At 50.3% G+C, this 69637-nt stretch overlaps 2 protein-coding genes and 1 long non-coding RNA gene across 9 annotated transcripts; 1 reads left to right on the top strand and 2 right to left on the bottom strand.

Annotated features, from left to right (window-relative positions):
* Positions 1–36832: 36832 nt before the first annotated feature.
* On the bottom strand, positions 36833–44962 carry LOC132535331 (basic proline-rich protein-like). Its single transcript, XM_060180888.1, has 5 exons — positions 44770–44962; positions 44349–44644; positions 43665–43820; positions 43061–43318; positions 36833–37542 (listed from the first exon to the last, which is right to left on the bottom strand). Exons 1-5 carry the CDS (start codon positions 44960–44962, stop codon positions 37279–37281), a joined length of 1167 nt encoding a protein of 388 aa, XP_060036871.1. The 3' UTR covers positions 36833–37278.
* On the top strand, positions 40080–51744 carry GATA2 (GATA binding protein 2). 7 transcript variants are annotated; one of them, XM_060180293.1, is made up of 7 exons: positions 40084–40274; positions 44973–45110; positions 45667–45917; positions 46259–46894; positions 48662–48807; positions 50602–50727; positions 51027–51744. In XM_060180293.1, the coding sequence occupies exons 3-7, from the start codon at positions 45689–45691 to the stop codon at positions 51324–51326; spliced, it is 1437 nt and encodes a 478-aa protein (XP_060036276.1). In that variant the 5' UTR covers positions 40084–40274; positions 44973–45110; positions 45667–45688; the 3' UTR covers positions 51327–51744. The 7 variants fall into 7 exon arrangements, with proteins under 7 accessions (XP_060036278.1, XP_060036276.1, XP_060036275.1 ...); XM_060180292.1 differs by lacking the exon at positions 40084–40274 and adding an exon at positions 44598–44737 and having other exon boundaries at positions 45643–45917; XM_060180291.1 differs by lacking the exon at positions 40084–40274 and adding an exon at positions 44637–44770 and having other exon boundaries at positions 45643–45917; positions 48665–48807.
* A 9210-nt stretch (positions 51745–60954) lies between these two features.
* LOC132535222 (uncharacterized) lies at positions 60955–62144 on the bottom strand. The gene is made up of 2 exons (XR_009546991.1): positions 61790–62144; positions 60955–61076 (listed from the first exon to the last, which is right to left on the bottom strand). It is a non-coding gene; the product is annotated as an uncharacterized LOC132535222 (long non-coding RNA).
* Between the last annotated feature and the right edge of the window lie 7493 nt (positions 62145–69637).

Here is a 69637-nt window from a genome sequence, read left to right as displayed (position 1 = left end):
TGCCATGCCGGATATGTTTTGCAACCCAGCCCGCTGTGCCACACGTGTCGGCTGGCATTGCCAGCCCCCCCACCCATGGGCCGGAGGAAGTCTGAGAGTGAGACACAACTGATGGTGCCTCCCAGGAGTCTGTCACTGCAGGTCACCTCCTCTCTCTCCAGGTCACGTTTCCCCCTACTCAGTGGGGATGGAGGTGGCCGGAGTCCCACTGTCCTCTGCTCACTGCCAGGAATCACGGAGTCCACAGAGCAGCTGGAGGAGTGGTGGCCTTCTGAACAGCCACCAATGTCCTTCCTCCCCCCAGTTCATCCTGGCATTCAAGTGAAGAGAGGCCCCAGAGATTTCAGAGGGGAGTCCCCATCCATCACGCCAAGGGCAGAAGACGGGCATCGTTTGGAAGAGGTGTGGCAGAGAGCGACTCTAGAAAGATTTACTGAGGTGTGCTCCCTGGGTAGAGGGCCTACCTTGCCATTCACATAACCAAGATGTTAGTCCCAGCACCACATGGGAGAGCCACAGCACTGGGGGAAGCTTTCTCTCTAGATTAGATTTCATTTCGGTTTATTCCTCAGCTTCTCTCTCTGCCCAGTCCTGGCTCCTTGTCCCCTCAGGAGATGCTGACTTGAGTTCTCTCCCATCCCCTCGCCCCAAAACAAACCTCTTGAATCTGTTTCTGGGGACCCTGCCAGGGAAGGTTCCCCTAACCACAGAGGAGTCCACTGTGCCCTGGGATGCAGGCAGACCAAACATGGTCAAATGTTTGCCGTTTAAATGAGCTGTTTCTCTGTTTTTCCTGGATACCCCCACAAACAAGACTTCTTGGGTTCAAAAGAGACAACAGTTGGCCCTTAAAGAAAAGATGCAAACAGTCAGGACCTGGCTGAGACTTTGTGTCACGAGTCCCAGGAAAGGCAGAATGAAGCAGCAGAAGTCTGGCTGGGCAAAGGCGTCTATTTTGGAGGATCTCCAGAAGACTTTTTTGGGGGGGCCACTTGGTTGCCTGCTACTTCCCACGGCAAAGGTGACCCTAGGTAACATGATACCCAGACAGAGACATTTGCAGGGCTAGATCAAGTGCTCGATTCATTCATCACAACAGCTAGGCATCCCAAACCACCTAAGAAAAAAGGACAGGGGTGGGTGGGGTGGGGGTGGGTAGACAGCATAGTGGTTATGCAAAGAGACTTTGCTGCCTGAGGCTCTGAAGTCCCAAATTCAATCCCCTGCACCATCAGTCAGAGCTGAGCAGTGAAGTGGTTAAGAAAGAAAGAAGAAAAAAAGGCAGCTGGGCGGTAGCGCAGAGGGTTAATCGCACGTGGTGCCAAGTGCAAGGACCAGGCAGGCCTAAGGATCCCGGTTCGAGCCCCCGGCTCCCCACCTGCAGGGGAGTCGCTTCACAGGCGGTGAAGCAGGTCTGCAGGTGTCTATCTTTCTCTCCCCCTCTCTGTCTCCCCTCCTCTCTTGATGTCTCTCTGTCCTATCCAGCAGCAACACAACAATAATAATAACCACAACAATGATAAAATATCAAGGGGAAAAATGGTCTCCAGGAGCAGTAGATTTGTGGTACAGGCACCGAGCCCTGCCAATAAACCTAGAGGCAAAAAGGGGGGGGGAGAGGCAGGCGGTGGCGCACTGGGTTAAGCGCACATAGTACAAAGCACAAGGATAAACTCAAGGATCCTGGTTTGAGCCCCTGGCTCCCCACCTGCAGGGGGAAAGCTTCACAAGCAGTGAAGCAGGTCTGCAAGTGTTTATCTTTCTCTTCCCTTTCACTTTCTCCAGTGGATTTGTCGTGCAGGCACCGAGCCCCAGTGATAACCCTGGAAGCAGGGGAAAAAAAAAAAAAAGGACTGGGGAGGAGACATTGCTTCATAGAACGGAAAGATCCGGGTGACCTTCAGGTATGGCTTGATCCAGGGGCTTAAGTTATGTCATCAAGAGCCTATTAGTTCCCTTTCTGTTTCCTGCCCTCACACAATCTCTCTTCGTGTGCGACATGATGACAGGCACGGGTCCAGATTAAGAAGAACTGAATGGAAAGGAAAATTGTATCCCCAGCTGCCTAAAAAAGAGTCCTTGGATTGGCTTTGCTTCCTTGGCCAAGTTAGCTCATATTTAGTTGTTCCTGAACCAATCACAGAGCCTCAGGAGAATCGCTGTGCCCTCGTTGGTCATGTGTAAAATTCAGCTTCAAAAACCAAAACCAAACAAACAAAAAACACCTGAGTATCTGCTTGGCACTGACCTCTGTCACAGGTTCTGGGATTATGTAGAGACTGTGGTCACTCGTTTGCCCTCAAGAACTCACTTTCTAGTAGGATAAGTCAACATGAACAAACTTCCAAACCAGCCCCCTATCTGATTCGATTCACACAGAGATCTTGTGAGAGGGACTGCTCTCTCTATTAGCTTATTCTGCAGGTAAGGGGAGAGAGGCGCCAGGGATCTAATAGCTCACATGCGGTTGAATGGACTGGTAGATGCCTGGTAAATGCTGGCGCGGTGGGGAGAGGGGTTTCCACAGCCCCTGCGGCCCTGTCCGGAGAGAAATGTCCATGGTGGAGATGCCACAGGTGCCCCAGTTCCTCGCACCAAGGCAGGAAACTTCCAACGTCCAGAAGCTTCCACCAGCTAGGAGCCCGGATGGCATACTGAGGATCTGTGAGCTCCTGGGATTCCTTTGGCTTCGAGTAACAGAAAGCCTGCTGACGTCCAGGCGTACTTAACTTGCACAACAGGAAGCCTGGGGATGGGCATTCTTTTAAAAATTATTTATTATTTTTTTCTTATTTATTTATTTAGTTTGGATAGAGACAGAGAAATTGAGAGGGAAAGGGGAGATAGAGAGGGAGAAGGAGAGAGACCTGCAGCCCTACTTCACTGCTTGAGGAGCTTTCCCCTGCAGGAGGGGATTGAGGGCTTGAACTCAGATCCTCATGCATGGTAATGTGTGCATTCAGCTGGGTGTGCCACCATATGACCCCCTTTTAAAAATATGGTTTTTATTATATTTATTTGTTTTAATAAGAGAGAGAGAGAGAGAGAGAGAGAGTGAGAGAGAGGACGAGAATCAGAGCACTGCTCAGCTCTGGCTTATGGTAGTGCTGGGGAATTGAACCTGGGGCCCCCTAGCTTCAGGCATGAGAGTCTTTTTGCATAGCCATCATGCTGCTTCCCCTGCCCAAGGTGATTCTTGGGTTGGTTGGTGCAGTAACTCAGGTGTCATTCAGTGCCCCTGGGCTATCCCTCTTTCCCCTCTGCCAGTCTCTCTGGGTGAACTTTTGTCCCTAAGATGAGACCAAGGATTCACATCTTTATGGAGAGACTTACAGAAGTCAGGTGGAGGCAGGGCTCTCCCCCCAAGTACCCTAGATGGTCACCCCAGCTGGCTACCACTGTGGTAGGTGCTCACACCTCACCAGCCAAGCACTCAGCTTTACTGGCTGCCCCAGGCATCGCAAGGTGACAGTGTCTGTGGCAGCAAAAGTCCAAGCAGGTGGGCCTAGGCTAATGCATGTGGCTAGAACGAGCAGGGACTAGGGCTGTTTGGGTCTTATGTCTCTGCCATCCATGACTCACGGCTGCCAACAGGTGACCCAAGATGACGGTGCTAACTCCTCCCAGCATGTCTCCACCTCAACCAACTGAAAAGCTAGAAGGTGCAGTGGACATATCCCACTTTCCCTCAGAGGCCTGAAGGTACAGTGAAGATACCCCACTTTCCCTCAAAGGCCTGACTGGAGGTGCAGTGGAGATATCCCACTTTCCCTTAGAGGCCTGAAGGTGCAGTGGAGATATCCCACTTTCCCTCAGAGGCCTGAAGGTGCAGTGGACATATCCCACTTTCCCTCAGAGGCCTGAAGGTACAGTGGAGATACCCCACTTTCCCTCAGAGGCCTGACTGGAGGTGCAGTGGAGATACCCCACTTTCCCTCAGAGGCCTGAAGGTGCAGTGGAGATACCCCACTTTCCCTCAGAGGCCTGAAGGTGCAGTGGAGATACCCCACTTTCCCTCAGAGGCCTGAAGGTGCAGTGGAGATACCCCACTTTCCCTCAGAGGCCTGACTGGAGGTGCAGTGGAGATACCCCACTTTCCCTCAGAGGCCTGACAGGAGATACCCCACTTTCCCTCAGAGGCCTGACTGGAGGTGCCGCTTTTGCTCTTTGCCATTGGTTCAGTGTCATCACGGACCTGCTTCCAGGTGCAGAGGCAGCTGGGAAATGGAGGCTTTCTTCTGGACAGTTCTGTGACTGAAGGACAAGGAACGGCCGTTAGGGAGCCGTGAAGGCCTGGAGATAACTCAGTGGCAGAGCACTTCAGGTCTTAGATGCGTGAGGCAACCCACCACACTGGAGGACGTTTCAGCACTGTGGTGTCATTCTCTGTCTCTGTCTCTGTCTCTCTCTATGTGAAAACTTAATCCAAAGTAATGAAGCCCTAGCCATGAAAAAAAAATACATGGAATTGCTTTTGGAATTGTGTAAAACATAGTAGACAAGAAGAATGTTGAGGAACATGATAGCTAATATCTAGATTGCTTCAAACAGCCAACCAAACATATACAGATATAGACAGATGGTTGCAGAAATAGTAGTTGAATGCTTAGCAGGGAAGCAATTACAGAAGCCAGACCTTCCACCTTCTGCACCCCATAACGACCCTGGGTCCACACTCCCAGAGGGATAAAGAATAGGAAAGCTATCAGGGGAGGGGATGGGATACTGAGTTCTGGTGGTGGGAATTGTGTGGAGTTGTACCCCTCTTATCCTATGGTTTTTGTCAGTGTTTCCATTTCATAAACAAAAATAAAAAGAAAAGAAATAATAGTTGACTCCTCTGTCTTAAGATAACTACTGTAGCTTATAACAGCGGGATTGGGGATCCAGAACTCTGGTGATGGGAACAGTGCAAAATGGTACATACCCCTGTTACCTTGTAATTTTGTCAGTCAATATTAAATCACTAATTAGAAAAAAAAAGATGTTATGGGATATATAGTCCTTGGAATACTACTTTGCCATCAAAAAGATGATATTGTGTCCTTTGGGACAAAATGGATGGAGCTGGAGGTGATGATGCTTAGTAAAATAAGTCAAGAGAAGAAAGACAGCCACCAGATGGCTTCACTCAGATGTGGAATCTAGAGATCTGATTTGCATGAACTTGCCAAAAAATAAATCCAAACAAAACAGAAGCAAGAAAACTCTTTGTAAGGCTTAAGAGAACTCTGGTGGTTCTCTCTGGGCGGGGAGAGAGGGGGGACACAGAACTCTGGTGGTGGGTGTGGTGTGGAGCTCTAAACTTCAACCTTACGATCTTGTAACAAAGTATTAATGACAAATAAAGAAAAAAGACTCAGCTGTTCTGAAACCCGCTAGTCCCTGCTCCGAGGATACCATGAGGCTGTCTCCATGGGCTGACGACCTCTGGAACAGAAACAGAAGTTACAGGGAGAGTTTTAGGAAAACCGGTTCAACTTTACGTGAGAGGAACATTTCCCAGACGCGGAGCCCTGCAGAGTTTTTGTTGGTTTTGCTTTTAATGCTTTTCCCTTTGCGGTATTAGAGTTTACAGCAGGAGTCGGGCTGTAGCGCAGCAGGTTAAGTGCAGGTGGCGCAAAGCTCAAGGACCGGCGTAAGGATCCCGGTTCGAGCCCCCGGCTCCCCACCTGCAGGGGAGTTGCTTCACAGGCGGTGAAGCAGGTCTGCAGGTGTCTGTCTTTCTCTCCTCCCTCTCTGTCTTCCCCTCCTCTCTCCGTTTCTCTCTGTCCTAAGCAACAACGATGACAACAATAATAACTACAACAATAAAATAACAAGGACAACAAAAGGGAATAAATAAATAAATATTTTTTAAAAAGAGAGTTTATAGCATATGGGACTCCACCACTCCTGAGCTGGTGCTGTACTCCTTGGGTTTTAAAGAGAGGGAGAGATACCACAACACTGCTCCACCATCTGGTGTCTGAGACCTTGAATTGGCAAGTGGCCGCCCTACCAGGTGAGTTATCTCCTGGCCCCTGGTGGGTGCTGGGTAAGCTATCTCCTGGCCTCCACAAGGACAGAGTCTCTTACCGAGCAAGACATGTAAGCAGTTGAGAAGACAGACACCTGGCAGTTGTGTGATGAGGAACTCCTGGTTCCTGATGGACTGTTTTTAAGGACACTGGAGGCCTCTCCTAGCCAGCCTGTGAGTCTTTGAATTAACAACTTTCAGGTTCCCTATTTTCATTTCATTTCATTTATTTATTTAGATTAATAATAGTTTACAAGACTTTAAGTTTACAGTGTAAAGTTCCACACCACATCCACTACCAGAATTCTGTGCCCTTACCCTCTGAATGATAAATACCACAGTGCTCACAAAATCCTAGAATTTTCATGGTCTTTGGGTCAATGTTTAAGACTGGTATTGCCAGGTCATAAGGTCGTTTCACCTTTATTTGTTTAAGGATTCTCCATACTGTCTTCCAAAGGGGCTGCATCAGTTTGTACTCCCACTAGTAAGTAGTGCAAAAGAGTTTATTTCTTTCCACAACCTTGCTAACACCTGTTGTTTTCTGGTTTGTTGATGTCAGCCGAATCTCACAGGTGTGAGATGGGATCTCAGTGGAGCTTTAATCTGCATTTCTGTAATGGTAAGTGAAATGGAGCACTTCCTATGTCTGAGGGCCGTGTGCATCTCTTTTTTAGAAAACTGTCTATTTAGTTCTTTGCTTTTATCTCTTCCTTCCTGTTTGTTTGTTTCTTTCTTTCTTCTGCACAGTGAATCCACTGCTCCTGGTGGCCATTTTTTCTTTGTTTGTTTGTTTTGTTTATTTGATAGGACAGAGAGAAATTGAGAGGGGAAGGAGAGAGAGAGAGAGAGAGAAAGACTCTGTAGTACTTGCTTCATCACTCATGAATCTTCCCCCCTGCAGGTAGGGACCAGCACTTGAATCAGGTCCTTGAACATGGTAATGTGTGTTCTCAACAGGGCACACTACTGTCCAGCCCCTCTTAGGTGCCATATTAAAAAAGAAATACTTGGGTCTAGGTGGTGGCACCCTTGGTTAAATGCACATACTACCAAGTGTAAGGACCCAGGTTCAAGCCCCAGATCCCCACCTGAAGGAAGTCCATTTCACAAGTGGTAAAGCAGATCTGCAGTGAAGGTATCTATGTTTCTCTCCCTCTCTCTATTTCCCTGTCCTCTCTCAATTTCTCTCTGTTCTATCTAGTAAAAATTAGAAAGGAGAGAGAGAAGAAGAAGAAAGAGGAGGAGGAGGAGGAGGAGGGAGGAGGAGGAGGTGAGAGCAAGAGAGGGAGAGGGAAAGAGAGAGAGAGAGAGAAAGAAAGAGAGAGAGAGAGAGACTGTATAAACCAGGAGTTAGAAGAATTAGAATTCTCACTGAAGGTCTGGACACAGCCAGGCTGGGAAGGACCCTGTGTGTGTTTGTGTGCATGTGTGTGTGTGTGTGTGTGTATGTATGTGTGTGTTTGTGTGTGTGTATGTATGTGAGTATTTGTGTGTTTGTGTGTGTGTATGTATGTGAGTATTTGTGTGTTTGTGTGAGTGTGTGTGTGTGTGTGTGTGTGTGTGTGTGTGTGTGTGTGAGTGTGTGACTGATACTGACCTGCAGGCCTTCTGAAGGCACTGAACAGAATAGCTCAGCTTTGGGTCAATTCTCTGCAGGACCAATTCTCTCCAGGTTCATATTTCTATGATCAAAGAAAAAAAGACAAGAAGAAGGAGGAGAAAGAAGGGAGGAGGAGGAATAGGAAGAAGAAGAAGATAAGCAGCAGCAAACAACAAGATAAAAATAAAAGATGTTGAGCTGTCCTCACTTGCAGACAGCATGACGGTGCTCGCAGAAAATCCCGAGGAATTATTCCTAACACTATCAGAGCTAAGAAATGCATATAGCAAGTTTTCTAGGTAGAAATCAACTTACAAAAATCCACTGTGTTTCTGTGCCCTAACAATGAACTATTAGAAAATAGAAAATTTAAAAATGAGTCAATTTAAAGCATCATCAAAAATAAATTCCTTAGAAATAAATTTAGTGGGACTCACCTGCTGGAACACACACATTATGTGTGAGGATCTGGGTTCAAACCTCCGGTCCCCACCCACAGGGAGTGAGAGGAGGGAAACTTCTTGAGCTGTGGAGCAATGCTGCAGGCACCTCTCCTTTTCTCTGTATTCCTCGCCCTCACCTCAATAAAAAAAATAATAATAAGGGAAAAAATGGCCACTGGGAGCAATGTGCAGGCACCAAGTTCACTAATAAGTCTGGTGAAAAATGAAGAAAAGTAAGTTTAGGGTGTAAGTTTAATGGTTGTTCATAGAGACTCTCATGCCTGAGGCTCCAACGCCTCCCTTTAATCCCCTGCACCACCATAAGCCAGAGCTTAGCAGTGGTTTGGTTAAAAAAAAAAATTAGCAGAGTATGTTTAAAATCTGTCCCCGCAGGATGACAGAATCCACACGAGGACGTTAGAGAAGACCTAACCAAACAGAAACACTATCATCATGAATTACAAGGACTAATGGTGTGGTTGTAACTGTGATTCCAATCAAAATCCTACAGGCTTTATTTATTTATTTATTTATTTGCCTCCAGGGTTATTGCTGGGGCTCGGTGCCAGCACCACAAATCCACTGCTCCTGGAGGCCATTTTTTTCCCCTTTTGGTACTCTTGTTGTTTTATCGTTGTTGTGGTTGTTATTATTGTTGCTATTGTTGTTGGATAGGACAGAGAGAAATGGAGAGAGGAAGGGAAGACAGAGAGGAGAAGAGACAGACGCCTGCAGACCTGCTTCACCGCCTGTGAAACAAGCCCCCTGCAGGTGGGGGGCGGGGCTCCAACCTGGATCCTTGTGCTTGGAGCCCTGTGCGCTTAACCCACTGTGCTGCCACCTGACCCCAGGCTGTATTTTTTTCAAAGAGAGGGAGAAGCTGACAATCACAAATTAAAATGTGTAAGAAAAGGAAAAGGTCCTTGGAGGGAACAAAAAAAAAAAAAGAAAGAAAGAAAGAAAGAAAAAGAAAAAAGAAATGAAAAGAAAAATCTTCAAAAACAAGCACAGGGTGAATCTGTTTTCATAAAAGCTGTAGCCATAAAAACAGTGTGGTACTAATATAAGGATAGATGAAAATTTAAATAAAAAAAGAGTAGAAGTCTATGGGCTGGCAAAATAGCTCACTTTGATAGAGCGTCTGCTTTGCCGTGCACAAGACCCGGGTCCTAGCTGGGTCCACACGTCACTGGAGGAAGTTTTGGTGCTGCAGTCTTTCCCTCTCCCCTTCTGAAAAAGTCAGCCACCAGTGCCGAAGCCCCAGCAGTAGCAGCAACATCAACAACAAATTGAAAGAAAGATAAGAAGGAAAAGTATGTCCCTGGTTGACTTTCTGCTAAAGTACTGAGTACTTTGAAGGGCGGAATGCTGCTTTTAAAACACAAAACTACTTGGGTTAGGAGACAATAATAATAATGGTTCTGCAAAAAGACTTTCATGCCTGAGACCCCCAGACTCCAGGTTCAACCCCCATCACCGTCAGCTAGAGCTGAAGAAAGGAAGAAAGAAGAAGAAAGAAAAAGAAAAGCACATAAGTGCTTAAAGAATTAAATATTTTTTTAAATGGAGTTAAACTTAAAAACTTTTAAAAATTATATTTATTTATTGGCTAGAGACAGCCAGAAGTCAAGAGGGGAGGGGGTGATAGAGAGAGAGACAGAGAGACAGAGAGACACCTGCAGCCCTGCTTCACCACTTGCAAAACTTTCCCCCTGCAGGTGGGGACCAGGGGCTCGAACCCGGGTCCTTGTGCACTGTAATATGTGCGCTCAACCAGGTGCGCCACCACCCAGCCCCAGTAATTAATTATTTGTATGGAAGAATAAACAGAACAGCAGCCTTTGGTTTGCTCCATATTAAAAAAAAAAGTTAACTTAAAAAGAAATCATCTAAATATATGACCTGGAAAACTCTGGAAAGTCTAGGAGAAAATAAGAAAAAAAAAATCTTTGCAACAATGGATTAGACAGAGATTTCTTAAATGTAAGACAAAAGCCCCCCCTCCACACACACAAACCTAATAAATTTCACAGCTGCTGTGTGTGAATCACATACTCATGACACCTTTTTAATTAGACCACTTGAGTTTGTTTTCAATGTGAACCTAGGGCCTCACACGTGCTTAGCACCACCCTGGGGCCATTTCTGCCCTTCCTCTTCCCTCCCTCCCTCCCTCCCTTCCTTCCTTCCTTCCTTCCTTCCTCCTCCTCCTCCTTCTTCTTCTCTTTCTTCCTCCCTCCCTCCCTCCCTCCCTCCCTTCCTTCCTTCCTTCCTTCCTTCCTTCCTTCCTTCCTTCCTTCCTTCCTTCCTTTCCTCCTCCTCCTCCTTCTTCCCTTTCTTTCTTTCTTTCTTTCTTTCTTTCTTTCTTTCTTTCCTTTTTCTTTCTTATTGTTGTCACCGTGGCTTCACCACTCCAAGCTGACTGTTAGACAAGTCAGGCACACTCAGGGTGGTATTGTGGCTCTAGGCCGGCTGGCTTTTACCAACAGGGACAGAGCTAGAGAGACAAAGACACCAGAATGCCAAAGCTTCCTTCAGTGTGGTGGGGGCTGGCGCATGACAGAGCAAGTGTGCTGTCCAGGTGAGTTGTCTTTGGTGCTATCCTTCATCTTTTAGAGAAAGAAAAAGGGAGTGACACCAAAGCACATAGCCACCATTCATGGAGTCCCTCAGTGGCATCCCTGATGCTCCCGGGTGGTGGCAGGGCTTGAACCTGGACCCTCAGGTACAGTAACTGCTGCTCTCTCCTGCGTGAGCCAGCCATCTCTAAGCACCTTACTAAGCTTTTTAAAGTCCTTACTGTTTTTGAAACATTCCTTTTAAAAATGCTTATTTACTTATTTATTTGGGCCACCAGGGTTATTGCTGTGAGCCAGTGTCTACAGGAGGACTCCAAAACTCCAGGTGACTATCTTTTCTTTTCTTTGTTTTGTCCCCTATGGGGACTATGAGACATAGAGAAAGAGACACCTGCAACATTGCTTCACAGCTCATGAAGCTTCCCCCACTGCAGGTGGGAGCTAGGGGCTTGAACCCAGATCTTCCTGCGTGATAACGTCTGCACTCTATTCAGTGCACCAGCACCTGCCCCCTCCTCCTGTTCTTCTTTCTTTTTCTTTCATAAACCAGAGCACTGGGACTGAACCTGGGATCTCAGAGCCTCAGGCATGGAAGTCTTTTTTTTTTTTTTATTTTTTATTTTTTTATTTAAGAAAGGATTAATTAACAAAACCATAGGGTAGGAGGGGTACAACTCCACACAATTCCCACCACCCAATCTCCATATCCCACCCCCTCCCCCGATAGCTTTCCCATTCTCTATCCCTCTGGGAGCATGGAGCCAGGGTCATTGAGGGTTGCAGAAGGTAGAAGGTCTGGTTTCTGTAATTGCTTCCTCGCTGAACATGGGCGTTGACTGGTCAGTCCATACTCCCAGTCTGCCTCTCTCTTTCCCTAGTAGGATGGGTCTCTGGGGAAGCTGAGCTCCAGAACACATTGGTGGTGTCTTCAATCCAGGGAAGTCTGGCCGGCATCCTGATGACACCTGGAACCTGGTGACTAAAAAGAGAGTTAACATACAAAGCCAAACAAATTGTTGAGCAATCATGGACCCAAAGCTTGGAAAAGTGGAGAGGAAGTATTAGGGAGGTACTCACTGCAAACTCTAGTATACTTCTGCTTTCTTACTTTGGTACCATACTCCAAACTCAGTCAATTTCTGCTTTGTGTTTCTACTTCTTTTTTTTTTTTTACATGCATAACATTCCCCAGATTCCCATTTAGCAATACAACCCCCACTATTTCATTCATCATTTTTCATGGACCTGTATTCTCCCCACCCACCCACCCACCCCAGAGTCTTTTACTTTGGTGTAATACTCCAATTCCATTTCAGGTTCGACTTGTGTTTTCTTTTCTAATCTTGTTTTTCAACTTCGGCCTGAGAGTGAGATCATCCCATATTCATCCTTCTGTTTCTGACTTATTTCACTCAACATGATTTTTTCAAGGTCCATCCAAGATCGGCTGAAAACGCTGAAGTCACCATTTTTTACAGCTGAGTAGTATTCCATTGTGTATATATACCACAACTTGGTAAGCCACTCATCTGTTGTTGGACACCTGGGTTGCTTCCAGGTTTTGGCTATTACAAATTGTGCTGCCAAGAACATATGTGTACACAGATCTTTTTGGATGGATGTGTTGGGTTCCTTAGGATATATCCCCAGGAGGGGAATTGCAGGGTCATAGGGTAGGTCCATTTCTAGCCTTCTGAGAGTTCTCCAGACTGTTCTCCACAGAGGTTGGACCAATTGACATTCCCACCAGCAGTGCAGGAGGGTTCCTTTGACCCCACACCCTCTCCAGCATTTGCTGCTGTTACCTTTTCTGATGTGTGACATTCTCACAGGAGTGAAGTGATATCTCATTGTTGTCTTGATTTGCATTTCTCTGACAATCAGAGACTTGGAGCATTTTTTCATGTGTTTCTCGGCCTTTTGGATCTCTTCTGTGGTGAATATTCTGTCCAATTCCTCCCCCCATTTTTGGATGGGGTTATTTGTTGTCTTGTTGTTGAGTCTGGTAAGCTCCTTATATATGTTGGTTATTAAACTCTTATCTGATGTATGGCATGTAAAGATCTTCTCCCATTCTGTGAGGGGTCTCTTGATTTGGGTAGTGGTTTCTTTTGCTGTGAAGAAGCTTTTTAATTTGATGTAGTCCCATAGGTTTATACTTGCCTTAGTCTTCCTTGTAATTGGATTCGTTTCATTGAAAATGTCTTTAAAATTTATGCGGAAAAAAGTTCTTCCAATATTTTCCTCTAAGTATCTGATAGTTTCTGGTCTAACATCCAAGTCCTTGATCCACTTGGAATTTACTTTTGTATTTGGTGAAATACAGTGATTCAGCTTCATTCTTCTGCATGTTTCAACCCATTGTTTCCAACACCATTTGTTGAAGAGACTCTGCTTTCCCCATGTAATAGTCTGGGCCCCTTTGTCAAAGATTAGATGTCCATAGGTGTGGGGCCTCATTTCTGGGCTCTCAATTCTATTCCACTGGTCAGTGTGTCTGTTCATGTTCCAGTATCAAGCAGTTTTGATGACAATGGCCCTATAATACAGTTTGAGATCTGGCAGTGTGATGCCTCCGGTTCTGTTCTTTTTTCTCAAGATTGTTTTGGCAATTCTAGGTCTTTTCTGGTTCCAGATAAACATTTGTAGCATTTGTTCTATTCTCCTAAAAAATGTGCTTGGGATCTTGATGGGGATAGCATTAAATTTGTAGATGGCTCTGGGTAATATATTCATTTTGATGATGTTGATTCTTCCAACCCATGAGCATGGAATATCTTTCCACTTCTTTGTGTCTTTTTCAATTTCTTTGAGTAGTGACTCATAATTTTCAGTATACAAGTCTTTCACTTCTTTGGTTAGGTTTATTCCTAGATATTTTATTGTTTTTGTTGCTATAGAAAAAGGAACTGATTTCTGGATTTCAATTTCTTCTAACTTAGTGTTTGCATAGAGGAATGCCACTGACTTTTGAATGTTAATTTTATAGCCTGACACATTACTGTATTGCCTGATGATTTCCAAAAGCTTCTTGCTAGATTCCTTAGGTTTTTCCATGTATACTATCATGTCATCTGCAAATAAGGAGAGTTTGACTTCTTCTCTTCCAATCTGTATGCCTTTAATTCCTTGCTCCTGCCTGATTGCTATGGCAAGAACTTCCAACACTATGTTGAATAGTAATGGTGATAGTGGGCAGCCCTGTCTAGTACCTGATCTGAGGGGAAATGCTTCCAGTTTTTCACCATTGAGTATGATGTTGGCTGTAGGTTTGCTATATATAGACTCCACTATCTTCAGGAATTTTCCATCTATTCCTATTTTTTGTAGTGTTTTATTCATAAAGGGATGTTGTATTTTGTCAAAGGCTTTCTCTGCATCTATTGATATGACCATGTGGTTTTTGGTCTTGCTTTTGTTGATGTGGTGGATCACATTGATTGATTTACGTATATTAAACCAACCTTGCATGCCTGGGATAAACCCCACTTGGTCATGATGGACAATCTTTTTGATATACTGCTGTATCCGGTTGGCTAGAATTTTGTTCAATATTTTCGCATCTATGTTCATCAGAGATATTGGTCTGTAGTTTTCTTTTTTGGTTGTGTCCCTGTCTGCTTTTGGTATCAGGGTGATGTTGGCTTCATAGAAGCTGGCAGGGAGTATTCCAGTGTCTTCAATCTTCTGGAAGACTTTTAAAAGTAGAGGTATTAGTTCTTCTTTGAAAGCTTTGTAGAATTCATTTGTAAAACCATCTGGTCCAGGACTTTTATTTTTGGGAAGATTTTTGATAACTATTTCAATTTCATTAGCTGTGATGGGCCTGTTCATGTTATCCACTTCCTCTTTACTTAGTTTTGGAAGTTGGTAGGTATCTAGGAAATCATTCATTTCTTCCAGGTTCTCTAACTTGGTGGCATATAGTTGTTCATAGAAGCCTCGCATGATATGTTGAATTTCTGCAGTGTCTGTTGTGATATCTCCTCTTTCATTTGCTATCCGATTTATTTGGGTCTTCTCCCTTTTTTGTTTTGTGAGTCTGGCTAAAGGTTTGTCGATTTTGTTTACTCTTTCGAAGAACCAACATTTACTTTCATTGATCTTTTGTATGGTTTTCCTATTCTCAATGTTATTTATTTCTGCCCTAACTTTAGTAATTTCTGTCCTTCTGGTTGCTTTAGGGTTCCTTTGTTGTTCTTCTTCTAGGTCTTTAAGATGTGCAATCAGGCTGTTTATTTGTGCCTTTTCTTGTTTCCTAATGTGTGCTTGTATAGCTATGAACTTCCCTCTTAGGACTGCTTTAGCTGTGTCCCAAATATTTTGATAGCTTGTGTCTTCATTTTCATTGAACTCTCGAAACATTTTGATTTCTTCCTTGATTTCCTCTTTGACCCAGAAGTTGTTAAGAAGTGTACTGTTGAGTTTCCACATTTTGGCACTGTTACTAATCTTTTGTTGATTGTTAAGTGTTAGTTTAATTCCACTGTGGTCTGAGAAGATGCTTGGGATGATTTCAGTGCTCTTGAATAGGCTGATGCTGTCTTTGTGGCCTAACATATGGTCTATCCTTGAGAATGATCCATGTGGATTTGAGTAAAATGTGTATTCCAGTTTCTTGAGATGAATGACTCTGAAAATGTCCAATAGTTCTAGTTTATCTATCTCTTCATTTAGCTCCCTTATGTCTTTACTGATTTTCTTCCTGGATGATCTGTCAAGTTGAGATAGTGGGGTGTTGAAGTCCCCTACTATGATTGTGTTACTGTTAATATATTGCTGTAGCTCTTTCAGTAGAAGTTTGATGTATTTAGATGGCTTCTCATTGGGTGCATAGATATTAATAATTGTTAAGTCCTCTTGATTGACTGATCCTCTGAGCATTAAGTAGTGTCCATTCCTATCTTTTTTAATCTTATGTATTTTAAAGTCTATCATGTCAGATATGAGAATAGCTGTTCCTGCCCTTTTTTGTGGGCCATTGGCTTGAATGATAGTTTTCCATCCTTTCACTTTAAGTCTGTGTTTGTCTTGTTGCGTTAGGTGAGTTTCCTGTAGACAACATATTGTTGGGTTGTGTTTTCTGATCCATCTTCCTACTCTGTGTCTTTTAATAGGTGAATTCAGGCCATTGACATTTATTGATATCAAAGATTGAAGATATTTGAACGCCATTCTTGTAGAGTTTTAGAGTGTTTTGATATATGTTCTATTTGTGGTGGTCTGGTTGTTTATAGGAAACCTTTCAGAACTTCTTTCAAGGCAGGCTTGGTGATGGTTGCTTCCTTCAACTGTTGCTTGTCTGAGAAGGTTTTGATGCTTCCATCTAGTCTGAATGACAATCTAGCAGGATATAGTATTCTTGGCTGAAAGCCTTTCTCATTGAGCACTCGATAGATATCTTGCCATTCTCTTCTGGCCTGTAGTGTTTGTATGGAGAAGTCTGCTGCTAATCTTATGGGTTTTCCTTTGTAGGTGACTCTTTGTTTTTCTCTTGCAGCCTTGAGGATCCTTTCTTTATCCTTATTCCTTTCCAATCTAAGTATGACATGTCTTGGTGTCTTTAGGTCTGGGTTAATTCTGTTTGGGACCCTCTGGGCTTCTTGAATCTTTATGTCTTTGGTGTTGTCTAGACTAGAGAAATTTTCAGCTATTATGGCCTGGAGAACGCTTTCTTCCTCCCCTCCTCTTTCTTCCTCTGGTAAGCCAATAATGCGTATATTGTTTCTTTTGAAGTCATCCCATAGGACTCTGTTGTTGTTTTCAGCATCTCTTAATCTCTTTTTGAGATCTCTTACTTCTTTTTTAGTTGTCTCTAATTCATCCTCAATCTTGCTAATTCTGTCTTCAGCCTCATTGATTCTATTCTCTCTGCCCTCTACTGCTTTCTGGAGTTCATCTATTTTGTTGCCCTGCTCTGATACTGTTTTAGCTTGTTCAGCTAGTTGCCTTCTTAGCTCAGCAATTTCAGCTTTCAGCTCTCTAATAACCATGCGATTATTAGAATTTTCTTCCATATTCTCATTTGTTGTTCCTGCAGTTCTGATTACAATTTTTTCAAATTCTTTACTCACTCCTGTTATTAGTTCCTTAGCTAATGTTTGGATGTTGAACTCGTTGCTTTGTGCTTCGCCCTCTGGAGGACTTTTAGCTGGACTCTTGTCCTGGTTCGAGTCTCCATTATTTTTTCTTGTTGTTTTAACCATTTTATATAAGTTAACAGTTTTTTCAATCCTTGAGTTGGAGTTCAGTGGTGTAAAAGCCTTTTTTTTTCCCCTGTAGGCTATGGTAGCCTGAGGGCTTTTAAACTATCAATAGGCTTCTTGGCTTAATCAATGACTCCTGACCAAGAGATAAAGCAGGGTGTGGCAGAGATAATCCAGTGGTTATGCAAAGAGACTTTCACAGCCCTTCAGCTATGCCACCGAGGTATAGGTCTTCTCCTGAGTTTCCCGGTTAGATCTCTGTGCCCTGGTGTCCCTCCCTGTTGCTGCTCCAGATTCTGAGGGTAGTAGCAATGGAGACTCAGAGTTGTACTTGGTGAGTCTCTGGGGAGTCCTTTCCTCTCTTCAGCTGTCCCCTTGTTGGTGGAGCAGACTGGAGGTGGTGTCTCCACTGACAGACTGTCGAACTGTTAGCAGTCACTTAATCTCTCCTTAGGCCCCTCTCTCCTCTCTGTCACCAGCCACGCGTGTTTGTACTCACGGGTGATTTACTGGGTTTCTGTGGTCATTCTAGTCCTGTCTTGTTTCGGTCCGGGTGGTCTCCTTTGGTATTCCTAGTTGATCCGGGAGAGGAGAGGAGAGGAGAGAAAGCGATCTGCTGCTCGTAGCTCCGCCTCCGGAAGTCGAATCCAGGCATGGAAGTCTTATGCATAAACTGCTTTGTTATCTCCTTATTGTTTGGGGGTTACAAGAGAAATATATTTGTTACTAAAATTCAAAGACTGCTACTCACAGACACCCCCAAGGAATACCTCCGTACATGTGTGGTCTAAACAAAGCAACAACAATTAATAGTCTTTAATAAAAGACTTTTTTTTTTTTTCCCTCCAGGGTTATTGCTGGGCTCGGTGCCTGCACACTGAATCCACCGCTCCTGGAGGCCATTTTTCCCCCTTTTTGTTGCCCTAGTTGTTGCAGCCTCGTTGCAGTTATTATTGCCATTGTTGACGTTGCTTTGTTGTTGGTTAAGACAGAGAGAAATGGAGAGAGGAGGGGAAGACAGAGAGGGGGAGAGAAAGACAGACACCTGCAGACCTGCTTCACCGCCTGTGAAGCGACTCCCCTGCAGGTGGGGAGCCGGGGGCTCGAACCGGGATCCTTACGCCGGTCCCTGTGCTTTGTGCCACTTGCGCTTAACCCACTGCGCCACCGCCCGACCCCCAATAAAAGACTTTCTAACTCTAATACGATGATAATCTGCCTGTTGTCCTGGGGCTCGGTTTTGAAAGAAGGTGTGGATGACACTCCCCTCAGCAGGATGAATACGTCGTATCTGGATCTAGGTAAGTGGTCTATATTTACAGACATCAAAGCGGTTTCCTAGACTGCGACCATTACAAGTTTCTTCCCACGTTCACCTTGTCCCATGCTGGCCTTTCTGCGGCTACAACACCGTGTGGTTTGGGGAAGCACTGCTTTCAATTCAGGCGGCTTCGAGCAAATGATTCATCTGAAAAAGATGATGTTGATTTATATCCACTTCCAGGAGGAGAGTGCCCACCCCTCTGTGGACTTAGCATTAGTGGGTGCTATCACTCCTGTTACTTGGTTCACATCTTTGTGGCCCGTCTGCTAAAGGAAAGATGGCATCTCATTGTTTTTCATGTCCACGTTATCTGATGCCAAAGGAAGGCACGGTTTCTTTTCGTACCCTGGTATTTCTGGTGTGAACTGCCCGTCTTTCTGTTAGGCTGTTGGGTGTTTCCTTATTGATTTTTAGGAGCACTTTGCGTATTGTGCATGTTGGTCGTTGTCTGTTTTGCACAGTGTGCCTTCTCCCCCCTCCAGCCTTGTCTCCCTCTTGAGTTCGTTTATGCAGTTTTTCTCATGCGCAAATTGGGGTCTTTCTGCAGGCCGATGGGTCGATCGTCCCCCTAAGCAGCTTGCTTTCTATGGAATGCTTCTAGAAGTCCATCTTACACTGATTTTAGAAAATAAGAATTTGTCTTTATTTTATTTTATTTTATTTTATTTTACCAGAACACTGCTCAGCTCTGGCTTATGGTAGTGTGGGGCATTGAACCTGAGACTTGAGAGTGCCTCAGGCATAAGAGTCTGTTTGCATAACCATTGTGCTATCTAACCCCACCCAGAACTTGTCTTTATAACCCGAGTATGTAAGGGGTGTCTGTATTTCAATTGTGTGTGTGTGTATGCACATGTGCGAGGTTTTTTTTAAAAATATTTATTTATTATTTATTCCCTTCTGTTGCCCTTGTTGTTTTTAGTTATGATTGGTGTTCTTGCTGTTGGATAGGACAGAGAGAAATGGAGAGAGGAGGGGAAGACAGCGAGGGAGAAAGACAGACACCTGCAGACCTGCTTCACCACTTGTGAAGCGACTCCCCTGCAGGTGGGGAGCCGGGGGCTTGAACTGGGATCCTCACGCCGGTCCTTGCGCTTTGCGCCACGTGCGCTTAATCCGCTGCGCTACCGCCCGACTCCCGCGAGGTTTTTTTTAACTTTTTTTTCTACTTTTAAAAAAATACTTATTTATTTATTTGTTTTCCCTTTTGTTGCCCTTGTTGTTTTATTGTTGTTGTAGTTATTATTGTTGTTGTTATTGATATATTGTTATTGGATAGGACAGAGAGAAATGGAGAGAGGAGGAGAAGACAGAGAGGGGGAGAGAAAGACAGACACCTGCAGACCTGCTTCACCGCCTGCTTCACCGGGGGCTCAACCGGAATCCTTACGCCGGTCCTTGCGCTTTGCGCCACCTGCGCTTAACCCGCTGCGCTACCGCCCACTCCCAGTATTTTAACTCTTATGCTATCTTTGTAATATGCAGGCATTATTATTCTTTAAAAATATTTTATGTATTTATTGGATAGAGACATAGAGAAACTGTTAGGGGAGGGAGTAGCGGAGAGATACAGAGAGAGGGAGAGAGAGACCGAAGCACTGCTTCACTGCTTGTCAAGTTTCCCACCTACAGGTGGGGACCAGGGGCTTGAACCTGGGCCCTTGCATACGGTAATGTCTTGTGGTCTGTGGAGTGTATCACCTCCCAGAGGCCCCCCCCATTCTTTATTTTTTAATTTTTTTAATTTGATAGGACAGAGAGAAATTTAGGGGATGGGGAAATAAGAGGGAGAAAGAGAGACTCCTGAAGCCTTGTCACAGCTTGTGAAGCTCCTGTGTCTGGTGACGTGTGCGCTCTATTGGGTGTGCCACCACCTGGCTCATTACTCCTCCTCTGCCTCCTCTTCTTCTTTTTAAAATTTTTTTTATGATCTTTATTTATTTATTAGATAGAGACAGCCAGAAATCGAGAGGGAAGGGAGTGAGAGAGAGGGAGCACTGCTTCACCACTCATGAAGCTTTCCCCTGCAGGTGGGGACTGGGGGCTGAGACCCAGGTCCTTGTGTGCTGTAACATGTGCGCTCAGCCAGGTGAACTACCACCCAGCCCCCTCTTCTTCTTCTTCTTCTTCTTTTTTTTTCTTTTTCCCTCCAGGGTTATTGCTGGGCTCGGAGCCTGCACCATGAATCCACCGCTCCTAGAGGCCATTTTTCCCCCTTTTTGTTGCCCTAGTTGTTGCAGCCTCGTTGTGGTTATTATTGCCATTGTTGACGTTGCTTTGTTGTTGGATAGGACAGAGAGAAATGGAGAGAGGAGGGGAAGACAGAGAGAGAGGGGAGAGAAAGACAGACACCTGCAGACCTGCTTCACCGCCCGTGAAGCGACTCCCCTGCAGGCGGGGAGCCGGGGGCTCGAACCGGGATCCTTACGCCGGTCCCTGCGCTTTGCGCCACGTGCGCTTAACCCACTGCGCCACCACCTGACTCCCCCTCTTCTTTTTTAATGGGGCCCTAGCAAGTATGAGTACTGCTTATACAGTGCTGCTAAGCAAACTCACTGGCCTAATTTTCTATTTTTTTAAGAGGGAGAGAGAGAGGGAGAGACAGAAAGAGAGGAATGGCAACACAGCAGTGTTCTGCCAGCCACAGAGCACCTTGGATGCTGTCCATGGCGCTCCGTGTGACACTAGGGTCAGACCTCAGATCTCAGACACGGCAGAGATTCTGTTCTGACGGCTGAACTAGCTTCTGGTTCTAAGAATGCTCTGTTGGGTGCTGTGGAGACAGCATCATGGTTCTGCCAAAGATTTGCATGCCTGAGGCTCTGTGGTCCTAGGTTCAATCCCCAGCTCCACCATAAGCCAGAGATGAGCTGGGCTTTGATCTCTCTCTGCGTGTATTTTTCTCTCATTAAAGTATTAAATACATTTTAAAAATATTTTTAACTTAATTTTTTTCCCTCTTGTTGCCCTTGTTGTTTATCGTCATTGTTGTTGTTATTATTGTCGTTGTTGGTTAGGACAGAGAGAAATGGAGAGAGGAGGGGAAGACAGAGAGGGGGAGACAAAGAGAGACATCTGCAGACCTGCTTCACTACCTGTGAAGCGAACCCCCTGCAGGTGGGGAGCCGGGGTTCGAACTGGGATTCTTCAGCTGGTCCTTGCACTTTGCGCCATGCGCGCTTGACCCGCCCAGCTCCCCTAAAATATAAAATATTAAAGAGAGAATACTCTGTTGAATCTTTTGTGTGCCCAAAATGTTATTCATTGTGTTGTAAAGGGTAGGAAGAACCGATGTGTTTTTGAGGGAGTTGGACTGGCAGAAAGCTACCTAGGTCTGTCAAAAAACAATGAAACAAACAACCCCAGAGAGAGATAATAATGGGACATCACCTCTAAGCCTAAATCAGCTCTAACATCTGGAAGGTGCATTCTGAGAACTGACTGCTAGAAGAGATGGGAACTGCAATGTCCACCACAGATGGGGCCAGGGAGATGCGTGGACAGAGACTAGGACCTCAGAGAGCAGCGCCAGGGTGACTAAGCTGGCAGTCCAAGAAACTCACCAAGAGGGGTTGCCCCTCACAAAAGACCACAGCACCCCTTCCCATTAATATGATCTGTCCACAATGGAGCTGGAAGGCAAATGCATGGTGGACAAGAGAGACGTGAAAGTGACAGGTCATGGGATACAGGGTTTCTTTTGAGGGGGTGATAAAAATTCCAAACTCCACCAATATGTTGCTATCCATGACAGACCCCAATCTGCTTCTCTGTGTTTTCAATGAGTACCAATACTTCATTCCTTTTTCATGACCAAGTAATAATCCATCGTGTGGCTGAATCTACCCCCTTTTGTTCATCCACTCATCCACCGTTTGGCATGTGGGTTGTTGTTTTTTTAATATTTATTTTACTTATTCCCTTTTGTTGCCCTTGTTTTATTGTTGTAGTTATTATTGTTGTTGGATAGGACAGAGATAAATGGAGAGAGGAGGGGAAGACAGAGAGGAGGAGAGAAAGATAAGACACCTGCAGACCTGCTTCACCGCTTGTGAAGCGACTCCCCTGCAGGTGGGGAGCCGGGGACTTGAACCGGGATCCTTACATCGGTCCTTATGCTTTGCGCCACCTGCACTTAACCTGCTGCGCTACAGCTTGACTCCCACGTGGGTTGTTTTTACTCTTGGCTATCCGGAACTATGCTACTTTACAGATCAGTGCTTGGGACTGGATGTGGTGCACCTGGTGGAGAGCACGTGTCACGGTGCCCAAGGACCTGCATTCTGGTCTCCAGTCCCCACCTGCAGAGGCGAAGGAAACTTCATAGGTGGAAGCCATGCAGCAGGTGTCTCTTTCTCCCTTCCATCTCAATTGCTCTCTGTCTCTATCCAATAAATAAAAAAATACAATTTAAAGAGAGAGAGAAAGATTAGTGTGCAGCTGTTGATGTGAATATGTGGTTTTGCTTCTCCTGGGCATGTCCCCAGCAGTGGTGGTACTGGGTCACATGGGTATTATCCCTGTCTGCTATGGCCCATTGTTCCTGAGCTGTATTGTGGGCTAGCTTCCTTGTCTGATCTCTCTTTTCCCAGATGCAAGCTGATATGTGTTTCCTCTCCTCTATGGTCAGGGGGTGAGCTTAGACTTCTCTCCTGGGGCAGTGACTACAGTGTTGGACTGTCAAGTATGAGGTCCTGGGTTCAAGCCCCAGTATCACAAGTGACCCATTGATGTTGTTTTCTCTCTTTCTCTTTCTTGTGCTAGTACATAGAAGTGATTATAAATTCATTTTGGGGTAGCCAGGAGGTAGTATAGTGGCTAAGGCACTGGAATCTCAAGCATGAGGTCCTGAGTTCAATCTCTAGCGTCTCACGTGCCAGAGTGGGGCTTTGATTGAGAGGGAGGGAGTGGTAGAGAGGGCCAGAGAAAGACAGACACCTGCAGACCCTGCAGGTGAGTCCTTGAGCACGGTAATGCGTGTGCTCAGCCAGGTGACCTACCTCCTGCCCCCTGCAAATCTCTTTTGCATGGAAGCCACATGTGCCCTGACTTGCCTCTCTCACAGTACTATTGGCGTCTGTTTTCACAGACATGTCCTACTCCAGTGTGTACTCACACCTTCCTCCTTCCCCCTGTGAACAGGGTGTCACCAGGTGTGCTGTCTGTGGTCAGGGGCTTCCAGCTGGGGCTGCTGAGAACCTGATACCGAGCTGTGTCCCGTCTCAGTGGCGATGTTGTCCACATCATGTTCTGGCACACTGCCTTTGGTGCCACCCACAGCCCTGGAGCCTCTTTGTTCTGCCTCCCCAGCAGGACCTGACAATGGGGACCTACTGGGGTGGGCGCCGGGAAACACCCACCTCCAGGCCTTTGCTGGCTGTTGGAGTCCTCTTCCGGCTCTCACCCACAAGCCTCAACTTGGGGCTTGTCTCTTGCCTCCAGAGCCAGAGTGGAGGGCGGAACCCAGCTCTGCACGGCTGTCTCTCTGTCTCTGTGCTCCTACCTGTCTCTGTCTCTTTGTTTCCACTTCTCTCTGTGACTGTATCTTTGTTCCTCCTCCTTCTCCTCCTTCATCTCTCTCTTTCTTTATTGGTCTTTCTTTATGTCACTCTGTCTCTTCAGCTGCTTCTCTGCCTCTCAGCCTCTGTCTCTGTTTCTGTCTTTCGGTCAGCTGTGACCTCTCGGCTGCTTTCTCTGTTTTGTAGTCTTTCTGTCTGTTTCTCAGTCTCTGGCTCTCTCTCTCTCTTCTTGTCTTCCTATCAGTCCCGGTCTCCGTCTGTCTGTCTCCACCATCCTCAGTCTTTGTCTCAGTCTCTTTCTCTCTCTCTCTGACTTGTTCCCTTTTGCCCTGAAGAAGAGGAGCTTACCATAGTTAAGCTGGGCACCGAAGGTGGCTGAGAGGTGGCTAGGGCCTAAGGATGGGGCTTTGAAGCCAGCTGACCTGAATCCTCAAATTGAGCAGAGGGGGGACCAGGGGGGTTGCTCCCTTCAGATGCAGATGCAAAACTGTGGGCTGGGGTGCTCTCAGTACTCCTGGGGGGCTGGGGGGAGGGATGAAAGTTACTGTGAACTTAACCCCTTCAGCACAGGCAACCAACCCCCATCTACTTGCTGACTGAGTTTAGTTTACTGACTGAGGATGGAGGTGTGAGGATTCCTGCCCCCCTGCCCCCCTCGCCACACCCACACCTCCCTGTGGCCTTGAGGTTGCTGCTCTGGTTACCTCCCTGCTCTTGGTGACCCCCCACCCCCACCCCTCCTGGCCACTTCTGCCCACAAGGTAGTAGAGGACCCCCCCAACAGGCACACTGAGGGTCCAGGGAGTGGGCTCAGCCCTGTGTTTGATCCCCAGCACCATGTGAGAACAGCCAAGACTAAGCAACAGAGCACTGTAAGCTGTGGATTTTCTCTCATAAAATAAATCCTATCAAATGAAATGTAAATCATAGGGAGTCGGGCGGTAGTGCAGCGAGTTAAGTGCATGTGGCACAAAGCACAAGGACCAGCGTAAGGATCCTGGTTCGAGCCCCCAGCTCTCCGTCTGCAGGGAGGTCACTTCACAGGCAGTGAAGCAGGTCTGCAGATGTCTGTCTTTCTCTCCCTCTCTCTGTCTTCCCCTCCTCTCTCCATTTCTCTCTGTCCTATCCAACAACAAATAACATCAACAATAACAATAACCACAACAAGGCTACAACAACAAGGGCAACAAAAGGGGAAAAAATGGCCTCCAGGAGCAGTGGACTCATGGTGCAGGCACTGAGCCCCAGCAATAACCCTGGAGGCGAAGAAAAAAAAAAGGGAGTCGGGTGGTAGCTCAGTGGGTTAAGCGCAGGTGGTGCAAAGCCCAAGAATCGGCGTAAGGATCCTGGTTCGAGCCCCTGGCTCCCCACCTGCAGGAGAGTCGCTTCACAGGTGGTGAAGCAGGTCTGCAGGTGTCTATCTTTCTCTCCCCTTCTCTGTCTTCCCCTCCTCTCTCCATTTCTCTCTGTCCTATCCAACAACAACAACATCAATAACAACAACAATAACTATAACAATAAGACAAGAGCAACAAAAGGGAATAAATAAATAAATATTAAGAAAATGTAAATCACAGCTGGCTCTGAGGTAGAGCCCGTGTCTGGAAAGCACCTGGGTGTCTGTCCCTGGGCATAACCCTCAGCCTCACAGTGAAGACGCAGATTGAACCTACTGCACTCAGGTGATGCCCGACAGCTTTAACCAGTTTAATAACCAACATGTTCATTTTCGTGTGATTCAGAAAGTAGAAAACTGGCCCAGTGAACCCAGTGTGACACAAGTTACCTCTTAGAAGCACTTTGGTTGGGCTGGGGAGACAGCATAATGGTCATGCAAAAAGACTTTCATGCCTGAACTTCTAAGGCCCCAGGTTCAGTCCCCAGCACCACCAGAAGCCAGAGTTGATCAGTGTTCTGGTGACTTCCTCCTTCTCTGTCCATCTGTCTCTATCTATCTATCTGCCTATCTATATCTATATATTGCTTTGGTTTATAAAGACATGCATTTATTTAAACAAAACAAAACAAACAAATAAAGGCCAGGGAGGTGACTGGGTTTGATTCCTGACATCACATAGAGAAGAAAGAAAGAGATAAGGAAAAAAAAGGGGGGGGGGGGGAGGAAGGAGGGCTGGAGAAAGAGTTCACTCGGACAGGACACTGCTTTGTCATGCCTGCGGCCCAGGTTAGGGCCCAGTCCCACTGCACTGAAGGAAGCTTTGGCACTGTGGTCTCTTTCACTCAGTCTCTCCACCTCCTCTATTTGAGGAGGAGGAGAAAAATAGCCCAGGAAGCAGAGACCGGGCAAAAGCCTCTGAAGATGGAAATGGCCATGACAAGTGCTGGGGGCACCTGCACACCTGGGCCGCCTCTTCCTGGTCAGTGGAGGGCCTGTCTTCTCTAGGACATGTTCTTGCAAGCCAACCTCTGCAGACGTCCCCTCTGTCTAGTATTGCTCTGATGAATCTGTTGTTGTTAAGATTGTTAGTCATCTATTTTTCCACATTTGGACTTTGAATCCATCTGGATTTTATTTAGACATATAAGGGGGCATACATTTTTATCTCCTTCCAGATGGATGTTCACTTGTGCCAGTGCCATTTATTTCACAGTCGGCCCCTCTCCTACTGAATTGCAATACCACCTTTGTCATATATTACGTTCTCATATATGCTGGCATCTATTTTTGGATTCTCTATTCTTTTCCATTGTCTATTCCTTTGCCAATGCCATATTGATTTGATTAGAGTGGCCTTATAGTATGTTCTTATTTCCGGTAAGACCCAAGCCCTAGTTATTCTTTTTCCAATTTTCCTTGGTTATTCTTGGGCATTTATTCTGCCACATCATTTCTGAGGTCATTTTATCTAGTTTTTTTTTTTTTAATCATCATGTTGGTATTCTAATATGAGTTACATTACATTTATACAGAAAGTATGGGAGAATTGACATTTTTATGGTACTAAGTTTTCCTTTCCAAGAATATGGCATGGTGTGCTCTTTCCCAGATCTTATTTTTACATCTTCCAGAAGATTTAGTTCCACTTATGTCTCTCCATTGTGACTTCACAGGCTTCACATCCATAAACAATATGCAGTATTGTTTCATGTTTAACATTCTGCCGAAACATCATGTGCCTTCAATCTATCCACATTATCCCTACGAGGTAACTACTCCTAGGCATTCCATCTAAAGCCGGCCCCTCTCTCTGTTAATTCATCATCCTTGAGATGAGCTATCTTGTGTCTAAAGCTATCTCTTTGTTTACAAAGAGTGCCCTGTGAACATCTCTGTGCTCAGATATGACTGTTCTCCTCAAGCCCACAAGCCTTGCCAGGTTGTTTGGCCTTTGTAACTTCCCTTCAGTGGGTGTCACCAAGTGACTCTGCAAAATTCCCGAAGCCATTCACACTCCTACCAACAGGAAAGACTTCTTGCTCCCTGTGTTCTAGCCAGCGATGCAAACTTCCCCCCCTGGAGTCTCTTCTTGGCAAACTTCTCCATTTCTTTTCTTTTTTCTTTTATAATTTTGTTTAATTTTTTATTATAATTTATTTCCCCTTTTGTTACCCTTGTTTTATTGTTGTAGTTATTGTTGTTGTTGTTAATGTTGTTGTTAATGTTGGATAGGACAGAGAGAAATGGAGAGAGGAGGGGAAGACAGAGAGGAGGAGGAGAGAGAGAGAGAGAGAGACAGAGACACCTGCAGACCTGCTTCACGGCCTGTGAAGTGACTTCCCTGCAGGTGGGGAGCCAGGGGCTCGAACGGGGATCCTTAAACCAGTCCTTGTGCTTTGTGCTACATGCGCTTAAACTGCTGTGCCACCACCCGACCCTCACTTCTCCATTTCTTAGGCTAAAAATCAGTCTATTGGGCTGATGGTGGGGAGCAGCTGGTGGAATGCACACATCACCATGCTCCAGGACCTGAGTTCGAGCTGCTCTCTCCACCTGTAGGGGGAGCTCCATGAGTGGTAAAGCGACTCTGCAATGGTCTCTCTCCCCTCTACCCCCCAACTTCAACCTCTGTTATATCTAACGAGAAAAAAAAAAAAAGGAAAATTGGCCGCCAGGAACGGTAGCTTCACTGTACAGGCACCAAGCCCCAGAGATAACCCTGGTGGAAGCAAAGAAATAAGGTAAGGGGGCCGGGTGGTGGCGCACCTGGCTGAGCACACGTGTTACAGTGCACAAGGACCCGGGTTTGAGCCCCCAGTCCCCACCTGCAGGGGGAAAGCTTCACAAGGGGGTGAAGCAGTGCTGCAGATTTCTCTCTGTCTCTTTCTCTCTCTCTCTCCCCCTTCCTCTCAATTTCTAGCTGTCTCTATTCAATAAATAAAGATTAAAAAAAGAAATAAGGTAAAGTAATAACATTCATTTTCTTTTTTTAAAAAATATTTATTTATTTATTTATTTATTTATTTATTCCGTTTTGTTGCCCTTGTTGTTTTATTGTTGTAGTTATTATTGATGTCGTTGTTGTTGGCTAGGACAGAGAGAAATCAAGAGGAGGGGAAGACAGAAAAGGGGAGAGAGAGACAGACACCTGCAGACCTGCTTCACCACCTGTGAAGCGACTCCCCTGCAGGTGGGGAGCCGGGGGCTCCAACCAGGATCCTTAAGCCGGTCCTTGCGCTTTGCGCCACGTGAGCCTGACCCGCTGCACTGCCGCTGGACTCCCAATAACATTTATTTTCATAAAAATATTGCTTTGATTTTTTAATCATTTTGTATGACATTTATGTCTGTCTGCCTATCACCTGTCTGTTCATCCATCCCTCTGCCCTTCTAGTACAGCCGTATTATCTCCACAGCCAGTGAGGCACACACAGTGCAAGGTCTTTCTCTTGTCCCCATCCTCAGCCACCAGACCTATGCCCAACCACTGCTGGCAGTTTCTATTGGTTTCCAGTCCGGAAAATTCTATAAACACATAAGGTAATACGTGTGGATCTCTCCTGATTCTCATTTGTAATTGAATTGTAGCACAGGACACTTGGCCTACCTCGTGGTCACTCATGTCCATACAGGAAGAGATGACTTGTTTTCTTCTTCTCTGATTCCACTATTTGGCCATCTGACAACACTTTCAACAGCCTCTCCTAGATGAGCATCTTTTGTTTCCAGTCGTTTGCTGTGATGCACAAGGCTGAGTGACTTTCCTTATAAATTTCACAAGTGCAAGAGCAAGTCTATCAGATAAAACCCTAGAAATGAAATTCTTGGCTCAAAGAATAGATGTATTTGCAAATTTGATAGTGTCACATTGTCCCTCCCATATGAGAGTGCAAACGTGGACACTCCTCCCCATTGTCTGTCCCCCTCAGCCCCCACCCCTCTTGAAGCTCAGTCTGTAAACAAAATGTTTGACATTTGCAACCACAGCTGGTTTAAGTGGTCCCTCCATTTGTTGTATCATTTGTCTCTAGACAGGCTTAGTGTAGCATCATTTACATACCACGAGTTTATTCATGGCAACAATTTGATGAAATTAAGTACATTTACGGAGTTACAACCAACACCACAATTCCATTTTATTTTATTTGTTTTAATTTCTTTATAGGGGGGAATTAATGGATCTCAGTCGACAATAAAATACAATAGTTTGTGCATGCATAACATTTCCCAGTTTTCCACTTAACAGTTCAACCTCCACCAGGTCCTCCTCCCCCATCATTTATTTTTTAACATGAGAGAAATATAGACAGAGTGACACAGAGAGAGGGAGACCAGGGCAGCACACCAGCAGAGGCAGTGTCAGGGATCAAACCCAGGGTCTCAAGTATGCAAGGAATGTACTCTACCTACTGAGCTACCAACCTGCCTGCCAAAATCTTAGAGGAGCAAAGGCAAGAGAGAAAGAGTTTCACATGAGAAAGAGAGAAGCCAGAGTACTCCTCTGGGACACTGTGTGTCAGGGTCAAAGGAGGAGGCTCAGGCAGGCACGTGCTTTCATGCTCCACCAGCTGAGTTATTCCCTCACTCTGTTTCCTTTTTTTTTTTTTCTTTTCTTTAGGGTTTAGGCCCATTGCCTATTTTCTTGAAAGTATTTTTTTCTTATTGACTTGTCAGCACTCTTTACATATTATGCTCCCAGAACAGGACCAGCACTTCTCTTCCTATAAGGACTGTGTACTTCTAATTCACTTGCAGAGGCTGGGAAGGACAGCATCTCCTCCTGTCCCCTCGCCTCCACCATTCTGAGTGTCCTGGGAACAGTGACCATGTCTGAGTTCCTACAAATTAGCTGGGACTAAGAGCTGTGAATATACATTGTTCCCCCGACAGTGATGGCATGCGTACCTGGGTATGTCACGTCTTCCTGGGGCCCAGGACCATTGGCCGCACTGTTTCTGCACAACTCTGTCCAGCTGCAACCCCAAATAGTGTAGCCCAGAACATTATTTTAAAGGGTGGATTAATTATTAACTAACAAACTACCAAGTGGTTTACCACCCACAGGGAGAGAGATTGGAAGTTCCACTGCAGAAGACAGAGAAGGAAGGCCTAGGAGTCACCTTGGGATCTGTAGCAGGGGGGTGGGGACCCCAGTACATGGGGCGGGGGCATGTCTGCAGAGACTAGAGAGACAGAGTCTCAGCCTGACTTTCAAGCCATCACCATGCAGGAATGTGGGCCCAGGAGAGCCGGCCTGCCTCCCCATCTTTTCCAGGGAAACTGGAGATGAGTGTCTGTATATGGCGTCTCCCCCATCTTACCCCCACCACACACACACACACACACACACACACACACTGCTGGCACACAGTCGTGATTGTCTGGGCTCTGGAGACCTGGCCTGCCAGTGTTCAAAGCCTGGATTACAAAACTCTTTTGGTCTTCTAGGAGGTGTGGCCATGGAGGAAGGGCAGACAGAACAGACTCTCCCAAAACAACAAATATCTACAACTATTGATCTTAACAAACTTCACCAACTACAGCTGAGACATCTGCAGAAGCACCGCAGCCTTGGGTGGAAAGCAGATTTAATAGTTCCAGTTCTCCGGCTGCCTAGATCACAGCTCTGAGTAAATACAATTTCTTTAGCCTAAGTATTTAATGTCTCAGATTTGTAAGATGATGAGATCCTGACACTGGGCTTAAATGATTTAAGCAGCACTAAGAATGTATTTGTAATTTTATATATACATTTTATTCTTAACGAGTAAGAGATACTAAGAGAAAGACCATAACACTGCTCAGCTTTATGGTGGTACTGGAAATTGAACCCGGGACTTTGGAGCATCAGGCATGAAAGTGTTTTGCATATTTGCATATTACTGTGTTGTCTCCCCAGCATATATATATATATATATATATATATATTTTTTTTTTTTTTTTTTTTTTTTTTAAGTACTAAGTTACGTACAACCTTAGGCCAGATAGATCAAAACCATCTGGCCCTGTCAGTACCTAAGATGATTTTATTAGACATTCTTAAATGTCATAAAGCAAAGTGAGGTCAAGTATATCATGGTAAATCCTAACCACTGGATTTTCAAAGAAAAGCAAGCTCCCAATTAACTATTGTGTGGTCCAGGAAGTGGCGCAGTGGCTAAAGCACTAGACTCTCAAGCATGAGGACCTGAGTTCAATCCCTGGCAGCACATGTGCCAATGATGTCTGGTTCTTTCTCTCTCTCTCTCCCTCTCCCTCTCTCTCTCTCTCTCTCCCCTATCTTTCTCGTAAACAAACAAATAAATAAAATAATAAAAAATACTATTAACTATTGCTATTTTAAACTCTTTCTAAGACTACAAAGAACTCTTCCCATTTTCTTTAAGATTCATTTTTCTTCTAGCCCTGGAGTCTGTGCTGGTACTTCCTGATGACTCTTCTCTCTGAGTCGACCCTCACCCTGTTACGCTGTCTCTGTTGACCTCGGCTAAATCAGCGCCACCAGTGTCACCAGGCCACGTCATGTTGCTACTGACTTGCTACTGAGGCTTGTCTCCAGTGAAGCCAAGCCTGAGATGTCAACCTCCTAGCTCCTCTAAGCGGGTGAGGTTTTCTCTAACACATAGTACCACCTAGTTTCATTTCTCTCTCTCTTTCTTTCTCTCTCTCTTTCTTTCTTTCTTTTTCTTGTGGTGGAGGTTAATGGTTTACAGTCAACAGTAAAATACAGTAGTTTGAACATGTGTAACATTTCTCAGTTTTCCACAGAACAATTCAACCCCCTCTAGGCCATCCTCGTTGGTATGTTTCCTAACATGGTTACAGATACAGGCCTAGGGTACTAGGTACACATGTACATATGCCCACAAGCCAGGGGCAATTCTGTACCTCAAAGGAAACGTGCGTAATAGCCCTCTGTGATTAGACTTAGACCTAACAAGCCTGGCATTCTAGCAGCATGGGCTAAAGAAGGCATCATAAATTCTGTACTTACAGACTTACTACTTAAGCCTAGACACCCTCCTCTCCTGCCCTTTATTTCACTTCACTTCCCTTAATCGCTCTGTCTACACAATTAAATATACAAAAGGTAGTAAGAAATATTCTTCCATCTTTTTAGAATCTTTTCTGATAGAGCATCTTGGCCAAGAGATATACTGGCAAAAGCTACATATCGTTTAAAGGACAGTTACTGTCCCTACGACAACCTTTGTTAGAATCATCAGACAAGTAAACACAGAAAAACTCGAGGCTAATAAAGACGCCACTAAAGCCCTAGATCTATTTGGTCCCTAACTGAAAGCCAGTTTCCATAAACCTAATACTGATTTGAATGCAACAAAGGACCCCCAACACTTTAACAACTGGGAGAAAGCCTAAGCTTGTCAGATAAAGATGTGACGACAAGAACTAGATAAAGGACAAGAGACTGGCTGACCTAATGATGGCCTATTTGGTGGCCACTATCAGGCCATCCCATCACCTGGGGTCCAAGACAGGGAACCCTTGGATTCCCCCATAGATAATATCAGCCTAGACCTCTGATAGATGCCTCTCTCTACCATTGCTGGTCACACCCATTGGGAACATCGTCAGAAGCCCGTTTGTAGGCTTCTTCAAGACCATACCCTCACTATGAACTAGCAAAGGAGGGACTGGCCCCCTCTCTGAAGGGAGTCTGGGTCGTCCACTCTGCTACTCGAGGAGGACTAGCTCAGAAATGAGTGCAGCCTAGAATGTCCCCAGCTGTGACTACAGACTTGAGCTCAGTCTGACAGGGACTCAAAGGTTGTACAGGCCCCTGTGCTAAATATGAATGGGTAAGGTTCCTGGGTCACATCAACATGGTAAAGTCAACTGCATATATGCGTCTTCTTCAAGTTTGCCAGCCACTCTGTCCCCTAACCCTGCTACCTAGTTCTACTCTCAACTCTGACACTATCTTCTCAGACAGTATTTCTCAAGCAAAAATTATTAAGACATAGACTCCTAGGAACATTCCTAAAATAGACTCCCTAGCTTCCTTCCACCCTAAAGTCTCTATTCTTACTTTATGGTTCCTGTACATTTTGTCCAGCTTTCCATCTTACTGCACGTCAGCCACCAAGCTGCAGATGCTACGATGATTCCATCCTGACTTCCCTGGGCAGACAGCCTCACCAATGCTTCCTGGAACATCCCCTCCCCAGACCCCTACCCCACTAGGGAAAGATAGAAACAGGTTGGGGGTGTGGATCCACCTGCCAGTGTCCATGTCCAGTGGAGAAGCAATTACAGAAACCAGACTTGCCACCTCCTGCATCCCCCCAAAAGGTTTTAGCTCATACTCCCAGGGAGGTAAAAAATAGGGAAGCAGGGGGTAGATAGCATAGTGGTTATGCAAAGAACTCTCACGCCTGAGGTTCCAGAGTCCCAGGTTCAATCCCATGCACCCCCATTAGCCATAGCTGAATAACGCTCTGGTTAAAAAAAGAAAAAGAAACTACTGACTCTTCCCTAGAAAGGGCTTACTTTGGGAGTCAGGCGGTAGTGCAGCGGGTTAAGCGCATGTGGCACAAAGCGCAAGGACCAGCATAAGGATCCCGGTTCGAGCCCCCAGCTCCCCACCTGCAGGGGAGTCACTTCACAGGCAGTGAAGCAGGTCTGCAGGTGTCTATCTTTCTCTCCCCCTCTCTGTCTTCCTCTACTCTCTCCATTTCTCACTGTCCTATCTAACAATGATGATATCAATAACAACAACAATAACTACAACACCAATGAAAAACAACAAGGGCAACAAAAGGGAACATAAATAAATAAATAAATAAATATTTAAAAATTTTTTAAAAATAGGGAAGCTTCCAATGAAGAGATGGGACATGGAACTCTGGTGGTGGGAACTGCTTGGAATTACACCCCATTACAATTATACCCCTTACAATCTTGTAAATCAATATCAAATAACTAATAAAAAATAAAACATTTAAAACAAACAAACAAAGCAAAAGTCTTTTAAAGTATACATGCTGGGGGAGGGGGTTAGGGAGAGAGCACAGCAGTCAAGCACAAGACTTGCATGCCACAGGCTCTGGAGGCCCCAGGTTCAAACCCTGGCAGTATCATTTATCATAGCTCAGTAGGCTCCGGTCTCACTCCTGCTCATAAAAATACACATATCTGGGAGTCGGGCAGTAGCGCAGCGGGTTAAGCGCAGGTGGCGCCAAACACAAGGACCGGCGAAAGGATCCTGGTTTGAGCCCCCGGCTCCCTACCTGCAGGGCGGTCGCTTCACAGGCGGTGAAGCAGGTCTGCAGGTGTCTGTCTTTCTCTCCCCCTCTCTGTCTTCCCCTCCTCTCTCCATTTCTCTCTGTCCTATCCAACAACAGTGACATCGATAATAACTACAACAATAAAACAACAAGGGCAACAAAAATGCACATAGCCTTTAAAAACCAAACACCTTAAGAATAAACTCAGTGAGTCAGCAGGTAGTGCGGCAGGCAAATGGTTGGACTTTGAAGCCTGACGTCCCAGGCTTGATCCACAGCCTCGCATGTGCCACAGTCTGGCTTTCTCTCTCTTTCTCTCCCCACATCTCATCAATAAACAAAGCTTAAAACAACAACAGTAAGTGATTGTCATCCAAGTGGTGTGAGGTGTGCGACAGAGGCTCAGAGGAGGACAGCGACTTGTTCAGGGTGACCCAGGAAGGATGAGCATGTGTCCACCTGTGTGTGCTGGGGGCAACTCCCACCTGAGAACTTGAGCAACCCAACAAGTCCCCTCCCAGCAGGGAACTAGACAAGCACATTCTTGGAGCTCCTGGGCAAGGGACACCCCCTCCTCCGCCAGCCGAAGCCCCTGGGCAGAATGAGGTCAGCCTGATTCACCCCTGGCATCTTGGAGATGGGCAGACGTCACATTCCCACCTGGAAACCCCTCCTGGCCTGCAATCCTTTGCTGTTCCTGCCCCACACAGCAATTAATCACCGCTGCTTCCTGACATCTCGGCTGTAATTATCTTGTATTATGAGTGAAGTCTCGCCCGGTGGCCTGGGCCTCCCCAGAGAGGACTTGGCTCCCTCAGAGCTCCCGGTGAGAGTATGCTTGGCCCCACTGAGTGCACAGCTCAGGGGTCTTCTTGGTGTTGTCTCCTCTGTCCCAGCCCTCTGGGAACTTGCAGGCTGGGGCCGGAGGATGGAGCCAGACACCCCAGGGATAGAGCAAAATCCAGGGGAATTGGGGTGTTATAAGGATTAATGGCCACGGCAAGGTGCAAGGCTGGTCCACACACTCTTGTGCGAATTTACTGTTTCCCCAAGAATTGTGACAGTTGCCACCCAGTTAGACAAGACTCCAGCAACTGGGCTCCTGCGAAGGACAAAACACCCCTCCCAGAGGGGTCTTACCAGGGGGGTGAGGCAGGGGTTGAGCAAATAGAGACACAAAACCCTTTCACATTGTGCAGAGTACCCTTCAAAAAACATGGCATATGGGCCAGGGCCATAGCTCAGAACTTGCAAGCCAGAGATTCCAGATTCAATCCCAAACACTGAGGGATCTCTCTCCGTAACGCTAAGTAAATAAACATTATGAAATTTTCAGCCTTGGAAGTGGCGCAGTGTTGGATTCTTAAGCATGAGATACCGAGTTTGATCCCTGGAATCACACCTGCCAGTGTAATGCTCTGGTTCTCTCCCTCTTCCTCTCTTTAATAAATGAATAAAATATCTTAAAAAACGCACAAAGGCTGTGGCCTTGGGGTGGGGCAGGGAGGGCAGGGAGGAGCCAGGACTAAGCCACCAGCAGCCACTATCACACAGGTGGCCTTTTATTCTAAACCCAGTGAGTGGATCCATTGGTAGAAACCATTTCTTGGGGTCCATGGTGGTGGCGCACCTGGTTAAGTGCTCACATCACAGACCACAAGGACCCAGGTTCAAGCCCCTGGTCTCCACTTGCAGGGGAAAGCTTCACAAGCCGTGAAGCAGGGCTGCAGATGTCTCTCTATTTCCCTTCCCTCTCAATTTCTCTGTGTCTACCCAATAATGATTAAATTAAAAAAATATTTTTAAAAAGAATTAAAAAAAAAAAAACAAACTATTTTTTGTGACCATCTAAACCCAGCTGGCCTTTGACAGCTCGGCCCTACTTGTAATTTCTGGCCGTCTGTCTGTCCTGCATTTCCAAAAACTCTCCTGGGGACACAGCCACAAAGCAAAGCCCTAGCTTCTGGAGAGGCCCGCACAGCCGAGCGACCCCGGCCCAGCTTGTGCGTCCCCGAGGCCCCGCCCGCGGCCGCCAGGTGGCGCTGTGCACCTGCGCGCGGGCCGCCACCGGGGTGGCGGGGCCGGGCCGGGGGAGGGGCGAGCGCGCGGGGGCGGGGCCGCGTGGCAGGTTGTGTGACTTTGGGTTTGACCTGCCTGGAGATGAGCTAATCCCGCCGTGTAATAGACTGGGGGAGATAGGGGAAATGGCTGCGCGCTATCTGCGTCGCCATGGGGACCATCGCGCGGCGGGCGCGGGCGGGGGCGCGGGCGGGGCCTGGAAAGATACAGCCTTTGTCGGCGGCGCGTGTCACTCACGGCGGGGACCTCGGCGGAGCCTCCCGGACTGCGGGCCGGGAGCTCCGGGTGTCCCCAAACTCCTCGGAAGACCCCACTTCTCCCTTCCACCGCGGCTTCCCTTCCCCAGAACTCGTCGCCCCCACCCCACCCCCAGTCACCTCGCTCCTTTCCGTGGGGGGGCAGCCCGTCTCCCGCACAACACGCCCTCCAGCTGGAGAGGCTTTCTCCGGGGCGCTCAGAAGTGAGTCCACACGTCCACACCCGCTGGCCCGCACACAGGCCCCTGGGCGCTGTGGACAGGCGCCCCCGCAGGTCCCAGCCCGGGGCCCCCCACTCTCCAGGCGGCCACTCGTGAGCTCGGCTGCACGGACTTGCACGACCCCCGCCCGCAAACACCCAGGAGCCAGCTGGGACCCGCAGGCTCACACGCGGCGCCAAGGTGACCGACCACCCCCCGTGGCCGTGACCTCCGCCCGCGGTGCGCCCCGCCACCGCTCCGTCCAGGGCGCACACGTCGAGGATGCACAGGGCTTGCACGCCCGCTGCTCCCCGCCGCGGATGACACACTGCCCGCTCTCCCCCGCAGCCTCCCGCCGCCCAGGTGTTCCCGCACGCGCGCCCAGAACGCAGGTGCCGGGGCTCACGGGCACCGCCCGAGCACACACCCTGGCCTGCTCGGAGGCAGTCCCCGGGGGCGCATGCGGGCCCGTCCAGACACGCGGGGCGCACCCGGGGGTGCATGCGGGGAGTCCAGGCGGGCGGGCGGGCGGCGCAGGCTCCCGGGCCCAGCGTGGCCCCCGCGGCCGGCTATCGGCTGCCCATCAGTGCGCGGATCTGCGGTGGTAAATGATGCATTCGATGGCGGGCGCATTTGTTGTGCGCGCTCTGAAAGGGCTCCGATAATCTGGAAGGCAGAGATAAGGAACACCATTTATTCCGCGGCACTTTGGAAACAATTCCCAGCCCTGTACAACCCTATTCTCGGGCAGCCTCCGGGAGCCGGGCAGATAACGATTGGCTATTCATTATCTTCGCCGGGAACAAAGATTAGCCGGCCGAGATGAAAAATTACCCCGGACAGCGGCGGAGCCCCGCGCGGACCCCCCTGCCCGCCGCCGCCCGCGCTTCTGCCGAGCGCTCAGCCCTCCCGGCCACAGCCCCGCGCCCATCCCTCCCGGCCAATGTGCTCCCCACTTCCACCTCCATCTCTGGGAGGGGTCTCTCTGCTCCACCTCCCCAACTCTTTTTTCTATTTTTGCTTTTTCTCTTTCTCTTGCCCATGAGTCTCTGGCTTACACTTTTGCCGCTTTGTTCATGTCTCTCTGACCCTTTTTGTCACTTTTTCGTTGTTTGCTCTGTCCCTAGGTGTTGTCAAACCACTCCTCACTCTCCACTGCTTTCTCAAAACAAACAAACACCAAATAACAAAACACTACCCTGAAGTTTCTCAGTCTCTTTCACTCACCCCAGCTGTCTGGGTCGGTCTATCTCTGGTCACAACCCCGGACCCCCCCCCCCCCCAAGCTCTCAGGCCTCACACCTGTCCATGCTGGGCCTCTCTGCCCACAGACCTGAGGCTTCGAAACTGCAGCTGGTTCTGACCAGCTCAGACTAGACTAGCAGGGAGGTAGAAGGTGGGGTGGGGGTGCATGACCCGGAGCCCCCTTCCCTAATGAATGTAAGCCCAGTGGACTGACATTGCTGGGCTGGAGGGAGACAGTGTGCTAGGTGCCCCCAGGGCTTCCCCATGCCCCTCCCAATGAGGCTGGGGGCCTCAGGAGCTGGGGGTAGTGGGAGATGTCCCAGCGGGGCCACCTCATTAGAGCGGTTATTCAGTGTGGCGCTGGTAACGACAGATAAGCCTTATCAGTGCATCTCCCCCTCCCACAGACAGACAGAAAGTGCCCTCACAAATGGCTCCCTGGCTCAATGGCCAACTGCCCTGGTGCTGGGCGGGAGAGCTGGACAGACAACACACCCCAGCACACACTTCCCAAGACCACTTGCGGGCTGGGGTGGGAGCACACAGAGGCCACACCAACACCCACCAGTCCCTACAGGGAGCACCACACAGCCTCCCTCTGCCCCCACCATGGAACACAAGGATACACACCCACAGTGTTCACATGCACACACATGCCAGCTCAGAGACTCAGGCACCAGACGTGTTTCTGACCCCACACTGGCACAGGTCTTGGCAATGGCCACATCCACTACAGATTTCAGGGTCACTGTGGACTTAGGCACACAGCCACAGAAGCATGAGCCCAGGTCCACAGACACTCTCCCACCTGCACTAGGGTCATCCTCTGCAGTACCCACCCCAGGACACACAGCCGGAGTCCCATAATACACAAACCCTCAGCGGCCCACAACACACACACACACACACACACACACACACACACACACACACTCCCAGACTCCCACAATACTTCAGTTCTCAAGGACCCACCAGAAAGCACACTCAGTTCTGCAGACTTCCCCTGTGCTCACAGATGCACGCTTTCACGATCTCACACTCTCTCTGCACAGACTCTCCAGAATGCACACCGACATAAATATACAACACAGTCATACTAGCTCCAGAGAAAGCACCCACCTTGCAAGGTGCCCAAAGGCATGGGGGGGCTGGACACCCACTCGGGGGGGCCCCTGGGGGACACAGGTTGTCCCAGGCCCCTGCAGCCCTCCCCACCCAGCTGTCCCACTCTCTCTTGGGCTCAATGTCCCCAAGGCTACTTTCGTTCTGGGGAGCTGGGACCCCCCCCCCCACAGGGCTGTGTTGAGTGGTGGGACCTGAGCAGTGAAGGACCAGACCTCACCCACCCAGGGCCAGGAGCATTCTTGGGGGAAAGGCTCCCACTCTGTCCCTGCACTCAGTCTTCCCACTCCCTGCTGAGTGAAGATGGGCTGGAGAGACTCCTAACAGCCTGCTCCTGAGAAGGCTCAGGTCTGTTCTGGAGCTGGTGAACTGGGGTGCAGGCAGGCATGAGGAGAAGGGCTATGTTTACACTTCCTCAAACCAGCCCGGGAGTGTGTGGCTCTGTGTGTGCATGTGTGTGCGTGCGTGTGCACGTGTGCAACCCAGACCTCCCTTCCATGCGGGGTCCACACAGCCGCGCGAACACGTGTGCACAGATGTGTGGGTGTCCGTGTGAGCACACGGGAAGCGGGTGGACGAGGGGGGAGGCAGCTGTGCTGTGTCGTGTGCCCACTACTCGTGAGGGTCCTCAGGGACGGTCTCATAAGAGAGCTGCATCCCGGGCGCTGGGAGCCGCCTGCAGTGGGGTTCAGGGCGTCTGCGCCCCAAGTGCGGCCGGAGGAGCCCGGGCACCCCCTTTCCCCCTGCAGCGCTCCCGCCCCCTCAAAGTGCGGTGGAAATAAAAGGCCGAGCTTCAGCGGGGAAGGGAGAGGCCGAGGGAGCCTAGGAGGTGCGCCAGCCAGTGGTGTCCTACTCCCCACTCCGGCTGTCCCCCTGCAACAGAATCGGACCCGGAGCATCATGCGGGCCCTGGGCAAGCAGCCCCGGCCCTGCTGTTGAGGTCGCCGTTCAGACCCCGCTGCCGCCAGTGCACCCTGCTCAGCTCAGGCCTGTCCGCCCGCCCGGGGGCGCCGCCTGCCGCATCTCGCTTGGTAAGTGCCCCTCGCCTGGCCGGGCCTTCCAGCTCCAGGCTTGGCCCAACGGCGACCTGACCCTGAGTGCGCCGCCTGCCTGACCCCAGTAGCAGCTGACTTGTGGCGCGGCCAGCTCCCAGAACCCCAAGTCTTCGGGCCCCAAATCTGAACGAGCAGCTGAGGAGTTGGGGACAGTAGGCCCATCTCGGGCCTTCCACCTTCCCATTTCCTGGCCGAGCTACAGGCCGTGAGTCCTGGTTACTCCCAGGCCCTCGCAGAGCGCTCCCCTCTCAGCCTCCTCCCCTCCCCCGGCCAGGGCCTTTGTCTGGGCAGCCCCCCAACTCCAGTGCGCAGGAGCCGGGCCGCTGAGCTGCGGCTGCACCTGCCAGCCCGGCTGGTCCCGTGCGCCGGCTTTGCGCGGCTTAACCCCGCTCGCTCCGCTCCGTACTGCGCCCCTGAGCTCCCGCCCGTAGGCCCTTTATCTTCATCTTCGGCGGCTGGGATGCGAAGGGGGACAGCTCTGGGTCTGGAAGTCTGTCGACCTCGGCTCCAAGCCCGAGTTGGAATCCATTTAGTGGGATTTCAATAAGAATGGGCCCGCTGCGGGCTCAGGGATCTGCGGGGAGAGGCTGCGGGCAGCTTCTGACTTCGTTCCCTTGGAGACCGCAGGGTTTGAACTGGGGTGGCCCCAGCCACAAGGGGGAAGGTCTGGCGTCCAGGGTCCCTGGGGTGTGGGGGCCGCTTCATTCCTGGAACTCGTCGAAGGAAATTCGTTGTTTTGGAAAAAAAGCCACTTCTCTCCCCCAGGGGTGGGGAACAGCTGCGGCGGGCACCTCATGGTGGCATCGGTTCCTGAGCAGTCAGGCTTCGGGAAGCAGGTAGGGCCACGGCGGCTGCTTGGCCTCTGGAGAGAGGCCCCAGGCCGGGCTGACAAATTGCAAACAAATTGCAGCTAACGAAACGGATTTGCCAGTTGTCATGGTGTGCCCACCACCGGGTGCTCAAAGCCAGTGGTGGCTTGTCCCGGAGGGAGAGGGCCTGCAGGCCTCGCGCAGGGCTGTCTGGGGAGGCCATCCAGCAGAGGCATGGGGGCAGGGGTGTCAGAGCCCTAGAAAGAGACACGGAATCTTCACAGGGCCTTGACCCTGGTTACCAAGACATCTGGGATGCTGTGTTGGTGTCTTCATGATCCCTAAAGCCCAGCATGCAGATGGGAAGCCTTCAGATTTGTGGGGGGGGGGGAGCTGGAAGTGAACTCTGAAGAGCAGGGAAGGCAGTTGAGGTTCTCATTCCACCCCCCTCTGCATACACATACACACACACACACACACACACACACACACACGCACGCACATACACACACGCACACTCTGTAGGAACTGGCTGATCTACAGCCTTGCAGTAGACGGGACTTGGGAATCCCTGTGGCTAATGGGCCCCCACTTCCTTTTCAGTGCCCCCTACACAAGGCAGTGTAAATCTGAGAGATCACTGGATTACAAATTAAATATTCCTATGGAGATTGGTTTCTAAACAAACTGATTTATTTGGAACCCGCTCCCCCCACCCCAATGACCAACTAGCTGCTCATCAGAAAAGCTGAGAAGAATTAGGTTTACCAAGAAAGGACAAACTTAGGGTCCCAGAGGGGCCACCTTGAATGAGCGAAGTTTAAACAAAGGATATCAAGCCAGAGAGCTGTGGGGTGCATCTGAGCTACAGCCCTTTCAGGCCCTCCAGGACCAGATTTAGAGTCCCTGCCATGAATTTCCAGGGTGATTGCACTCCTGGACTTCCCAGCAACTAGGAATCTTGAGTAAAAGGCCTTTCAAAATTCACCTTTGCAGCCGGGAAGCTCCTTCTCACCTCAGGAAAGTGACCGAGTTTGGAATTGGAGTCGCCTGCACAACCTCACCCCCCCACCCTTGGGAAGGAGCAAAACAATGTGAAAGGGAAACCCCTGAAGGTGTTTAGAGACCCCCCAAGTAGAAGCTGGAATAGGCCTAGTTTCCTATAGCTTGGTGATAGCCACCCGACTCACCCCAGTCTCTGTCCTCTGTCAGAGGCTACCCTGGAACTCCCTAGCGGCTTGTGTGGGGCCAGATGTGACAGGCTAGTCTGTGCAGCCCAGAGAGAGAGAGAGAGAGAGAGAGAGGCTGGTGTTGGGGGTCTCTTTGGGTACACACACACACACACACACACACTCTCTCAGTGATCCCATTTTGCTGGTTTGCTGGGTTTCTTGCCGCCCAGCTCCCCCATTTCTCTCCCAGACTGGCTCTTACTCTTTCCTGCCGGAGACCACAGCCATCCCGCTTCCAACGCAATCACTATAAACTTCCAGGCGGAGGCCTCAGCCAAGCCGGCAGCTCGCCTTTTCTGGGAAGCCGCCCCAGCTCCACCCAAAGAGAGAGGACCAGCAGGCCTCCCTGCCCCTGTCTGTCTGCTCTAGGCCGGGATTGCTGGAGTGGGGCTGCTGCGGTCTCCCGAGGCCCAGCTCCTGCATTGCTTAACTGACGGGCTAAGCGGCTAAGCGCAGCGATTTTCTGAGCCGTGGAGCCGGGTAATTAAATCCCCGCTGTGCCCCGCTCTGCGCTGGGCAGCTCTGGGTGTGTGTTGGGGAGGATGCGTTTGGAGGGGGGGCTGTTCAGCGGGTCACCTCCACCCATTCGGTGTTCAGGACCCGGCCTGGAGTGTGTCGAGGCTGCTGGGAGGAGCCTGAAGCCGAGGCGGCTGTGATGAGATCGCATACCCACCAGGGCCTGGGCATCTCTTGCTGAGCCTTTGGGGGCGGGGGTGGTTACCTGCGTCCAGGGGTCTTCGGGCGGCCACCGCCCCGCAGCTGGGGCGCAGATCACAGTCTTGCACGAAGCTTCCGCTGGGCTCTGGCGCTGCCATCCCGCGGGCAGCCAGGGGGCCGGCTGCCTGGGCTCTCCGGCCGGAGTTCTAGCTGGAGCTGGACAGCCTGGCCGGACTCCGGAGGGTCGCGGGCACGGTGTTTCTGGGCAGCTTCGTGGGACCCCGGGGACTCGCTTACCGCTCGAAGTTAGGCGGCGACCTCCCTTTCCGCGCGGTTGACGAATTGTAAGTTACAGGCCGGGAGGAGAGAGGCACACGGCCGCCCGGCCCTGCTTGCAGGCAGCGGGAACCGCTGAGCCCCGGGGCCGCTCACCTGCCGGGCCGGCCGCCACTGCCCAGCCCGGAGTCCCGACTCCGGCTCCCAGCCTGAGCCATCTCCCCCGCGGCCCCGGCCTCCCGCTCGCCCGTCTGCGGGGCTCAGCGCCGAGCAGCCGGGCCGTGAGCCCCAGAGCCTAGCGCAGCGGTCCGCCGGCGCGGGAGAGTCCCCGCGGCCCGGGCACCCAGGTCCTAACCGGGACGGGGTTCCCCGCCCCCAGCCCCATCCCGTACCGGAGCCCCGGCCTCGGACAGCCGGGCGCCGAGACCACAGGAGCCAGCGCCACCCGGCGCTGCCCAGAGCCGGTCGGGAGCGGGGGGCCGGAGCGCACCGCGGAGCCGGGCCCGGCCGGTAGCCCCCCGAGCCGAGGGGACCGAGGGCTTTCCTCCCTCCTCGGATTATTAAAAAGTTCATTTCCTGGCGAATCGGGTGACGTCAGGGGCCCGGCGTCGCGGTGGCGGGGCCGCCGGGCCCGAGAAGCCGCCTCCAGTTACCCAATTACCGACTGTCAATCCCGCCTCCCCTCCCCCACCCCGGGGGCGTCCAGACCCCCGCTCCCCATTCCCGGTCCCGACCCACCTGGGTCCTTCTGGGCCGGCGGGTCAGAGCAGTGGGCCGGCGAGGAGCAAAGGGCTGGAGGTCCCCCTGGTCATCCCCCCTGGTCCCCGCACCTGTCTCAGTCCCCCCAAATTTCTTTGTTTTCGACCCCCACCATACTCTTGGCCTTGGGCCCCCCTGGAACCTCGGTCCCCTCTGTCTCCAGGCTGGGAGAGAGCGAGGTCTCTGCACAGGGCCACTGGAGGTGACCCTGGGGACAGAGTTCTCGGCCGCCACCTCCCCGGCCTCCCGGGGAGCCCTAGAGTGCCCACCCCCAACCCCCAACCCCCAAACCGGAGAAAATGCCTCCCTCTGCCCGCGGGCGTCTCCCGCAGCCGGCGTCGGCGCCAGGCCGGGTCTCCGCGGCCTCGCCCCGGGCAGTTCGGCCGCTGGGCAGCGCAGGCCACGCCCGGGAAGGGGAGCCCCCACCCCCCGAGCCTCCGGGCCCCCTCGCCCGCCCTGCAGTCCCCGGCGGCAGCGATTCCCCGCCCGGCCCGGTGCCCGCGGGCGCCCCGCCGCTCCTGCCCCTCGTCGGCTGCCCCCTGGCCCCAGCCCCTGGACAGCCGGCGCCCGAGCTGGGGAGGCAGCGGTCGGGGTCGCTCCCCGCTGGGCCACCCTGGGGGGGTGAAGGAGCTGGAGCCCAGGGTGAGAGTGCGGGGTCCGAGAGTGGACGCGCGGCCTGGCCTCGCGGGGAGGGACCGGCCTGCAGGTCAGTGGCTGGGAGGGGGGCTCAGAGGTCACGGTGAGCAGAGGGGGCGCGGGCGGGGGGGGGCGCTGGCTTTGGGGGCCGCGGGGAGGGCGCGGGGAGGGGGCGGCCGGGCTGGTCCCGAGTCGGCGGCCCGAGGGGCACAGCCAATGGGGGCCGGAGGCTGGGCGGCGCGCGGCGCTGATTGGCTGGCGCGGGCTTCATAGGCGAGCGCGGCCCCCGCTTCATGTCTGTGCAGGAGCGGAGCTGGCGCCAGGGCGGCCGGCGATGCCGAGGGGCCGCAGCCGGGCGGGCCCGGGGCCGAGGCGCGCGCTGCCCCCCGCTCCCGCCGCCTGAGCCCCGCCGCGCCGCGCGCTCTCCCTGCAGCGCTGCCATTGTAAGTCAGGGCTGCGGGAGCTGGAGGGGGTGTCTCCGGGGGACCGCAGGCCGGGGCGGCCCGGTGACGGGTGCGGGGAGCCTGGGGGCCAGGACCCCACGGCGTCTCCCCGGGGTGCGCGCGGCAGGCCACCTCGGCGGGTGGGACCGTCGGCCTTTGGGGGGGGGGCGAGGCGCCTTTGGGGCGCGACCCCAAGTGTGTCCGCGCGCGTCGCTGCAGTCCTGCGCCCCAGGCTGCCCAACTTTGGGGCTGTGTATGTGCCGGCCGAGCGGGAGTGTCTCCGCCGCTCCGCTGCCTGTCCGTGCTCTCGGGGCTCGGGCCCTGCCCGGCGTGCACCGGCCCGGGACTCTGGGGTCGGGGTCCCCACAAGAGGGTGCTCGGGACCCTGCCCCCGTCTTTCTTTCGTTTCGCGCCGGGCGCTTTCCTCCCACCCGGGACTCCCGCGGCCGGCTCGGCGGGGGCTCAGGGCGCCCGGGCCGCGGGTGGGGGTACCAGCCCCCGGCGGCGTCCTCACGCCCCCTGCCCCGCTCAGGCCCGTCGCCCTCTCCCCGCGCAGACCGGAGGCCCCACTGCCGGCCATGGAGGTGGCTCCCGAGCAGCCGCGCTGGATGGCGCACCCCGCCGTGCTGAACGCGCAGCACCCTGACTCGCACCACCCGGGCCTGGCGCACAACTACATGGAGCCGGCCCAGCTGCTGCCCCCCGACGAGGTGGACGTCTTCTTCAACCACCTGGACTCGCAGGGCAACCCTTACTATGCCAACCCGGCCCACGCGCGAGCGCGCGTCTCCTACAGCCCCGCACACGGTGAGCGCGGGCGCGGGGGCGGGGGGCGGCTGCCCGCTCCCCGGATGTGGGGTCGCGGGGCAGAACCGGGCGGGGAAGGTGGGGGTCCGCCGGCCTCTGGGAGACTCTGGGCCCCAGAGGGCTCCTGCCCGCTTCCAGCTGGCCCGTGCGGGCGCACTCCAGGCCCTGTCCTTGCCAGTGCCCAGTGGACTTTCGCCTGCCCTTCCTGATTCTTGCCATGGGCAGTGCTGGGCTTCTGGGGGTCTGGGTGAGGGCTGGGCGATGGTCACTGCTGGCCGTGGGGGAGCTGTGGGCCTGGGCGCCCGTGACCCCACTCTCTGACCGGGTCCCTCTCCCCGCAGCCCGCCTGACAGGTGGCCAGATGTGCCGCCCTCACTTGTTGCACAGCCCCGGGCTGCCCTGGCTGGATGGGGGCAAAGCCGCGCTGTCCGCAGCACACCACCACAACCCCTGGACCGTCAGCCCCTTCTCCAAGACTCCACTGCACCCCTCAGCCGCCGGGGGCCCCGCAGGCCCCCTCTCCGTGTACCCAGGGGCCGGGGGTGGCAGCGGGGGTGGCAGCGGGAGCTCGGTGGCCTCCCTCACCCCCACTGCTGCCCACTCGGGCTCCCACCTCTTCGGCTTCCCCCCCACACCACCCAAAGAAGTGTCCCCGGACCCCAGCGCCACCGGGGCAGCGTCCCCGGCCTCCTCTTCTGCCGGGGGTAGTGCAGCCCGCGGGGAGGACAAGGACGGCGTCAAGTACCAGGTGTCACTGACCGAGAGCATGAAGATGGAGAGCAGCAGCCCTCTGCGTCCGGGCCTGGCTGCCATGGGCACCCAGCCCGCCACACATCACCCTATCCCCACCTACCCCTCCTACGTGCCCGCCGCAGCTCACGACTACAGCAGTGGACTCTTCCACCCGGGAGGCTTCCTGGGTGGCCCTGCCTCCAGCTTCACCCCCAAGCAGCGCAGCAAGGCACGCTCCTGTTCAGGTAAAGGCAGAGGACAGGGACCCATTGGAGTGGGGGACAGCTTATACCTGGGGACGGGGGGGTGGGGTGGGGGTGGGGGTGGCCTGGGATAGAGGGCAAGCAGCCCCCCCCCAAATCTGGGGGGGGACAGCTTATACCTGGGGACGGGGGTGGCCTGGGATAGAGGGCAAGCAGCCCCCCCAAATCTGGGGGGGACAGCTTATACCTGGGGACGGGGGTGGCCTGGGATAGAGGGCAAGCAGCCCCCCCAAATCTGGGGGTGCTGAAGTCCTTTATCCAGTAGCCCTCAGCAGATGTTGGAGACCCCAGAATGGGAGAGAAGGGACCCTAAAGCTTTGGTTCTTGAGTACTATTGGCAGCCCCAGAAGTTCAGGTCTCTCCCCCGGCCCTCCCTTCTCCAAGGCTGTCCACCGCCAGGAAGAAAGTGGGTTCCCCTCACCCCCCCCCCCAGACACTTTTGGACAATTTCTGACTTAGTGTGTGAGCAAATGCAGGCTGCAGGTGAGGGTGGACGTGTGCTTCTGAGTGTGTGCTCGTGCAGGGGCTGTGCCCCAGGCTCCAGGTCTGCATGGAATCTGGTTCTCCCACTCAGCCCTGCAACCTAGTGTATTCCATCTCCCAGATCTCCTAGGGAGATTTCCCCTGGAGCAGAATTCCCAGGACCGGTTCCCACTCCCTGCCTGCTGGCATGTCCTTCACGCTCCCTGCCCGAGGGCTGGGTCAGGGGACTGAGTGTAGGGGCCAGCGTCCCTCTGCCCTCAGTGGCCGGCTGAGGCTGGGCTGGGTGGCTTCAGGAACTTGGGCAGCCGGGGGATCCTGCAGTGCCGCCTCCTTCCTGTCCCCTTCTAGTCAAGAGGAAGATTTTTAAGGGTCTTTCGCTCCTGGTTCTAGGCACCGCTTTTTCCTTGCTTGTTTGTACCAACAGTTGGGTTTAAACAGAGAGGAATTGCCTCGATGACATGATGCCACCTTGTTGGATGGCTACTGCTGGGGGTCCCTATTCTGCTGGGACCAGCTCACTTGTCTTTAATGAGCCCTTGTCCCCAAGTTTGTTTTACATTGTATTGGAATTCCAGATGGTCCTTTAAAAACAATGACAAAACAAAAAAAGCAAAACAAAAACCAAGAAACCAGCAACAACAGAAAACCAAGGTCATTCTGTCTGCTTAATCTGAAAATGAAAGGACTCTTTTCTCTTTTATTTTTTAAGAAGAGCAACTCTGATCCAAGTCCAGGACTGAGTCCTAGGGCCCCAGAGGAAGGTTTGGGGGAAGGGACATAGGACAGAAAGAAGGATGCTGCACTGGCCAGAGTAGAAGTCTGGCCGTGGGGGACGCCCCATGTGGAGTGCAGTGTGGGGAGGAGGCAGCTGCAGCTGGGGAGAACAGAGAGGAAAGACTGGGCAGAATGGAGGGGCACCCCAGACCTGACCAGGCTGAGCTGGGTGACTCTGGCTGCTGCCATGGGCCAAGTTTTCTGTAAACACCCTTTCCTGGCCACACACGGGGAGCCCTGGGGCTCTGGTTCTTCACTTTCTTCCCTCCCTGCTCCCTTTCCTTCTCTAAAAGGTGCTAAGAAGGGGATTTCCACCTTAAACTACTCTGCAGCTCCTCTTCTGTGGACTGGATCCCCCTCCCCAACCCCTTTGTTGGTCTGGGGCTAAATCACCCCCACCTGGAGCAGCCTGAAGGGGGGGGTGGACGGGTGGATCGAGCCTGTCCCTGTCACCTGTAAGTGGACCTTGTGTCTCTCCCCGACCCCCTTCAGAAGGCCGGGAGTGTGTCAACTGTGGGGCCACAGCCACTCCTCTCTGGCGGCGAGACGGCACCGGCCACTATCTGTGCAACGCCTGCGGACTCTACCACAAGATGAACGGGCAGAACCGGCCACTCATCAAGCCCAAGCGGAGACTGGTAGGCAGTGGGCACCAGGCAGGTCGGGGCACAGGTGGCTAGAGAGGGGGCCCCTGGATAGCACTCAGGGGACACACACTGTCAAAAAATGTATATAACAAAATACCGTTCAAACGCCAATGTCTCCTTTTATAATTAAAATCATTTGGGGTCGCTCACTTTCAGGCCAAGTTTCCCCCCCCCCCCGCACCCCCAAGGGCTGGATTTCCTCCCCTGTCTCCCACCAGGTGCCCTCAGCCTGGCCCGCTCAGGGAGCCCCAAGCCGGCTGGCCATTGAAGGTCTGACTCCCATTCCTGGTGGCCTCTGTTTAACTCTTTTTTTTTTTAAATGAATAATAATAGAGCCATGAAGTAATTTTCCCCGCTGCCCAGGGAGTCCTCGATACCTCCCAACAGTCTCCTCCCGCTTAAATAAAACACACACTCTCACCAGCCACCAGAAAAACCTGCCCTTTATTATTTTTCCATGGAGTCACCTATACTGTGTATTTTCATTTGAGGGATTTAAAAAAAAAATGCCCTTTCGGATCTCCTGTCGGAGTTTCCTATCCGGACATCTGCAGCCAGCAGATAAGGAAACTTCGCATATCTGTTTCCGGGCTCCGCCGAGTTTGCCAGAGCGTCCCCTCGGCTCAGTCCTGCCTCTAGCTGGGCTGTTTTGAAATTTCTGATACCTTCCACTCTGCAAATAATGCACCCAAGGCTAAGAATAATAAATATATTTTTTTTCAGGGCGAAGTGATTTATGAGGTTTAAATCGCTGGCCTCTTTGGGTCACCCCCACAGGCTCAGCCTCTTTTTTTTCCCCCCTGGATCCAGGGCGGGGTGAGGGCCCCGGGTGGGGGTTGGGGTGGAGGATGCGGTGTTGGCCCCTGAGTCAGAATTCCAGCTTCGCGCTGCTTACTCACCCTCACCCCTCCCCGCCCCCCATGGCTGCAGGCAGCACTGCTGCAACCTGGCCCCCCTCCCCCTGCCTCCACCCCTGTTCACACTGGTTCCCGGGAAGTATTGGGGGACCTGTGTTTTCCTGGGAGTGGGACTGGGATGGGGTGGGGGTAGGGGCACCCTGCTTTGGAGGGACTGAAGGCTTTCGTGCCTCCAGCACCTTTCTCCAGAACCCAAGTGCCGATTTTCAGACCACGTTGCCCTGCACCCCTTGAAGACAGGGGGCAACTTCAGAGTTCCAGGGTCTGGGGGAGCTGGGAAGACAGACTAGTCCTATCCATCCAGTCTAGGAATGTTCTGGATCCAGGATGGTCTCCTCTAGTTGTGTCAGGGGCAGTGGAGGGACCCAGTTTAGTGATGATTAAATTGTTCAGTTTTACTTGACTAGCTTTGTGGGGCTCCCATCCTGCATGCAGTAAATGTTTCTCATCACACCCAGGACAGCTACAGGGTTCCCCTGCCCTGGCCTCAGGGATGGGGGGGGGGGCAGGGTGATGGGTTTTGAGGGAGGCAGAGGAATGATCAGCCAACCTGCTGAAGGAAAGAGCATCTCAGCTTCCTCAAGTGTCCCATCAGGTGGGGTGGCAGTGGGGGTGGGGCGGGCCTCATCTTGCCTCACTGCTCCAGCAGCCCAGGCCGCTGAGATCAGCTTCCAGAGAGCCCTTTCTTCTAAAGCCCCGAGGTGGTTCAGGTCTCAAATTCTAGAACTCCAGAGGGCTCCGAGGCGCCTTGATCCCCTCCAGAGAGTCCCAGTCCCAGGCTGAGCAGGATGGCGGGGTGGGGGTCGGGGAGGGAGGTCGAGATGGGGCGTGGGAGCCCAGCCGCCTGACGCCACCCTGCCCCTCCCAGTCGGCCGCCAGGAGAGCGGGCACCTGTTGTGCAAATTGTCAGACGACAACCACCACCTTATGGCGCCGCAACGCCAACGGGGACCCAGTGTGCAACGCCTGTGGCCTCTACTACAAGCTGCACAATGTGAGTTGGTCCACCCCACCTGCCCCGCCCCTCCCCGGGGACGGCTGCTCTTTGTGCTGTCCTGGCTTGGCTTGGCTTGGCTTGGGAAGCGCCTGCTGCTGGCTGCGGGCTTCTCAGAAGAGGGGGCAGAAGAGGGGGCAAGCTGGCTGGACCCAGCACCCCTCAGACACAGCCGGAGTCCAGAGGGCTAGAGGCAGAGGCCTCCCCGTTTCTAACAAAAGGATCCTAGGGGAGCTCTGCTCTGGGAAGGGAGCCGGCCTCTTCCTTGATGGCTCTGTGCCTGCCCCTACCCACTCCAGGTGAACCGGCCGCTGACCATGAAGAAGGAGGGGATACAGACTCGGAACCGGAAGATGTCCAACAAGTCCAAGAAGAGCAAGAAGGGTGCCGAGTGCTTTGAGGAGCTGACCAAGTGCATGCAGGACAAGTCTTCACCCTTCAGCGCCGCCGCCCTGGCTGGACACATGGCGCCTGTGGGTCACCTCCCGCCCTTCAGCCACTCGGGACACATCTTGCCCACGCCGACGCCCATTCACCCCTCCTCCAGCCTCACCTTTGGCCACCCCCACCCGTCCAGCATGGTGACCGCCATGGGCTAGGGGCAGGCCCTGGCCAGCAGACAGACAGACACGGCACCCCTGGAGGCTGGGTGCTGGAACCCAGGATGGGTAGACGGAACCCTGAGCTGCCCACCCCTCCCTGGACTGAGGCCACCCCGACCGCCTGCGGGGGCCCCACGCTGCCCTGCGGGCCCCTACTGTGAAGACTCCCACCCCTCTCTGGGCCCGGTGCTGCCCAGGCAGGGTGGCCATCATGGACAATTTGGGGGGCGGAGAGCAGAAAGGACAGCTTTATCAGGACAAAGGAAGGGGGTAGGGGAAAAGCAAAGGAAAGAATGTGGAGAAGGAAAAAGGAGTTGACAAAAAAATACATAATAATTTATTTTGCTCCTGTGGCTAGGTAACAAGGACTGGGAGATTTCAGGGGGGCAGCTGCCTACTGTCCACCCCCCCCCCACCCCAGTCTCAGCCTGCACCTTCTCTGGCTGCCCCCTCCCAGACAGCCAAACTCCAGGCCAGGCCAGCTCCTGGGAGGGAATCTCTGGCCAGGGCGGCCCAGCCAGTGCGTGCCCTGCGTGGGCCCCGAGAGCAGACAATCACGGGCGGTCCTGCGCAGATTCCCAGGCCAGGGCTGGGTCACAGGAAGGAAACGAGCTTTTCTTGGGAGGGGAAACGTCTCCCAGTGTGCTCCCCCAGGCTCCGAGGCTGAAGCTGGAGTGACCCAGGTCCCCTGCACAGCCCACCCATAGCCCGTGCCAGGTGTTCCCTGTATATAGATCCTTTTTCTGCTAAATACCCCCTTCCCTTCTTCTCCCAACCCCATGACAAAAGGAAAAAAAAAAATTAAAAAAATGCATAAGCTTAACTCTCTGATGAGTTAGTTGTTTTCTTTTTAAACTCATTTTGGGTCCAGTCACTTGTTTGTCTCCACAGAGCCAGTGTGACAGAGAGAAATGAAACCTGCCAACCAAGGCTTCACAGTTATTTTGGGAAAAGTCCTTGGAGGCCACAGCTCTAGAAGGGGGAGCTGGGGCCAGGGGCAAGGCCTGCTTGCTCCTGGCTTTCTGGGGCATTGGACTGGCAGGTGGCAAAGGCAGGAGCCGGGTGTGGGTCCTAGCATGGACCCAGGGAGAGGCCAAGACTCTGCTGGGGTCCCCAGACACACCGGGGTTCTGCTCTGCTTTGCACTGACTTTCTGGATCCTCCCTAAGGTACAGCTGTACATAACCGTGTCCAAGCTAGATTCTGTATGCGGCAGTGGTGGGTGCTGGGGGCCGGCTGGTGGGGACCCGGCCCAGGAAGGGGGTTGTGCTGAGGAAGTCAACCAAGTGCAATATGGGCAGCCGATCCATCGCTTGGGGGTGGGGTGGGCGGGGAGCCGGCACCACAGCCAGGAGTAACTTATTTTGTACTAGTCTCCGCAAAAGTAAAAGAATCGGCAGTATTTTCTTGTTTTTAATGTTTTATTTGGCTTGTTTTATTTTGGATTAGTGAACTAAGTTATTGTTAATTATGTACAACATTTATATATTGTCTGTAAAAAAAAATTGTACGCTATCCACCTATTCCCTTAAAGTGAATACTGTTAAGGATAATAAAATACTTTTTTTTTTGTGAAAACCTTTGGCTTCTCTGGTGAGGTCCTGGGGCTTTGGGGTCCCTCAGTGTGGAACTTAGAAGGGAAGGGCTCCTGGAGTGGGGAGTGGGTGCCCCCCTCCCCCACCTGCTCAGAATTGCTCCTGTGGGAATTTCCTCATTCTTAGCTGACTTGGGCTTGGTGTCTTTCACCACTGATGTCATGAGTTTCTGTCCCCTTAAGTTAGCAATGTCAGTCCCAGTCGCCATGACTGACGTTGTCTGAATGTGATACATCTGCTCACCACAGCCCGTGACCAGATATCTGCTAGTTAATAACTGATCACTGTCACTTAATCACCAATATCCCATTAATGCTTCTGATTGCTAACATGCCTGATCTCTGACATCTGCAAGTGTTTTCTCCTGCCAGTGTGTCCTGCAATCCTATGTGTGCCGGTGGGTCTGGTCGTGCATGTGTCCTGTGTCCCCCATCAGCTCACCCATCATGTCTTGTTGTCAAGACCACTATGACCGAGCTGGACCTAGTTCCCTAGCTGGTTTAGTCACCATGTTTGTGATCACTCACCCCTCTTATCCAATCACTGAAGTGTTGATCACCAATGCACAATGTCACTAAAGTCCTAGGTCAACAAGCAGTGAGATCACCAATGTCATTGATCTAGGGTTTTCTAATCAATGACAGATCGGGTCATTCAAAGGTGATTGCCAACATTTCGATCACACCATTTCTCATCACCAATGTCTCCTTAACAATGACCTCAGTCCCTTGCCTGCAGTCACCAATGTCACTAAACTCTGACCCATTGACTGCTTGATAACCAGTGTCTCTGACCAATGACCTTAGAATCCTCTTACCAACGTTTTCATCAATGAGATTGCCAAGTCCCCGAAGACCCATGTCCCTGGCACTCCTGATCACTCTGGGTTGATGTCACCAGTCACTCAAGTTTCTGCTCACTAAATACACTCTCGGCTGCCAGCAGACCCCCATCCACCAAGACTTCTGGGGATCCCCAGGCATAGGATCTGGTCACCAATGTTTCCTCTGGTCTTGGCCATCTGGTAGGTTTCAGATGCTGTCATCACAAATGCTCTGGATACCCCCATCTCATCCTCAGCCCCTCAAGTCCTTGGTCAATATGACTGACGAGTCATCATTCTGGTCACCAACAGCTCTGAGCACTGCTCCTGAGCCCCAGGCTGTGTCCACCAACCCTCCTAATTGTCTTAATGGATGACATCACCCCTATGGCCCCTCTGTCTCTGATTACTGATCACTCTCATCCTATGTCCCTCATCAATGTCTTCTTTATCACCTGGGTTTGTTGTGGTGACTATTCTTTCTGGACAGCTCGATGGCTGTGATCAGGCTTCTGCTATGTTCTTCTCCCCTAAGACTGCTGGCACTGGCCAGGAAGGCCAGAACATTCCAGGTGTCCAAGGTGCCCCAGTCTCTTAGGACAGAGCATCCCACTAGCCTCACTCTGATGCCAAGCAGACAGTACCAGGTAGACAGGCAGCCCAGTGAGCATGGTCTCCCTGTGCCCTTTTATCAGCAGTGGGCATCCCATCCTGGCTTCCTCTCCTCATGCTGTGGCCAATGTGAGGGCAGGGGCAGTTCTGCCTGTGCCCACTTGACTGTGATCTTGCACCCAAATGATTGTGTGCTCAAGCTTGCACGCTCATGTCTACCTGACACCTTCCACACACCAGGCACCACTCCAGTTGTGGTGCTGCTCTAGTGAAGAAAACATACTTGAAGCTCTGTTCTTGAGGAGCTTATGCTCTAAGTGGTCATCACAATGTGACACCCAACACCTGGTCTCAGTCCTATTTGCCCGGCCCTAACCCCAGAGTCCAGAGCCAGAACCTGGAGCCCTGAGCTCAGACTCTACAAACTGCAGTGTAAAACTCAGGAACTAAAACCACAAACACAGAGACTGGGGCCTCAACTGCAGAGCCTACAGTGCTGTGCTCAGAACCCAGCACTTTACAACCAAGAACCCTGAGACAGGAACCTAGAATCTAGACATGGGAATCCAGATCTTAGAACATGGAATCCAGAACTCTGTGTGTGTGTGTGTGTGTGTGTGTGTGTGTGTGTGTGTTCTGAATTCAGATTGCCAAATCCACAACCTAGAGCATGGAGCTCAGAACCTGGAACTTAAAGAACTTGGGGCCCAGGGGGCTAGAATCTAGATGTAGGCACCTAGGACATTTCTCAGAACTTGGAGGCCAGAATCCAGAGTTGGGGGGGACCACTGAAAGAAGCCCCCACTTCTCCAGTGCTCCACCATCTTCTGACACCTGTCTCGGACACCCCCACAGGTGCTGTGGATGATGTCAGGGGCAAGAGTGTGCTGTCACTCCTGCGTCCCGTTGTCTCTCAAGAGCTTGGGGTGGGTGCTTCTAGAATGTTCACTGAGTAGATGTGTTTATCTGACTGATGTTTGTTGGCAGTCTGTTCTAGGTGTTCAGAGTGGATACAACACACAAAGATCTTGCTTCTTCCAGTTGCTAGGAAATTTGAAAGGGAAGGCCTGTTTCTGATCCCTTGCTGGGGACAGTGGTGCTGGAGGTGGGGGGCATTGTGTCATGACTGGGTGGGGGAAACACCCTGGTTTTGAAGGTCAGGTTCAAGCTCCAGCAAGTTACTTCAAAACAGTGGAGTCTCAGGGACTCCTGCTTTGAAACTTCTGTTCTCTGAGGCCCCATAAAAGGATCCGCTCCTGACAAGTCCCTCAAGGCTCAGAGTCACCCTGCGGGTAGACAGTTTCGATGCCGTCTTGCCCCTGTGACTCCACAGGGTCTGGCGCCAGGGTGCTTGTGGCTGTTTTGCATTCGGTGGGGCTGGCGCCTGGGGGCTCCATCTTCCCGCCAGAATCCTTCAGGCACAGTCTACGTTCAGGCACTTTCTACGTTCCAGTTTCGTTTGACCATGTTGCAAAGTCCCTCCGGCCACTGGGAAGATGAGGGAAGCCACCTTCCCACTCTGCAGAGTGAATGTGGCCCCAGGAGACAAGATTTAGGAGGAATGCTTGCCATCACCTGACCCAGGGGAAGGACAGACTCACCTGAGCAGCCAGACAAACAACAGGGAGCTAGTTCCAAAATAAGTAGACTGATCTAGAAGGAATTTAGAGGTCCGGCAGTAGAGCAAAAGGTCACAGGGGTTGTTTTTAGGCAAAATGATAATGTATGCAAATTTTATCTGCAAAGACTTTTAAGACCACCAGGGAAAGTCAGAAAATTATGGTGAATGGAGGACACACATACACACACACACACACACACACACACACACACACACACACACACGGGGGGGGGGGGGAGAGAGAGAGAGAGAGAGAGAGAGAGGAAACTAGCTTATCTTATACTTTCAATATTAAACAGGATTCTAGAATCACAATTACTCAAACCTTGTGGATGGACTCTAAAACTAAGCACATTAATGGCTCTGACTTAAAATTTTTTTTTAATTTTATTTATTATTATTTTTCTAGTATTTATTCCCTTTTGTTGCCCTTGTTTATTGTTGTAGTTATTATCGTTGTTATTGATGTCATTGTTGTTGATAGGACAGAGAAATGGAGACAGGAGGGGAAGACAGAGGGGAGAGAAAGATAGACTCCAGCAGACCTGCTTCACAGCTCATGAAACGACTCCCCTGCAGGTGGGGAGCCAGGGGCTTGAACTGGGATCCTTTCACTGGTCCTTGCACTTTGTGCCATGTGCACTTAACCCACTGCGTTATTGCCTAACTCCCGGCTCTGACTTTTAAGCCAGTGGGTAACAAAGTAGGTATCTTGGATCAATGCAAGGGTTATTTAATCAAGGGAAATTGAGATAAGTAGGTAGTTAGTACTCATGGGTAATGACCTATTCAGAGACTGAGAACCAGCAGCTTGTGGCCTTATCCTGCCAACAGATAAGTTTTGTTTGTATTTCATGCTGCTTTACAAAAATGTGAATGGGCTGCAATGATTACACGAACCCCCCCCCAAAAAAAAAAAAAAAAAAAAGAACATACACACTTAGTTGTCAGGACCTCACTCCTGCAGATTCTTTTTAAGATAGAGACAGAGTCGGAGAGGCAGAGAGCTATCAGAGCACTGAAGATTCTCCCAGTGCAGTGGGGGACAGGCTCAAAGCTGGGCGGTACATGACAAGCAGGCACCCTCTCCAGGCCTTGGGACTACAAAACAAACAGAAAAACACCCAGGGGATAAGCTTAAATGTAGAACAAAAGGCATTCAGACTTCTATACAATTTTGAAAACAAACTACACACATTTTCTGGCTTTATTTATTTATTTATTTTTACCAGAGTACTGCTCAGCTCTACCTTGTGGTGGTGACAGGGATTGAACTTGAAACCTCCAGGCCTCAGGCATGAAAGTCTGATGCCTAATTGTAATGTTCTCTCTGGCCCATCCATTATTATTATTATTATTATTTTTTTACTTATTATAATTATTTTAGATAGAGACAGAGAGGGAATGAGGAAGGGAGGGAGGGAGACAGAGAGAGACAGACAGAGAGACAGACAGAGAGAGAGAGAAGGGCATGTGGGGTTAGACCCTGAGGAGATTTGGTGTTTATGGGGTCTTTTCTCCCCTTGGGTGAAGACACACACACAACCAGGGATCTCACTGCTATATTCACCCGTTCCTTTATGCCTATACCTGCTTAACTTAGGGACACTGAGTTTGGGTCCCAGTGTCACCCCCCAGATCCTTTTGGGCATCTGAGATTTATTGAGGAGTCAGTCTGGACACCAGCCTTTGTGACTCGCCCTGCAGGGCCACCTAGTTGGCCTTTCTCACAGCCAAGTTGGCAGAGTGTGTCTGAAGCCTCAAGGTTGAGTCCAGTCTTATTTTTAATAATAATTTTTAAATTATTATTTTTATTTATTGGATAGAGACAGCCAGAAATTGAGAAGGAAGGGGGTGATAAAGAGGGAGAGAGTCAGAGAGACCCCTGCAACACTGCTTCACCACTCAAATAGCTTTCCCCCTGCAGGTGGGGATCAGGGGCTCGAACCTGGGTCTTTGCACACTGCAGCATGTGTGCTCAGCCAGGTGAATCACCATCTGGTCCCTATTTGAGTGGACTTAAGTGGGTATTGGAAGGGCCCTTGAGCAAGCAATATGTCAGTGTCTCTGTAGCAGGAAGAGAGTATCAGAATTAACTGGGGATATAGCTTCTGAAATGAATTCAAAGGTAATAATTCCAAGATTTAGTGTTAAAAGCTCATACAAATATTTCTCTCTTTTCTTTTCTTTCTTTCTTTCTTCCTTTCTTTCTTTCTTTCTCCTCCAAGGTTATCACTGGGGTTCAGTGCCAGTACTATGAATCCACTGCTCCTGGTGGCCATTTTCCCCCATTTTTTTGGATGTCAGAGAGAAATCAAGAGGGGAGGGGAGATAGATACAGAGAAAGAAAGACAAACACCTGCAGACCTGCTTCACCGCTCATGAAGCACCCCTCCCACTGCAGGGAGGGAGGGAGGGGATCGAACCCAGATCCTTGTGAGGGTCCTTGTGCTTAGTATTATGTGCATTTAACTGGGTGTGCCACTGTCTGGCACCCTTTGGAAGTCAAGAGCTAGCTCACCAGGTAGGGCACATTCCTTGCCACGTGAGGGCAGCATCACAGGGGAGTGTCACAGCGCTGGAGGAAGCTCCAGGGTTGTGATGTCTCTCCTTCTCTCTGCCTATCTAGTTGAAATAAAAGTGATATGCAGTGGAATCATGCATGCGAAGGGTCTTAGAGCTACAAGACAAAAACACTCATGAGGTTGGCCAAACCTCAATGCTAAATGAAAGGCATTTACTGAAAGGTCAGGAAAACACTAATTAGAAGGGACACATGCACCCTATGTTCAGAGCTGCATTGTTGACAATAGCCAAAGAGTGGGAGCAGCCTAAATGCCCATCATCAGATGACTGGATAAAGAAACTGTGGGATGTATACTCCATGGAACACTCTGAAATTTCAAAGAGACAGTATTACCTTCTTTGGAATAAAATGAACGGAACTAGAGATAACTGTGCTGAGTGAAGAAAATAAGGAAGTGAAAGACAACTACCAGGTGGTTCTGCTCATATGTGGAAATCTAGAGGACTGGAAGTCGGGTGGTAGCGCAGTGGGTTAAGCGCATGTGGCGTGAAGCACAAGGACCCGTGTAAGGATCCCGGTTCGAGCCCCTAGTTCCCGATCTGCAAGGGAGTCGCTTCACAGGTGGTGAAGCAGGTCTGCAGTGTCTATCTTTCTCCCCCCCCCACCCTGTCTTCCTCTCCTCTCTCTATTTCTCTCTGTACTATCCAATAATGACAACATCAATAACAACAACAACAATAACTACAACAATAATAAAAACAAGGGCAACAAAAGGGAAAATAAATAAATTAAAAAAATTTATATATATAAAAAGAAATCTACAGGACTGATATACATGGAATTGCCAAAACAGAAAAGCAAGCAAACTGCAAACTGTCTCTAAGACTCTGTGAGAACCACAGTAGTTATTGGTGGCAGGGTTGTGTAAGCGAAATTTTGGTGGGGGGCCGCCCGGGGGGTGGTGGTGCAGTGGCTGAGGGCACATGTTCCAGTGCGCAAGGACCAGGTTTGAGCCCCTATCTCCACCTGCAGAGGAAAAGCTTCATGAGTGGTGAAGCAGGGCTTCAGGTGTCTCGTTGTCTCTCTCCCTCTGTATCATCCCTTTCTTGAAGTAAAAAGTAAAAAAAGATATTTAAAAATATTATAAAAATAACTTTGGTGGTGGATATGGTGTAGAGCTACAACTCTGTAATTAAAAAAAAAACTTTCCCCTTTTGTTGCCCTTGTTTTATTGTTGTAGTTATTATTGTTGTTATTGGTGTGGTTGTTGTTGGATAGGACAGAGAGAAAGGAGAGAGGAGGGGAAGACAGAGAGGGGGAGAGAAAGACAGACACCTGCAGTCCTGCTTCACCGCCTGTGAAGCGACTCCCGGCAGGTGGGGAGTCGGGGCTGGAACCGGGATCCTTATGCCAGTCCTTGCGCTTTGCACCACGTGTGCTTAACCCAGTGCGCTACCGCCTGAACCCCCACCTCTGTAATTTTACAGTATTGTGAACCAATTAAATCACTAATTTAAAAACATGTAAAAAAGAAAAAAAGGCATGCTGAGAATATGCACCCCAGAGAACTGAAAGCAAGTCCTCAGATATTTATCCACCTGTAAGCACAGCAGCATGTTCACAGTAACCCAGAGGGACATGACCGTGTGTCCGCTGACTAGCTCAAGAGCCAAAATGAGGTTTATATTTACATATATCATCCAGTTTTTCAAAGGGAGGAAGTCCATGGAGCTGGGAAATGGCACACCCAGGAGACAACATACTGTGGCTGAGAACCCAGGTTCAAGTCCACGGCACCACGTGGGAGCTCCTTATGTGGGATGGGGGAGCTTCATAAACGGTGGAACAGTGCTGTGGTGTCCTCCTCTCTCTTTCTGTGTCTCTGTCTCTAAGATTCAAAGGAAAAAATATGAAAAGGAAAACAAAAAGAGTCTTCCAGGAGGATTGGCACAAAATCCTAGTGGGTAAAAAAAGAAAAATGCAAGGCGATTTTTTTTTTTTTAGTTCATCTTATTATTAGTGATTTCATAGTGGTTTATAAGATTTTAGGATAATAGAGGTATAGCTCCACACCACTGCCACTACAGTTTTCTCAAAGTCTTAGAGATGGGATGGCTACTTTTTTTTTTCCTTTTAATTTTGGGTGTCTCAGTTCTCTAGATCTATGTATGAGTGAAACCATCCAGCAGTGGTCTTTTACCTCCTTACTTCATTGAGGATAATCACTGCCAGGTCCATCCATCTTGTCCAAGAGGACACAATATCATCTTTTTATAGAGTAGTATTCCATGAGGCATAAACCCCATAACTTCTTTATCCAATAGTCTGTTGATGTGCATTTAGGTTTCTTCCATATTTTAGTTTTTATGAATAATGTAGCTATGGACATAGGTTTACATATGCCCCTTTGAACTGATGTCTTGAAATAAATGCTCAAGAATGCTGGATTATAAAGTACTTCCATTTTTATTTTCCTAAGGATTTGCCACACAATTTTCCATAATGTGAGCTTGCAAGGAAGACAATTCTGACACCTGCTCCGACGTGGGTGCACGTTGAGGACATCGCCCTGCGTGAAATAAGCCAGGCACAGAAGAACTCTAAGCCTGGTCTCCGAAAGACACACGCGGTGTGGTTCCAATGATGCCATCGCTAAAAAAGTCAAACTATAGACAGAAGGAGGGGGAGTGGTGCTGGGGAGGTGGTGGGGGGAGTTGAAGGTCTGATGAGAAAAGAGTTTCAGTTTGGCAAGATGAAAGTCTTCTGGAGATGGCGGTGGTGACATGGTACGACATGAATGTTCTCAGCGTCACTGAAGTGAGCACTTGAAAATGAGTAAGAAGTGCAGCTGGGGTAGTGAGTGGCCCAGCAGTAGAGCCTAGAACTTGCATAGATGGAGCAAGTGCTCTGATCTCAATCTTTCTCTCTTACTCATAAAATAAATAAACTGCTTTTTATTTTCCGGTATACCAGGGCCTCCTGCATATATGGTTTCAATGCTCCAGGCCAATCTTTTTTTTTTTTTTTTTTTTTTTTTTTTTTTTTTTTTTAGATAGAGGGAGACACACCGTAGCTCTGAAGCTTACTACAGTATTCCTGTATGGTGCTAGGAGCTTGGACCTGGGCCTTACACATGGCAAGGCAAACAGCTTACCAGGTGAGCTGTTTCTCTGACCCCTAAATAAACCTTTAAAAATGGTTAAAATGGGGGACCAGGTGATGGCACACCTGGCAGAGTGCACACATTACCCAGGTCCTTACCTAGGTTTGAGCCCTCCTCACCTGCAGGGGGCCAGGAAGCTTCAGAAGCAGTAAAGTAGATCTTCAGGTGTTTCCCTTTGTCTCTCCCTGTCTTCCTCACTCCCACTTTCAATTTCTCTCTGTCCTGTTTGATTAGAAAAAAAGACATTAAAAAAAAAAAGGAAAAATGGCCGCTGGGAGCAGTGGCTTCATAAAACTGGCACTGAGACTCCATAATAACTATGGTGACAAAAAAAAGGTTAAGATACTCAGTTTTATTTACTCTTAAACTTAATTTATTTGTAGGTTCTGTTTTCTTTTTATTTATTAGTGATTTAATATTGCCTTACAAAATTATGGGAGAACAGGGGTATAGTGGTACAGTTCCATACTATTTTTACATATTTTAAAAATGCTTATTTGCATGGGCCAGACAGACCACAGCGCTGCTCAACCAGGCAGCTTACAGTGGTGCTGGACACTGAACCTGGGCCCTTAAGTATTCAAACCTTGTGTCTTAAAAACCTGAGCTGTTTCTCTGCCTTAAGACAGTCAATTTTCTGTTATGGTATTTCTCACAATGACAACTGTGTGGGAAGTGAGGAAACCATGAAGCGTCTACAGGAGAGCCAGGATGTTACGCTCTCAGAGCCAAATCCCAGAACAGAAGCCATGACACTACCGACAGAATTGCAACATTGAGGCAAAGAATTGTCACTAAAATATTAACAAGTGACCACACCTTCCTGATAGATGGTTTCCCTCCTCCCTCTTTTCCAAATAACTTGTAATGCCACTTACATTTTTTGTCTTTTTCTTAAAGAGAAAAATAGAGAGGGAATTGGAGAGGGAGAGAGAAAGACACCTGCAACACTGTTGTCCCATCACTCATGAAATCTCCCCCCTACAAGTAGATGCCTGGGACTTGAAGCCAGGTCCTTGTCCTTACCAGGTGCACCACCACCTGGCCCCTATTCTGTAATGAGATTACATCACATCCGTGATAAAAGTCAGTGCCTTCACAAATAGCCATTGCAGAAGGAAGGGTGCTTTGCAAAATCACAGAAACTGCCAAATAAACAATAGAGCTCCCTACCCCAAGAGGAAACCAAAGGACACACACCCAGATCCATCCCACAGAAATGCCAACAGGCAGTGGCGAAGTCGCCAGCCCAGAGGATGGTGGAATCCTCGCAGGGCCCACAAGGAGCTACCAGCACGGGTGGGTGGGGCCGGCAGCCTGGGACAGGGCTCTGGCAGGATCTGCTGGGGGCAACAATGAGCCTAAGTGCCTATGCCCTCTGATCTGGTGACACCTCCCCCACTTCATCTCACAGAGACACCAGGGCAGAGATTAAAAACAAAGCTGCAGGTTTGGAGGAAAAAGAAAAGCAAATCACAGAACAGATAAAAAGATGTCTTCAAAAGACTATTTGTGTAGAGATAGAAACATGAGGGAAGCCACATACCGGATGGATGAGCAGCTGCTGGAGGAGGTGTGTGGCGGTGGGTGAGGCGGGAGAGGGCACCGGTCACTCTGTGGATTTGTGCTATTGCTATCGTGTGTGGTGACTGCAAGTGCCTATTTCGTAATTCAGAAAATAATCATTAATGACAGCTTGTTTCCCCGTCTTTGCCTGTTCCTGTCTGATTGGTCTCCCTGGGCTGTTTGTCCATGAGCTTTGCCTGGAAAACTCCTCTTCAGCCTTCAGAGCCCCAGGCAGAGAGACAAGGGGTGGGGGAAGCCAGCCTTTAACCAAGACCACATCTTCCATGGGAACAGTTTCAGTGGGACAAGATGGAAGAGTCCTGGAGGTGGACGGTGATGACCTCGTTCTTTGTGACTTCTTCCCCAAGTCTGGCTGTGGGACAGGCAGACATGCTTCTCCTGTGCTATGCAGCCTGGGGAAGTGACTTAACCTCTCTGAATCCTACCTCCTCCTCAGGGTTGTTGTAAAGATGACAGGAGGCAGGCTTTGCTATAAGGATAAGGTGAGGGAGGGTCATTAGTTCTAGGAGGACGTCCTCTCCAGCAAAGGAGCTCCCCTTCTTATGCCATTTCAGCTCACTGGGCTTTAGCCTGGGCCCCAAAGCTGTCTCCACTCTGGGAAGTCCAGGCCGCTTTAGGACCCTTTAACCTTTCTCTCCCTTCCCTCCTCCTATAGAATCACTAGCCAATTTTTCAATGTCACAGAGGGCTCAGTGACATCTACAGCTCCTGGTGGCCATTTTTCTTCTTCTTTAAAATTTGGTAGAACAGACAGAAATTGAGAGGGAGGGGGACACTTGCAGACTTGCTTTTATACTTGTGAAGCTTCCTTTCTGCAGGTGGGGAGTGGGGACTCAGACCCAGGTCCTCATGCACAGTGATGTGTGGCACAGCCTGCCACCACTCAGAGTCGTAAGGCTGTCAGTGTCCCAGGAAGGGACAGCTACCAGTCAGTACTGTCAGCACCCCACACAGTCTGCCCCCTGAAATCAGGGTCCCTATATGTCATTCCTGTGCATTTGGGGAAACTGGGCACCAGGGAGAGAGGGATGCAGGCTGCCCTCTGCCTGCCCCCCTTCACGGGAATACAGGTTGGAGTTGGGGGGTGGCATCTCTGGAGAGGGCGCCTGGTGGACCCTGCTCAGCTGCTTCTCTCCTTGCTTTACCCCATCTGTCCCTCCCCGGGCCTGGCTGGGTCCCCAGGGAACCTTGGGAAATGCTGCCCTGCCTCCTTCTCCTGCCCCTCCCCTGCCCTCCTCTCCTCAGCAGCTTTGGCTGTACCCAGCTTCCCAGTTTCTAGGGGTGCTTGGGGTGAGTCCTCCTTTGTCTCAGAGTTCAGAGACAGAATTTCATACACATACCCCCACCATCCCCAATATATCCCACCCCCTTTCTCTATCTCACAGCCCCAGTGCTCCCCTCACTGCTCTGTAGTGCCAGGCCCCTACCCTGAGTGGCCCCCAATTTGCCGTGTCCTCTGCCAATCTCATCTTTAATTTTTTGTTTGTTTTTAACATGATGCTGGAGATAGAACTCAAGAGCCTCATGTGTATACTCTGCCAGTAAGACATTTCCCTGGCCTGGCTGTTTTTGAAGAGATCAGAGGACAGGGAGAGGGAGAGGGAGAGGGAGAGGGAGAGGGAGAGGGAGAGGGAGAGGGAGAGGGAAGGGGAGAGAGAAGTAAAAGCACTGTCCCACTCATGGGGTTTAGCTCCCCTTGTGGTGCCCATGTGGTGATTGGGGCTGTAAGTCATGTTCTTTACCTCTGAGCCAACTCCCCAGACCCACAGGAGTCTTTAGTCACCTTTTAATAACATCAAATGAAATATTCCAATATTCAAAAATACAGCAACAATATAGCAAGCACCATGGCATCCTCCCCACACCGCCTTTATTTTTGATGCTGCATAACAAATCTCTACAGATTTATCAGCTTAAACACACAGGTATCAGGGCCAGGTGGTGGCCAGGTGGTGACTCAGGTTCAAGTCCCTGGACCCCACCTGCAGAAGGGAAGCTTTGTGAGCAGTGAGTACTGCTGCAGGTGCCTCTCTTTCTCTCTCCTCCCCCTCTCTATTGTTATCTGTGTCTATTAAAGAAATGGTGGAGGTTGGGTGGAGCACAGCGGGTTAAGCACAGGTGCAAGGACCAGCATAAGGATCCGGGTTTGAGCCCCTGGCTCCCCATCTGCAGGGTGGAGGTTTCACAAGTGGTGAAGCAGGTCTGCAGGTGTCTGTCTTTCTCTCCCTTCTGTCTTCCCCTCCTCTCTCCATTTCTTTCTGTCCTATCCAACAATGATGAGGACATCATAACAACAACAACAACAACAACAACAACAAGGCAGCAAAAGAGAATAAACAGCCCCCAGGAGCAGTGGATTCATGGCACTGAGCCCCAGTGATAACTCTGGAGGTTAAAAAGGAGGAGGAGGAGGAGGAGGAGGAGGAGGAGGAGGGGGAGTAGTAGAAGGAGAATGAGGAGGAGGGGGAGGAGGAAGAGGAGGAGGAGGGGGAGGAGGAGGAGAAGGAGAATGAGGAGGAGGAGGAGAAGGAGAAAGAGGAAGAGGAGGAGAAGGAGAAGAAGGAATGACCACCAGGAGTGGGGGTTTGTCATGTGGGCACTGAACCCCAGTGATATAACAGACATGCAGAAATTACAACAGAGATTTGTGGTCTAGGAGGCTGCTCAGTGGCAGAGCACAAAACTTGCACACGTTGAGGCTCTGCACACCCTACACGCCTCTATTCTCCTGTCTGCTGCTGTCTGTCCTGAAGTGCAGGGTCTGCACACAAGGTCCATGCACATCCCTCACACTGCATGTGCCAGGGTGGTGCTATGGCTCTCACATTCATCAATAGATAAGTAAATGTTGGGAGTCGGGTGGTAGTGCAGCGGGTTAAGCGCAGGTGGTGCAAAGTGCAAAGACTGGCCTAAGGATCCCGGTTCGAGTTCCTGGCTCCCCACCTGCAGGGGGGTCCCTTCACAAGCGGTGAAGCAGGTCTGCAGGTGTCTTTCTCTCCCCCTCTCTGTGTTCCCCTCCTCTCTCCATTTCTCTCTGTCCTATCCAACAACGACATCAATAACAACAATAGCTACAACAATAAAACAACAAAAGAGAATAAATATTTTAAAAAATTTTTTTAAGATAAATATTTTAAATACAGTAAAACTGGGCTGGAGACACAGCACTGTTCTGCAAAAGACTGAGGCTCTGAGGTCCCAGATTCAATCCCCAGTACCACCACAGGCCAGAGCTGAGCAGGACTATAGTCGCTCTTTCATCTCTTTTATTTAAAGGAGAAAGAGAGACAGAGACAGAAAGAGAGAGAGAGGGAGAGGGAGAGGGTGAGGGAGAGAGAGCGAGAGAGAGAGAGAGGGAGAGGGAGAGACAGAGAGAGACAGAGAGAGAGGGAGGGAGAGGGAGAGAGAGAGAGACAGAGAGGGAGGGAGAGGGAGAGAGAGGGAGAGACAGAGACAGAGAGAGGGAGGGAGAGGGAGAAGGAGAGGGAGAGAGGGAGGGAGAGAAACAAACCACAGACAGTCTGTGCTGGTATCTGTGGATCAGGAGCCCAGTTATAGCGCAGTACATTCCAGCTTAGGGCCCCATAGTCTGTGATCAAGGCATTGCTGACCAGGGCTGCATTCTCATCAGAGCCTCAACTAGGAAACTATCTCATCTGCTTCTCTGGGTTGGTTTCTGCAGAATTTTTCTTGAAGTTGCAGGATTCTTACCTGCTTCTTCTAAATCGAATACAGACCTTAAGATGGAGTCTTTTTTTGAAGATAGAGAGGTAGAGAGAGGCAGAGAGGGAGGGAGGGGAGGGAGAGAGAGAGAGAGAGAGAGAGAGAGAGAGATCATAGCACCAAAACTTCCTTCAAAGCAGTGGGGGCCAGACTAGAACCTGAGTCATGTGTATGGCAAAGTAATGCTATTCAAGTGAGCTGTTCCACTGGCTCAAGATGGAATATATATATTTTTAATGTAAGTTAAAAAATTTTTTTTTATTGCAACCACTGTTATTGCTGGGGCTTCATGCCCAGACCATAAGTCCACCACTCCTGGTGGCCTTTTAAGAGAGAGATACCTGTAGTTTTGTTGCTTGTGAAGAAGTTTCTCCACTGCAGGTAGGGCCTGGGGACTTAAACCTTAGAACACGCCCGCAAAGCCCTTGGAATGATACCTCCTTTGCCGTGTCCTTTAGGATGAGTCATAAATGCCACCCGTACTTGAGGACAGACACCAAGAGGCAGGAGAATAGAGCCACTTTTAGCTGTTTCATATATAAAACATCTCTTTCTTTCTTTCTTTTTTCCTCCAGGGTTATTGCTGGGGCTCGGTGCCTGCACCACGAATCCACTGCTCCTGGAGACCATTTTTTTCCCTTTTGTTACCCTTGTTTTTATCATTGTTGTGGTTATTATTATTATTGTTGTTGCTGTTGTTGGATAGGACAGAGAGAAACAGAGAGAGGAGGGGAGACAGAGAGGGGGAGAGAAAGACAGACACCTGCAGACTTGCTTCACCGCCTGTGAATCAACTCCCCTGCAGGTGGGGAGCCGGAGGCTTGAACCGGATTCCCTATGCTGGTCCTTGTGCTTTGCGCCACGTGTGCTTAACCCGCTGCGCTACCGCCCGACTCCCCACTTTTAGCTCTTTAGGCACCCAACTGACAGAGTCCAGATATACTACCCTCCACCCTAGTGCCCCTCTCCTCCCCCACCACCCCAGAGGTAGCCAGGACCTCATTATACTTTTATTAATGTAGGAATTTTCAAGCCACACATCACATGGTCTCATGTTTTGCTCTAACTGTTGGTTTTGTGATGTTTACTTTCTTATTCATGATTGTGTTCAGGCTATTCATTCATTAACATGCTGGCTCATTCATCTTCATCACAGTATAATATTCCACAGCAGTCATGTAATATGCTTGTTCATTCTTGTTTTCAACTATATACAGACTGGCAATGGGTGTCCTTATTCCTATGGCCACAGGTCAGTGTTTCCCTGGGGGTCTAAGCCCAAGAAGACTAAATGAGTCAAGGGATTTGGCCCCCTAGTATGTATGAGATAAGGTCAAAGCATTTCCTAGACTCTTTTTAAATTATCTATTTCACCAAAATTAAATTAAATTATCTCATCACCAAAATTTTAAATTATCTATTTATTTCACCACTCTCATCACCAAAGGTCTGTGCCCCCATCTCCAGCCCCATAAATAACCACTCTAGTCCTCCCACAGTCTTAGACCTACAGATGACGTTTTTTCACATTTGCACACTCAATTCTCTACATTCTGCATATGAGTGTTTTGAAACCATTCTGTAGTTGTCCAGTGAGTGAGGTATGAAACTGAATCTCATTGTGGAGAGATCTTTCTAGAACATGCAATGAGTCATGTCTCCTCCTGCCTGAAACCTTCCCCAGGCACAATACAGAACTCCTGCACTCCTGGTGAGGGCGCCTGCCATCCCTCCTGTGTCCAGGGGCTGGAGACGCTACTGCACTGCACTGAGGCTTTGCACCTGCTGTTCCCTGTGTATGGAGTCACCCTCATGCCAAGGCTCTGCTTTATTAAGACATAAATGACAGGAAGCTGGGCTGTGTCAGACCTGGTTGATCACTACATAGCCCAAGCAGCAACGTGGCCCAGAGTTGTCATTTGATGAGCTTATGTGGTGTTATTTTAGAGTGCCAAAGGCACTCATTTCTCCCACCCAAACACTGAAAGCTTACAGGCGACCTACTATTTGCTTATTTTGCCACCAGGGTTATCTCTGGGGCTCGAATCCAATGCTCCCTATGACCATTTTTTCTTTCTACTTTATTTGATAGAGACAAGGAGAGAGAAATAGGGAGCGAGCAAGAGAAGCACCTGCAACCTGCTTAGACACTCTTGAAGTGTCTCTCCCACAGGTGGGGAGCGGGGGCTCAAACCCAGGCTGTGAGGTCTTGTAGGGGGCTGTGTGTGCATTTCTGTCTATGTCTGCAGCCACACACAGGGGTCAGGTGCTTGAGCCTAGCTGTGGAGTGTGGGGATCCTGTATGAGTGTCCTGCCTAGAAGAAGCCCCCTCACCCTCTGGCACCTGTCATGGCGGCAGATCCCCATCTGTTGTCAGTTTCCTGTCTCTCCACCTCTAGATGCCAACTCCAGGGCGGCAAGCTCCTGTCTGCTGTTCTCACTGCACAGTGTATGTGGCACCTGGGAGAGTACCTGGCACAAAACCCATGTGTGGATGAGAGCTCAGGAATGGCTGGCTGGCTGGCTGGGCGAACAGATGGGAGGGTGAGAGGGTGCATAGACAGATGAGTATGGAGGGGGTGGGTGGAGATGAGTAGACGGATGGGTGGGTGGATGGATGGATGGGTGGGTGGAATGGATGGATGAGTAGATGGGTG

This window comes from Erinaceus europaeus, chromosome 21 (assembly GCF_950295315.1).
Source record: "Erinaceus europaeus chromosome 21, mEriEur2.1, whole genome shotgun sequence".
Lineage (NCBI taxonomy): Eukaryota > Metazoa > Chordata > Mammalia > Eulipotyphla > Erinaceidae > Erinaceus > Erinaceus europaeus.
Note: the sequence above shows the minus strand (reverse complement) of the source record. Positions and strands in the feature narration are given on the sequence as shown.

Bases quoted from the DNA above. Each gene is read 5' to 3' on its own strand.
- LOC132535331 (XM_060180888.1), bottom strand. From the start codon at position 44,962: ATGAAGCGGGGGCCGCGCTCGCCTATGAAGCCCGCGCCAGCCAATCAG. The intron at 44,645-44,769 runs GTGACCTCTGAG...TCACCCCCCCAG, and splicing joins CCGCGCCCCCTCTGCTCACC to GGTGGCCCAGCGGGGAGCGA. The intron at 43,821-44,348 runs GCGGGCAGAGGG...TAATCCGAGGAG, and splicing joins GCCGGCTGCGGGAGACGCCC to GGAGGAAAGCCCTCGGTCCC.
- GATA2 (XM_060180295.1), top strand. From the start codon at position 45,689: ATGGAGGTGGCTCCCGAGCAGCCGCGCTGGATGGCGCACCCCGCCGTG. The intron at 46,895-48,661 runs GTAAAGGCAGAG...GACCCCCTTCAG, and splicing joins CAAGGCACGCTCCTGTTCAG to AAGGCCGGGAGTGTGTCAAC. The intron at 48,808-50,601 runs GTAGGCAGTGGG...TGCCCCTCCCAG, and splicing joins TCAAGCCCAAGCGGAGACTG to TCGGCCGCCAGGAGAGCGGG.